General features: G+C 34.3%; 1 protein-coding gene and 1 long non-coding RNA gene across 2 annotated transcripts; one reads left to right on the top strand and one right to left on the bottom strand.

Moving 5' to 3' along the window:
• The first annotated feature begins 11681 nt into the window (after positions 1 to 11681).
• Positions 11682 to 47395, top strand: LOC111918523 (uncharacterized). Its single transcript, XR_002859264.3, has 11 exons — positions 11682 to 11883; positions 43057 to 43862; positions 43939 to 44205; positions 44280 to 44484; positions 44552 to 44864; positions 45291 to 45390; positions 45575 to 45655; positions 45847 to 45974; positions 46800 to 46883; positions 46981 to 47049; positions 47161 to 47395. It is a non-coding gene; the product is annotated as an uncharacterized LOC111918523 (long non-coding RNA).
• Positions 47396 to 58869: 11474 nt separating this feature from the next.
• LOC111918539 (uncharacterized) lies at positions 58870 to 62830 on the bottom strand. The gene is made up of 7 exons (XM_023914191.3): positions 62578 to 62830; positions 62286 to 62418; positions 61530 to 61633; positions 61257 to 61401; positions 61017 to 61157; positions 60767 to 60934; positions 58870 to 60083 (listed from the first exon to the last, which is right to left on the bottom strand). Exons 1-7 carry the CDS (start codon positions 62619 to 62621, stop codon positions 59007 to 59009), a joined length of 1812 nt encoding a protein of 603 aa, XP_023769959.1. The 5' UTR covers positions 62622 to 62830; the 3' UTR covers positions 58870 to 59006.
• Between the last annotated feature and the right edge of the window lie 9029 nt (positions 62831 to 71859).

Genomic DNA, 71859 nt, shown 5'->3' on the forward strand with positions numbered 1-71859 from the left:
CTTGAGATCATCTGTCTTATTTGTTGGAGTTCTTTGGCCATGATTGGGCTTATTCCTACATCAAGATCCATAGAGTTAGTATTAATAGTGTTACTATTAAAGAAGTTACCAATATTTCCCTTATTAGGATTATTGAAGGTTTGATCAAGATCCTAGGTCACAGGAGTTTGGATGTCTGGGATCGCTCTCCCTGTTGGGGTAGCAACCGATGTTGGAGCTGTCGATTTCGGGCATTTCCCCAGGGATTCTGGATTGTCAAAATTCAGGATCCTTGGTTGCAAGATTGAGTGTGTCGCCTCTTGTGGATTAAAGATCTCCGCCCTTATCCTTTCTACTTCCTTAAGTAGCGTTCTATTGTCTTCCTGTTGCTGAGTCACATGTTGTGTCAACGCCTTCATCACAGAGAAGAGTTCGTTATTAGAGACCGAGACATGATGATCTTGGGGTCCCAGTGATCCTGGAGCAACCGGATGAGTGTGCTTTTTTGGTACATCAGAAGTTTTTCTTTGGCCAGGGAGCCCGCTTGGAGGAGGTGGGAGATTTTTTAAAGGAATAGAGGGAACAGAGGAAGAAGAAATGGTCAATTGTTTAGACATGATTTTTGAGGATTATAAACACTACGACCCCACGGTGGGTGCCAAATTATTTTGGTAAAAAATCGATCAAATAAATATCAACCAAAGTGACTGAGAGGTTGTGGTGTTGTAGTTGAAGTAATTAACGAAAATAGAACAATGTTGCACAAGTTATTTACAAGGAAAACCATTGATCATTGCTAGGATATTCGACACAAAACCTTGGGAGGTGATAATGATCACATGCCTCGTTAGATCTTATTGATTTGAATGTAAATTACAGAGACGATGATAAAAATACTAGTATAAGTGTTTGCCTAGCTCTAGGTTTGTAAGGTGTCAAATTGTGTCTGTTGTGTGTCTTTTACAAGTGTAATTATAGTGTAGGTTAAGTAACTACAAGTCCGAGATTTTCAGGATCCTATTGAACAAGCTGTCTTTACTTGGTAATTTTGGGTATTAAGTTTGACTCGAGCGATTCTTCAACGTTGACAAGCCTTATGTTTACTATTGCTATACACACATGAACAATAAACAAAAAATATATTTTTTAATTTCGTTAGGAAATAATGTTGATAATATTCAAGATCCTGACTTGATGTAACGTATATAATAGGATCCTAATTCAATTTAAGATTCAGGATCCGTATATAATAGGATCCTAATTCAATTTAAGATTCAGGATCCTGAAAGTGGTTCATCATCTTGACTCCTGAATGATAGATTAAAAAGATTGCCGATGTATTCTATAAATGTTAATAGAAAATAGATAAACTTAATGAACTTTTATTAAAAAATAAAATTATGTACCTATTACAAATTTACAATATAAAACATTGTATTTTTGGAATATAGAATAAGGTAAATAAGGGTTTAAAAAACAAAATAATTGGAGTGGTCGGATAAAGCTACAAATCTGTCACATGAGCCTACGTGGGGAAAACAAATTCAGTTTATGAAAGAGAATATTTTCAGGTTTTATTTTTCTTTTTAGTTAATATATTAATAATTATTGTAACGTGAGAATCTTAAATGTGTTGTTTTATTCGTTTAATGAAAATTGATGGCAAGTTAAATAACTTGATACTTTAACTAAGTAATGTTTTAAACATATAGATTGTTACAAAAGTTGAAATCTTTTATTTGAGCATAATATGATCCACCGACCTAAATACATCAATTAACAAACAAATCGTGTCACATTATGCTTTCATCAAAGGCAAAGCCGTCGGATTCTGTTTCAAAGTGACCTGCACGACTCGTTCTAAGGCTTGTTGGTATACTCACATCCCCACCACATCAAAAAGTAAGACCTTGTGGTATACATAACACGAAGCAAATTGTGGTCTAGCTGGCCACGAGAAAGTCTTGTGCACACCACCCCGACGTTCCGTGGTCGTGCTCATCCGTGCTCCCGACGACGAAATCAATCGAAGAAGTTTATTGGTTGTTGGTTTATTTGGTCGTTGAACGGCTATTTTGCCCGTTTGTTTATTTTTTATTTTTTTTTTCAAACTCAATTCACTACATAAATAAACCTTTTATTTTTACCAAAACTTACACCTCATTCTAATCTTCATTCTCTAAAACCACAAAACACATATACATGGATTCCACAAAACATATTGAATTTTTAAAAGCTTTTGACTCGGATACGACGTAGAATTCATCGACACATTCTTCTAAATTAACGAAGTAATGTAGTTTGAAGTAGGGATGAGAGTGGGTCCAAACTCGGACCGGTAGACCCGGACCCGGAAAACCTAGGAACCGGTTAACGAGATTTAGGACCGAAAACCGGTTCGGTATATAGGAATCGGTTCCGGTTTGGTTCCGGGTAAAGTGGGTCTACAACCGGAAAACCCGGAAATATCAAAGTGGGTCGAATGGAACCAAGTAAAGTGGGTCTAAAACCGAAAAACCCGGGGAACCTGGTAAAGTGGGTCGAATGCATGTTTTAAAATTTCACAAAATACAAAAATAAAGCTGAGAAAAAAAAATCGCAGCTTTGATATCCCAACTTTGGAAGACTATAAATCAATGAATATGAAACCAAAAATGACCAAATTATAGTATAAAATCATGTAAAAACTTTATATTACACTTTGGAAAAAACCGCATGTTATTCCGACTTCAAACAAATTAAATATGCATGTTTTAAATCTATCACGAAATACAAAAAAAAACTGAAAAACATAAAATTTTCAGCTTTGATATCCCAACTTTGAGAGACTATAAGTCAATGAATAAACACCCAAAAATAACAAAATTATATTCCAAAATCATGTACAAACTGTAAACTACACTCAAGAGAAAACCTCATGCCAATCCAACTTCAAACGAATGAGATATGCATGTTTTAAAACATCACAAAATATAAAAAAAGCTGAAAAACAAAAAATTTCCAACTTTGATATCCCAACTTTGAGAGACTATAAATCAATGAATATAAACCCAAAAATGACAAAATTATAGTCTAAAATCATGTACAAACTATAAAATATACTATGGAAAAAACCCCATGCCAATCCGACTTTAAACAAATGAGATATGCATGTTTTAAAACTATCACAGAATACAAAAAAAAAAAAAAAAAAAAAGTTGAAAAACATAGAACTTTCAGCTTTAATATCCCGACTTTGAGAGACTATAAGTCAATGAATATAAACCCAAAAATGACAAAATTATAGTCTAAAATCATATAAAAACTATAAACTATACTATGGAAAAAAAAACGTCATGCCAATCCGACTTCAAACGAATGAGATATGCATGTTTTAAACTTTCCATAGAAACCGATTCCAGCCTCTAAAACCGGTTCCGGTTCCTAACACGGTTCCGGTTCTTAAACCCAGTTTACCCGGACCCGAAACCCGGATTACCCGGAACCCGGATAGAGCCATTTTTTAAACCCGGGACCCGGACCGATTTTACATATTCCGGTTCTAACGGTTCCGGTTCCGGTCCTGTTTTCCGGTTCTAAATCTCATCCCTAGTTTGAAGTTGTAATTTTATTTTTATAATTAATGAAACACTAGTTTAAACAAATAAATGCTTTTTAATTATAAAAAATGTAATTTTATTGTATTTTTGAATTAAAAATAAATAAAAATAATGATGTGGAGTGGTGTGTTAGTGGTAGGTATCTCATGTTAGTGGTAGGAGAATGTGATGTTGATGTGGCACTCACCACATATGTGGTATGTGGTAGGTATAACGGATGACCTAATGTTACATTATCGTGGTATCATAACAACTTCTACAACAGTTGCTTAGGAAATTACCCACATTTAACCACGTATCATAAAATCTAAATTTTAAGATATATATATATATATATATATATATATATATATATATATATATATATATATATATATATATATATATATATATATATATATAGAGAGAGAGAGAGAGAGAGAGATGGTCATGAAGAGTAATGGCTCTAGCCATGCCTTCTACACCCCTTAGGGCGGTGGGGGCGGTGTCCCCGCCACAACGATTGTCCACCTAAGTTAAGGCTTAGCCTAATGATTGGTCCAATTAAACATTGTTAGGCTAACTAGTCGACTGGCTGTAAGTTCAAATATGAATCATTTATAACTATCATCGTACACTTGGCAAAGTATAAATCGTGCTAACAAATATTTTTTGGGCCAAGTCATGACTGGTTAATAAGGCTATCCGGAGTGGAAAGCTCTCCACACGTGAAGGGCTAAGCTGGAGGGGCTAAGGACGCGTGAACACTACCCCCAGCCCCGGTGGTTTGGTTGTGGCGTCTTTGTAAAGACGGATAAAGACCGGTGATCTGATTGGCTTAATTTTCTTCCCCTTATATTTTTTCTCTTTCTCTCTCTTTCTTTTTTCCTCGTCACACCCTAACCAATAGTGAATACCATTTCGACAACCTAATCGATTGGTTGTGGAATGGGTAGATAGTGACATGGCATACTCTTCACTCTTAAACCACCGGTGACCACTCTAGGCAGCCAAAAATTTCAACACATGTTATTTAAGTAAAGTCATATCAAAATATGAATATGCTATCAACACATGTCATTTAAGTAAAGTCATGATCAAAATATGAATATGTATCGTATATGAATACCAAGACTAAATTATTTCCAATATTGTAAGATACATGAATAGAATGATTGGACTTGATACAAAACATTAAGAATAGTCTACATTCTTTATCAATTTCCCAATAAACTTAAATAAATCTCATAACTTATCAAAACTCTAACGTTAAATACTCAATATATAATAACTCTAAAATCATATTACTCTTGAATACATGAGAAAACTTATAAAATAAAATAAAAAAAAAAAAAAAAAAAAAAAAAAAAAAAAAACCAAATAAAAAAAACTTCAAAAACATTAAAAAAAAATAATTAAAACCCAAAATAAGTCGTATTAATGATTTTCATTGGATCTCTCTACCAACTTTATTTATAAATGCACTCCGTGGAGGTGTCAAGGCCATTAGCTCAATATTGTTTTGGGGTTTCATGCATCATATTCCACATTTTAGAAGACCTGTCCTTGAGTCTTCTATAATACCTTTCACCAATGATTTCGAAAAAAACGAAGTAATTCTGAATTATAAAACAATGAGATTATCCATGACTTTATTTGCATGTTGTGTCATGAGAACATCGATGACCCTATATGCATGTTGCATAGGGGTGTTCGTTTGGATGAATCGGTTTAATCCGATCCAATCAAGTGAATCCAAATTAATTTCGGTTTTCAAAACTATATCCAAATAGTCCAAACTAAATTCAAATCCGATCCGATCCAACCAAATTATAATTCGGTTGGATCGGTTTTTTACAATTCGGTTTTCAAGAATGAAGACATTTCAACAAATATATAACTTTAGTATTAACTTACTCTATAATATAAACTAAAAAATATTGTTTAATTAGTTGTGAACTAAAAGTTATAAATAACTATCAAGAAAAATATATTATAGTTTACTACTTTATAGACAATTTTTTTTATAAGAAATACATATTAAAGTATTATAATAGATGAAAAAATTTAATATACTAAAAGAATAAGTTAGTAAATTTATAAATTATTAAAGATGTATATTAAAAAGAACAAAATAATAAAGTGCAATTCGGTTTTTTTGGACTATTCGGTTTTTATTTTATAAACCAAAATCAATCCGAAATCCAAAATAATAATTCGGTTTTGTTAAAAACCAATCCAAAAATCCGAATATTCGAACCAAATAGTCTGATCCAAATTGTCCAATTGGACAATTCGGTTTTATCCAAAAAGTGAACAGTCCTAATGTTGCATTATCACATGTGACCAATCAAAAGCACTTCCATACTCTTTCAAATTATGCTTGTAGGTAAAAGAACCATGGGAGTCATATTATATTTCACGATTGTCTGATACCTCAATGTAACACCCGCATTAAGTTAGAATTTTTATCCTTTTTAGTAAACTTAAAATTTTGAAAAAATAAATAATATAAAATACGAATAAAGAAAATAAAATATATGAATAAATTAAATAAATGATTATTAGTAAAATAAAAAGTTTAAATGTTATTGGAAGGTTATATTTGGATGAAAATAGAAAATTTAAGTTTGAAGGACTAAATTTGCAAATTTCGATAAACTTGTGTTTGGCTTTGCCTTGGGATCCAAAATGTCAAGGAATTCACTAAATAGTGTTAATATGGTAAAATAGTTGCATGAGGTGAAATTTTCAATTACGGTTTTGTATAGTGGAAATAAGGCTGATGTATATGTCTGTTTTCCACTATCATTAAAAAAAATTCTCTGCCTAAAGTTAGTTAAGTAAAGTTGCCAAAGGACAATAACCTTTGGATTTGAAATCATTTCTTATATGCCTAGTATTTGCCATAATTCAAAAGACCATTTTGTAGTCTTATTAAGAGATGTCTCAATAAGGGTTAAGGATTTACCCGGTGTGAGATACCATATTTTTGAGGAACCCAAGATGTTGTCTCAGTAATCGGTGAATCCATACGAGGGTGTTTCATTAATCGTTTCTTATATTCGAGTGTTTTTTCATTTCTCATATAGGGTTACGAGGGTGTTTCATTAATCGTTTCTTATATTCGATTGTTTTTTTTATTTCTCATATAGGGTGTCTATATGGTAAAATGGGACATCTTTTTAACCAACATCATTATACGTGCATGTAGAGAAGAAAATCCACCACACGTTCTAAGATCTAAAATAACCTTGATATTCAATATTCACCTCCATTCAATGTATAATGATGTAAAACCTTAAATCATAAAAAATACACAATTTCTTTTTTCAAAATTTGTTCATTTTCAAACATCATGTATCTAAACACATTTCATAGAAAGGTATATCTTTATTGTAAGATGATAGTCAATTCATAAACCTTGAGCATAAGCCACGTGTTATTAATAATTACACAACTAGATTATTTTATAAGTCTTCTAATTTGAATCCAAGTTTTTTCTTTATCATTTAACACTAGACTTTGCAATTGAAATACACGATAATATAGTATCATGCTCATGTATCTTAATGAAAACCATAACATATAATAACAAATCTCAAACACGTACAATCACACAATGTATACATATATAAAATCATTTTATAAAATATGTAACTTTAACATACAAGGAAATACTTAAGAAACACATATTTTATCAAACAAATTACCGATATACAACTTATATTAGACTCAACTCCAACATAACACATATTTATATCAAATCTCATAAGTAAACCATTCCTACTTTAGATTTCATACATAATTTATTCACATTCTAAAGTGATATCTAATATTATCAATGTGTGGCTGAGATTGATTTCCTCATTTTTAATATATATATATATATATATATATATATATATATATATATATATATATATATATATATATATATATATATATATATATCAAAAGAAGAGACTTAACTAATATTTTTAGTTTTATACACTTTTTTATTGTTTAAAAAATAACTAAACATGTCAAAATTAATAAGTGTTATTCTCTATAATTAGAGAGTAATATTTATATATTTCAAAAGAAAATTGATGTTTCAACATTTACTATTTAATGATCATTGATTTTTTATTAAAATGTGAATGTTGTAACATAATATATTGTCATAAAAATAAAGATATATTGATTTGTAATTATTAATATTATAAAATTAATACATATATATTTTAGATAATAAAAATGAAAAATGAATATATATATATATATATATATATATATATATATATATATATATATATATATATATATATATATATATATCAAATTATGAGATAAAAAAGTTATGAAAAAATAACAAACTATATAAAATGTTTCAAAAATATCATTAAACTAAAAAAGACACAAAAATATAATAAATTATTATTTTTTTTAAAATATCATTTTGATCGAGAAGAATGAATATTACAAGTCATAATAATATTGTTTAAAATTTATTACTTTTTACAACGATTTTTTTAGTTTTGTGGTATTTTTAAAAAACTTTAGGTAATCCGTTACCTATTATGACATTAACTATATAATAAAATGATTGTGATAATTAATAAAATAAAATGATTGTGATAATTATCTTCGAATTACATATTTGTCGATTATGAGTGGGCTCGCAATTCAAGACATGTTGACACGTCATGGTTCCATTAGGCCTTTCGTTTTCTTACCAGTAAACGACAATAATTGGGCCTTATCGTTAGCCCATGATGATAAAGATGGTTTTATGGTCATGGCTCTTATCCATGAATCTATGCATGAAGCATCCACCAACAACCACACAAATGTCTCCAGATTCATCAAGATTCATAAATAAACAAACAAACAAATACGAATATTACTATTTACGTAATTACGTCTGATATGAACATTGTAAAAGAAAAAAAAATTATAACCTTTGAAATAATATAATAAACATCGCTCATTTATATATTTATTTTTTCTATATGTATACACAATTATCTACAATTAATAAAATATAATTTTTAGGCCAAAACATATTACGTTTTTCTAGAATGATTACTTTTTGATTAAGTTATAAATTCACAACTTTGTAATTAATAATTTAATACTATTATATAAATAAAGTTACTCACAACTTTAACTTTATTAACGTATTATCTACCAATTTTACTGAATTACAGACGTGTTACGGTGTTACCACGCCGCCAAGTGAGCATAAGAGCATCCGGTGTACATTGCACGAATCGGTCCGTGGTCTACTTGGCCACGAACCACGGCCGTGCACACCACCCCGGTGGTTCGTGCTGGCTCGTGGTCGTGGCCATTCGTGGCCCGGACAACGAACCCAAACGCCCAATCAATTCGTTTCTTGTGTAGCCGTTGATTTGTATCCGTTTACTAGCCGTTGTTAAACGGCTAACTTTGTAAAAAAAAAAATAATAAATAAATAAATAATTTACCTATAAATACCATACTTTTACTCCTTATTTTTTACACCATTCTTTTCTTTCTCTATACACAAACTACACACTACATCTTCACAACCAAAAATCATGGATCCCAACCAAAATATCTCTCCAAACTACCGAAATTGCAAACCCGATAACGCTTTTGCGTTAGACACAACACATCGACAATTCCCGACGATGGAGTCACCTCAAGGCGGTTTTATCAATCTACTTCAAGGTGGTTCCCCTATCCAACAAACACCACTTTTCCAACAACAATATCAACCTTTTCCGGCTTTCCAACAACAACAATACCAACAATTTCAACAATTCCAACAACTACAACAACTACAACAACAATCGTCACAACAACAACCACCAAGCTCACAACCACCACTTTCGCCGGATTTTGTTCCAGAAACGCAACCTTCACCACCACCTCAACCAAAAAAGAAAAAAGGAAAAAAACCGACCCGACCCACTACCAACCAAGAAAGGGTCCCATGGACAAAAGAAGAAGAAGAAAAGTTAGCGGAGGCATGGGTGGCGGCTTCCGAAGATCCAATTGTAGGAGATAGCCAGACGTACGGAAGTTTTTGGGAAAAAGTCCGAGCCATTTTTTACGAGTTAATGGAAAGTGAAGCTCGAAATGCCGATCAAATTACGTCGAAATGGCGAGATATTCGATTAAAATGCACCGATTTTGGAGGAATCTACAACAATCTCCTAAACATACGCAAAAGCGACTCGAACGATTTTGATGTTTTCAAGGCGGCCATGGACCAATATGAAAAAACAACGCCTACACGCAAAGCTTTTCCGTATATGAAGCCGTGGCTAAAATTGAAAGACTCCCCAAAATGGAAAGAGCAAACGGAAGGAAGTTCCCAATCTTCCGGTTCAAAGCGTTCGAGAAACCCCGATGGAGCTTCTCAACAATCGGGCGGCCGAACACACATCGACATCAACGACGATCCGATAGATCTTGAAACCGACCAACCTCTTCCTCGGCCCGTTGGAAGAAATAAAGCAAAAAAAGCGGCGTCAACATCTTCGAATTCTAGTGTTATGGATATGTTCGACGATAAATTTGATCGATATGTGCAGCTTCAGGAAACGAAGGCCGAGGTGATGACTCGGATGGAACAAAAAATGATCGAAGCACAAACATCATTTCAAGAGGCACAAGAGACACTCCAAACAAAAACCGATATGGAAATCTTGAAAATGAAAGCGGACGACCTTGAGGGCGAAGACTTGGAACTTTTTCTAGCAATGAAAGAGTCGGTTCGAGCCCGACGTAGGCATAGGGGGTAGTTTATTTTATGTATGGTTGGAATTTTTAGTTTTTTAATGTTTTTTTTTTAAATTAACTAATGTAATTTTTATTTTGATTGTTATTTTTATTTTATTTTTTAATTTCAATTAATTTAGTTTTTATTTAATGTAATTTGGTATTTTAATTTAATGGAAAATAGTATTAAAAAATGTTTTTAATGTATTTTTGAATTAAATTTAAATAAAAAAATGAAGTGGAGTGGTGTTTTAATGTATTTTTGAATTAAATTTAAATAAAAAAATAAGGTGGAGGGGTGTGTTTAGTGGTAAGTACCCCATGTATGTGGTAGTGGAATGTGGTGATGATGTGGCACCCACCACATATGTGGTATGTGGTTGGTATAACGGATGACCTAATGCACACAACGTTACATAACCCAAAAACCTAAAGGTCAAAACATCTAACATAATGTTTGTAGGTGTTACATATTATTAAACCAAGAAGCATACCAATAAATAAATTGGAATATGTTGTCATGTATAATTGCACGTACATATCTGTATTAATTATTTTATTTTTGCATGTTTAAAATTCTATGAATAATAGCGATTTTTTATAAGGTCTCAGAGGTTTGTTTTGGTTATTTGAAACTTGAAAGGGAAGCTTGTAATTTGTTAACTAATCTCATGAATACCATGAATAGAGTCTAGGGTATGTGTTTGGAAAATAGATCTGAACTCTACGTTAATACCCGAAACAAATTGGTTAGCCTTATTCTCGAGCCTAAACCAAAAAATATACTATGATGATAAAGTCAGGATGTATGTGACGAATAATCAAGAACAAGAGAAGAAGATTGTAGAGTATTTTGAACATGGCTTCTTTGATATCCTTTCATAGCGATGAACATTTTTAATTTAAGATAAAAATTTGTCATGGTATTTATATTCAAATAAGGATTTCTTAGAAATCATCGTAGACCCACTTTAACATGTGTATATCATATAATATAATATATTATTTGTAACATCCAAAAATCTGGATGTTTAAAAAAGTACAAAAAAAAAATGAAAGAAAAAATCATGAGCAATTGCAAGGCTTAGATAGTCATTTCACATAATAATAATAAAACTTTCATCCATATAATGAATTTTAGGTGTTTATGGTATTGGAAAATAACACATCAATATGACCTTAGGACTATTTTGTAATATCCATTACATGTTATGTACATTTATATCGTGTACTATAATGTTTGCCATAATGACATATCAGGTCCCTAGGATTAATTATATGTAGTATAATGGATATGACATTTATCAATAATTTGAGGGACCAAATTGTGTGGTTCTAATACTTTCTCATAAGGTGTAATTGATTAATTGAACACACATTTAATAGAGGAGGAAACGTTTGAAGGGGATACGCTTTTTCTTCTCTTATATCTCCTCCAACCTCTCTATAAAACACCATAACAGTGTATGTAATTCCATCCATCGGAATCAATCAATTAAACACCATTATGTGAAGTGGAAGAATCATAATATGAAGTCGTATACCTTCAACATAAGGATATCATCTTCTCCAAGTAAGTATTATTTTATTAATCTAGGGTTCTTCATATTTATTCATGTTTATGCATAAATTGATCTTACATGTGTTATCAAAGCGTGGTTTAATTTTAGATTATCAAGTCGTTATTTCAGATTTGAAGTGTTGTTTGATAATAGTCGCATGCCCTAATTGAAGTAACGATCCCATGTTCTCTTGAAATCGTAATTTTGAAACCTGTATCCATTTTAGTGTTTGAACTCTAACGATTTTATTATAATTACTTATTAAAAGGAAAATTTGCAAATCCATTTTGGCGTTTGTTTTTTTAGAGAAAGTGATTTAATAGTCACACATGAATTTTAGTTTTTAGATTCATTTGATGAATGATTTACTGCATCAACTCATATAAACTATCATGTTTAATGCCTACAACCTTTGAAATTTCAAACTGAAATTCATATGTCCATTACTTAATTTGTAATGTTTCATTGATGCATGCTTTATTAAAATTAAACCAAATGCCAAATAGCTATGATTTTGGAGCAAAGTCTAGTACGTTTTGTGAAGGATATCCCTCATGAACAAAATCTCTTGTGAAAAATCATTTTAAATGGTATATGTTGTGGATAAGTAATGGGATCATATAGTTATTTGTCATTATCATAAAATTTAGATATTTTAGTTGGCATCTAATTGAATATTTCTTGCCGTCATGAAGTTGTACTTTATCTATTCCAAATTCAAAATAATTCGTTATTTATCAAGCGAAACTTTATGTTACTAATAATCATACAGTATTGTCCTTAAGCATGAACTGAAGACCACTATATGATGCAATTTAAATTTATTATCATATTATGCTTAATAGGTAACCACATGATTTTGTTTGCGACTTCATTTGTATGTCGACGAGTGGTATCTTTAATGTCAAGCTTAAGTCACCGGACCAAAGAAAGGTTACATAAGTTGACATTAGAGTTTATTAAACACCACATTATGCAACTGTGTGAGTTGTTATTCAAAGAATCTAAAGGCTAATTGAATAATAAGTTATGCAGTGAAATTTCAAGCATAAGATGCATGAATGTTGTATTTTTGCCCAAAGGTGATTACAATATTTGTGTAGCATAGTATGATTTTTGTACGCCATTATTTCCGGTTGTTGGTCTAGCCAAAGCAAAACTGATAATTGGTAGGGTATCTATAAAACCCATTATTTTGGTGTTAATAATAAACATATTGGTATGTTTTATCATGCTATCCCATGAAATGACTTTATTTAAAAAAAAAAAAAGGTGATAAGGATATTTCTAATAAGGTCCAAAATATGGGTACTGTAAATTTTGTTGCAAATATTGTCATTACAAGGCCGTACCTAATGAATTTTTTTAGCTTGCAAGCAAATGTGGATTATATGCATTTATGATTTATAAGTTCAATTGTACGGATGTTTGTTTTTTTATTACATGATTCCATACAATCCGAAAGTTGGATTGAACTTAAGGAACAATTAATGTTGGGAATGATGAAGACTTGAACATAGAAACACTTCACCTCACAAATTATTTTTCATGTTTTTTTTAAAGTGGTTATTCTTTATGTCTTAAAGACACCATTTAATGTATCAAGTTTAACTTGAAACTAATTATTTGTATCTAAGTTAGCGTATGATGACTATACTTTTATGATTGGATACAATAATGTAACTGTTAGTTTCAATTCCCATATTGTTGGTTATGGTTGTTTGGAGGAATACCTCTATTAGTTACAATTAAACAACCATTTTATGGAACCTTTAATATCGTTTAATATTGACGAGAACTTAAATTGAGAAGTTTGAGACTTTATCCACATTGTGACATTAAGGCTTAGGTCACAAATCACAATATAGGATGATACGTGTCGTAAAATGTTCTATTGTAACTTGACTTCTCATGATTCAATAAATGCATCACTTGTATCCAAAGGAATAAATAAGGATCTACAAGATGCTCAATTTACAAAAGCTTATTAATATTAACCTCTGTAGATCTTGACAAAGGTATGTGGTCAAAAATCACATATAACTTTTATTGATTATTATTCTTGATGCATGTATCCGTACTTGATGAATGGAAAATCTAAATCTCTTCAAATGTTTAAAATGCTTGACGCCAAAGTTGAAAATCAACTTGTCCATAAATTATAAGCATTCAGATTAGATATAAGTGTCATATATTATATGGTAAGCATACAAAACTTGGAAACGGACCCCAATCTTTCTTTGAATTTTGTAAAGATCATGGGCTAATTAACCAATACCCCATGTCGCGTACTCCTCATTAAAGAATGATGTTGAGAAGAGGATTAGAAACCTAATGGACAGGGTGAAAAGTATGCTTGTAAACACCAAGTTGCCCTAATTTTGGACCTAGGCAAAACGGCAATCCACATCTTAAACAAAGTTCATTTACAGTCTGTTCTTAAAATTCCTTTTGAGTTTTTGACAGGAAGAATACAAGATTTAGGTATTTAAGGGTGTGGATGTACGGTCGAAACAAAAATCTACAATCCTGAATCACATAAACATGAAAATTGTAAGTTGTTTCTTCATCAGCTATCCTAAAATCGTTAAAGGTTACCGACTTTTGTTCCATCACATAGTACCATAAAGAAATGAAGCATGTAGGATTTTTTATGAATGCCAAAATCAGTGGGAGTGGTTTATTGAGGGATTGTGACCTTCAAGAACCTTCAATTATAATTCAAGTGCCCATTACTATTAACACTTCATTAGAAGAATCTAGTTTTGCCTCATAGAAAGCCTTTTCAAATGCATGGGTAAATGAAACACCATAAAAGATCTCACTCAATATGTTGGCATTAAAAACCCATGAAATAGCATATACAACTTCTTTTATGATGTAACCGACTCATAAACTTTGACGATTACATGAGATCGATCTTGACAAAGGGAAGGAAATAACCCTGTCATGGAGAGTGATGCCATAACTTGTGATCAATCAACTAAGCATAATAAATCTTTGATTGAAGACCTTAATTTAATGTAAACGAATGATGTTTGGGAACATGCCAAATTACCAAAGGATTTTCAAACCCATAAGATGCAAGTAGGTCTTTAAGACCAAATTGGACCCCAATGATGAACATTGAATGCCATAAAGTTCGTTTGGTCACTAAAAGGTATTCACAAAATAGGGTATTTATTACCAAGAAACATTCTCAATTTTTTCTCGAATTGACTTCCTTAGGATCATAATGGCTCTATTATTTCATTTGGATTTAGAGATACATCAAATAGATGTCAAACAATTTTCTTAACTAAGAGTTACACAATGATGTTTACATAACCCATACAAATAATTACATTTATAAGGTTTAAGAACATCTTATGTGTAAACTCAAGGAACCAATATACATACAGAATCAAGCTTCATGTCGATGCTATCTAATGTTCGACAAAGTGATGAACAATAAATGACTTCATTAAGAACCATATGGATCAGTGTATATACCTCAACATCAGTGGGAGGGACTTTATCATACTCATACTATATGGAGATGACATTATCTTGTCGGGTAATAACAATGATATGTTGCACAAATCGAAACAGTTATTGTCACATCACCTCGATATGAAGGATCTCGATGAAGCCTAATATGCAATAGGCATATAAATGCATTGAGGAATCCAAAGAGCTTTATACATGTCCCTAAATACATATATTGAGTGTGTAGTAAGTCGATATAGAATGCAACAATACTTCCCTTCAATTCCTTCCATAGTTAAGGTACACAATTTTGGTGGCATGCTTAGCCGTTATCATTAAATCATGGTCTAAATCACTAGGAAGCTCTCAATGAAGTTTTCTAATATTTTCATGGGACTAATAATGACGAACTTGTTTAGTGAAATAAGTAATAACATATAAGTGATATGTTTCTTGGATATGACTTTACAAAATGCAAAGATAAGTAGTCATACTAGGATACATTGGTATACTATTAGTCGGCCAATATCATGGGAGAGTCATAAATAAAAGTTGACGACTATATCAACTATGATGGAGAAATTTGATTTCATAGATAATGAAACATTCCATGAAATGTTGTTGAGAAATTAAATCACATGACTCATGATCATAAACTCCAGTTACAGGCCATTAAAAGAAAACGTATTTCTATAATGTCGCCTCTATAAGTTTTCCATTAGAAATAATTATAATGGAATGAGGCTTTACCTCGATACAAAATATTTGTTCGTTAATAAAAACTGGGGGAAATATTATTTGTATCAAATACATTAACACTAATAATATGCTAGCGGATCTGATAAAGAAAGGTGTACCACCCAATTATTTGAACATGTTGTCAATATGGGTTTAAGGATACACGTATTACTATGTTATTCTAGCATAGTGAATTAATGGAACTTTTAATTTTATTTATTCAAGTACTTGATTATTATTCCTCCATAATATGCAATTTGTCTATATTAATAACTTATGCACAATTATGTTTTATAAAGACAAATATAATGCATGACCACTTAAATCTAAAGTCATTTGGCTTAAATTAATCTTAAGTTTCATATGAAGTATCATAGTATGATCGGTGGGGGTCCCGTATCTAAAATGGATGCGAAAGGCCGTACTTTTCTGCTTTTGATATTAATATGAAACATGATGAAATTATGTTGGCCAAATAATGAAACATGTATACAAATAGTCACTCGGCCAAGTGGGAGAATATTGAAAACAACACATTAGTATGGCCTTAGGACTATTTTGTAATATCCATTACATGTTACGTACATTTATATCAAGTATTATAATGTTTGCCATAATGACATATCAGGTCCCTAGGATTAATTATATGTAGTATGATGGATATGACATTTATCCATAACTTGAGGGACCAAAATTGTGTGGTTCTAATACTTTCTCATAAGGTGTAATTGATTAATTGAACACACATTTAATAGAGGAAACGTTTGAAGGGATTACGTTTTTTCTTCTCTTATATCTCCTCCAATCTCTCTATAAAACACCATAAGAGTGTATGTAATTCCATCCATCGGAATCAATCAATTAGACACCATTATGTGAAGTGGAAGAATCATAATATGAAGTTGTATAGCTTCAACATACGGATATCATCTTCTCCAAGTAAGTAATATTTTATTAATCTAGGGTTCTTCATATTTATTCATGTTTATGCATAAATTGATCTTGGTTTATACCTATTAATCTTACATATGGTACAAGTGGATAACGGAAAAAGGTAAAAGTATAAAGAAAATGAAAGGTGTAAATTTTACATAAAATGGTGAAGTAGCCAACTTTGAGGCTACAAAATCTTGTCAAGGAAAAGGGAAGGATGAAGAGGTAATTTGTAGTGAACATAATATGGAAATGAAATATAAAAGAATAAACCAATCCCATGCAAGGATGATCAAGTTATGACCTTGTAAAGTTGGAAGAAAATTTGTACAAATTGATGAGAAATTGCATAATTTCGAAGAGGTCATGTTTGCAGCCTTATAACATGAAAATTAAATTAATGAAAGGTAAGTTCCAAAATGAAAGTCAAAGTTTATACAAAGAAGAGTACATATGGAAAAGTTTCAAGTCAGATAAATAATGAAAAAGATATGTAATTAAAATCAACATGTTCAAACATAGAAAATAATGAAGATTGAGTGAACCTTTATGTTTACGACTATATAACTCGAAACTTAGAAGCATTCAACAAAATATATGTTCATGAAAATTGTATTATTCATGACAAGATTCTGGCAAATAAAAGATTCATGACAAAACTGCACAAATGGTCTCTGTGGTTACCTGAAAATTGTCACTTTGGTCCAAAAAAATTTGGACTAGCACCAGAGGTCCAAACTTTTCATTTTGTTGCGAGTTTTGTTCGATTTGCTTTGAATTTTTTTATAAAGACGATTTTGCCCTTGGTTTTTTCTTTTTTTAGTTTTTTATTTATTTAAATGTTTTTCAGATAAAAAGAAAATTTTTTAAAAATTAGAAAAGCCTAACCTCTCTCTCTCTCTCTCTACAATTGTTCAAGAAAAACAGATACAATAAAAAGCACATTCCTTTTTTCCCTTGGTCTTCCTGCCTGCAACTCAAACCCACCAACAATCTTTCTATTTTGGAAGAAATCAATTTGTGGGCTACATCTTCTCCAGCCCAACACAAACTAAACTTGCATTCTGTTGTCGTATCTCCGTCCGATCTACCATCTGCCCATCGATCGGCTCCACCCCTTTTCCTCTTACCGGCAGATCAACTCGGATTGACTTCCACCTCTACCCACAAACCTTCGATTGCAGAGTAGAAAGCTTCTTTCTCTGTTCAAAGTGAGTCACGAAGATCAGTTTGAAGTTCAAATTGGAGATATTGATACTCAAATCTTCAAGAAGCTTCATCGGGTTACCATTATGCCCCTCACCGTGAATATGTTGAACTATTGTTTGATTTATTTGAACCCTAACTCTGCACCATTGTTTGATTTATGAACCCTATCTTTGTATGTGTATCTGGATTTGTGTGTACTATTGTAGCTCGGTGGTAATTTATAGATACATCCATCAGATTTAACCATCTTGAATCTTCAAAACATGACAAAGAAGCAGCGGAGGAAGATTGTGATCTATCTATTCCTCTCGTATCTCTCTCGTCTTGCATAACCAACAAAGATCTAATACCAGCAAATTCAAGCAACAAGCTCAATGATTCTCCTGCTTTAATGATGAAAAAGTCCAAACACAACCACCAACAACACCAAATCTCCCCTGAATGATGAACCAGTTATGAGATGATGCAACCCATTTAGATTCACCCCCAAAACCCATCAAGGAATTGATAGATTTTGGGGAGACCCAGATGGACCCGACAAAGGAAGAAATCTAATTCCATGGTTTGTGGTTTCAGGTGAAGCTCTTGGTGGTGTGGTGTGGGCGATGGAAGTGGTGAGTAGTTTTGCAGGTCTCGATGGTTTTGAGGAATGGATGAGCGGGAGTCGTATCTTTGGAGGTTCACCAAAAGAAGCTTGACATGAGATCTGGGTTTTGTCGGAAAAAGCTTGAAATGAGATCTGGTGTTGTGTTGGTTCTGATGGAAAATTCTTTTATAAATTTGATGTTCTTGATGAATTTTTGGGGAAGAAACCATTAAAGAGCTTTTTGTAAAGGAAAAGTAATGAAGAAGGAATGAGCATTAACAAGAGAGAGAGAGAGAGAGAGAGAGAGAGAGAGAGAGAGATTGCATTTTTAACTTTTTTCTGTTATAAAAAAATTATAAAAATAAAATAGAAAATACAAATTTTATTTTTAATTTTTTCCTTTAATAAAAAACAATTAAATAATAAAATAATTGCAAAAGAACAAAAAATAAGGGCAAAATCGTCATTAAGAAAAAATTCATAGCAAATTGGACCAAACTCGCAACAAAATAAAAAGTTTGGACCTTTGGTACTAGTCCAAACCATTTTGGACCAAAGTGAAAATTTTCAGCTAACCACAAGGACCATTTGTGCAGTTTTGTCAAGATTCATTTAAATCCAAGTTCATACGATAAAGTTATAAACATTTGAAATTTGAAGAGCAAAGTTGTAAAAATCGATAAAATTTACCAAGTGTTGGAGTGCAAAATGATAAGCATCAATATTTACTATTTAGGACTACGCAAAGGGTAGAAAACATTATCAATTGAGTTAGTCATTCGTACTAATTTATAGATAATATTAAGGATAATAATTAGTAAGTGATTTAGGACGAATGATAAGGATTCACGAAGCAAAAATAAATAACTTCATGATTGTTGGAAAAGCTAAAAAAATCTCTAAAAAGCTACTTTGGATCCTAAAAAGTAAGATTTTTTGATATCTAAACTAATAGTATGATATTTCCATGAATAGCGATGTCATGTAGAAAACAATGAAAGAATAATTAGGTCAAACGGAGATTATATAAGGAACATATGAAGGTGTAAAGTAGGAAGAAAATCAAAAATCAAAACCAGAGAAATATTGAGAAAAGTTAGTGGGTTACTTGATTGAGTTGGGGTTTGGCCTAGCCGAGTCAAGTGGTCGAGTCAACCAATGCGTCAATGACAGAGTTACATGGGGCGTTGGGGGTACTATAGCATCTCCAAAAAATTGTTTTATGTATTTAAAAAAATTATTTATAAATATGTTTTATGTTATTGTACCACCAACTAAAGAGATTGTACCATGTTTTTTAATGTCTGTGATAGGATAACTATATAGAATATATATTGATAATGTTTGTACCCTATATCAAAATTTTTAACTATGTCCTTATCAAAATTTCTAACTATGTCTCTATAACGCGTGGCTGGCCCACGTATACTGTAGCAAAGTATGAGAGCATGCGTGGTGCCCATTTGGCACCAAATTTTCCCACCACATAGCTTACTCTCTCCTTCATAATTTGATAGATGAATTGCTAACATTAAACACTACCGAGTCAAGTCTTTTTCTGACTAGTTTTTTCATATTTTCATCTAAAAATCTTTGGAAAGACCAAGTGTGTGTGATTGATTTCAAGCAAGAATCCAAGAGTAAATTAAAGGGCTTTACATCCAACTTAAGAAACCAAGGTAATAAGTTCATCTCTTTTTTTTTTTATGGATTTATTTTGAAGTACATGGAATTATCCATGAACCTTATTTTTAGGATTAGTTAAATGATTACATTGAAGTTAGATAATAGTAATCTAAGTTATATAAACATGTTATTCAGAAGAAATAACAAGTGTTGGACATGGTTGCCTAGTCAAGTTTAATTTTATGAACTAAAAGTCAACATGATTAGACAAAATTATTAAGGAGGTGGGTTAATATGATTTTGTAAATTGTGAAAGAAAGTGATATTTCATTAATATGATTTTAGCTTGAAGTTGAAATCATGGAACCACTGTAAAGAAAATGAAGCATAATGAAATGGTTCGTGAGAGTGAAAATCAAATTAGCCATGGATTTCATTTAAGAAAAAAAAAAGTTTGAATATTGATATAAATACATCTAACTAATCGATGAAAAGGTAAAAGGAACTTGATGTGTTAGTAAACTTTTATTAGCTTGAAAATAATATGGAATTGTACTATAAATGTCGGAAGAAAAAAATTAGTAATAGACCATTTAGTCAATTGAAAGTTTATCACACCTATAAAGAATATATATTAGAATTTGTATAAAGACAATTAAAGAACTCGTTAGATGTATAATTATGAAAAATAGGGTGTTAGATTATAATATAATATACAAAATAATATGTAGTTATATATCATATATATGTGTGGTATATAGTTAGTATATACTATAAATTCTTAAAATCGTTAGCTGCAGTGGACTTATTTTTCTTTCATCCTTTGTCATGGAACTTCTTATTCTCATTCTAGTGCCATAATGACGATTTCCTTTTCTCATTCTTCTCTTCCCTTCTTATCTACTTTCATTGCCGCCTTTCCGCCCTCCTCGTCCAATACTATTTCTTTCGCTTTTCCTTATTTCCTCTTTCTTGCTTCTTTACTCTTCCTTCCTCTTACGTTGTTGCGTTCTTATTCTCTGTTTCTTTTCTATGTATGTTGTGTGCTTCTTCTTACTTTACCATAGTTAGAACCTGATGTCGGAAATGTTCCATTCCAAACGTCGTTTCTCTCCTCATTTGACTTCACTTATTTCTCCTGAAATACGATTATCTTCTTCCGTTTCTAACAACTGTTTGCCTTTGCCTTCTTATGATGATATTGGTGATTGTAGTTTTTTTTGTAAATCATGTGCTTCTTTTTTCTGGTTTGGTGAAAAGTTTTTTTTATCTATCACTGCCAGATTCCCCCGCCTATACATGTTGTTGTAGGTCTGGCTCTGTTGTATTGTCATATCCACTAGTGCCTCTTGAACTGTTACTTGCTTTATATGATTTTCCCCATTCCATGAAAAACATAAGGGGATATAATAACATGTTCAGTATGACATCCTTCAGAGGTAAGGTAGATGGGGATATTAATAGGACGGTTGGTCCTTATGTATTTAAACTTTCCTGTCAAGTTTGTCATTTGATAGGCGCTTTTGGTGTGGTTGACGAAAAGGGGCCCAAGTTTTTGTAGTTGTATATGGTTGATACAGAACATGAGTTACGTAACAGGCTTTCTGCCTTTCGAAACACTGACAGCCAATCTTTTGATCCAACAATAGTTCAGATTCTTATGGATATTTTCATAGCTTATAATGAATATGTTAGGACTTTTAAAACTGCAAAAGATATTGTTGGTGAAACGTGTTGGATTTGGTGTCTAAGTCCATAACTATTACTGGTATGTACTTGACCTGATAATAGCATTGTCCTTTTGGGATGCCTTCACCAGTGCAATTTGATAGGATGGTTTTATGAGAATAAGGTTATTTACAATTTATTAATATATTATAAGTATAATATATTAATATGGTTATTTAATTAGTATTGTCCAAGAATTAATTTGAAATTAATTTTTTGGTCAAAAGAGACTAATTAAATATAGAGGGATTGATTATGTAAATCAATGATACTTATAGTATGGGCTAAGTGATCCATGATTATGTAAGTGGGCTAAACCAATAATATAACCCATGGATAGTCCATGGAGGTTAAACCCATGGATCATAGGAATATGGAAAGTCATGGATCATTAGGGTTTGCAAAGTATAACCCTAGCACTTGCCACAACTATAAATAGCCCCCTCCATGCTCCAAAATCGTTTGCACCTTAAAAAGAATTAAGTAACTTATTCTCTTAGAATCTCCTTTGCATATTGGTGTTTGTGAACCATTAGAGGCATCACACTTGAGGTGCTTAAGTTTCCAAAGGTCAAGAACTCTACTCTACTCAAGAGGTATGTATCTTAACGCTTGGATCTAGGTTTCTCTATTGTACACGCAATTCATCCAAGACTTACAAACCCTAGATCTAGTGTATATATTTCGAAATTGATACAAGAAATCAGATCTAGATGATTATGTGTCATCCCCAATTTCACAGCCAGAAAAGACCGATCTGTTTATGCTTTGTTTTTAAAATCAGAGTAATCGTTTAAAGAAAACTTTTGCGGAATTTGTTCCCAAAACAAAATATGATAAGAATTTATCAAGCGTATTTATTAAAGAAAACGTATTTTCATTAAATAATAAAACCTCGGGATGTCATATTCCGATACAGACCGAAAGCATAAACAATATAAAATAGACCTTACAATAGTTATTTACAACTACAGATCTATAATCCAAAATCTCTCGTCAAGTCCACCAACTTATACCCTTGTGTCATTACCTGTAATGAAAAGAAAACTGAGTGGGTCAGGCTTGGGAGCCTGGTGAGCATATAGGGTTTTCAACCCACAATAATATAATTATTATGTTTAATCAGCAAACAATCAACCCAATTACCCATCCTCATTATCTTCTTAAGGTTTTATCCTAAGAACCAACTATCCTTCATTCATTTATTCCTAAGGATTTACCTAAGGAATTGGCACGAAGTCCATTGCTGCCAAAGTTTATTTATCGGGTACTAAATCCATAGCTATCAGGTGCTAACTCCATAGTCACCAAGGTTCACTTAACAAGCGCTAACTCCATAGTCGCCATGGTTTACTTGACAAGCGCTAACTCCATAGTCGCCAAGGTTTACTCAACGTGCGCTAACTCCATAGTCGCCAAGGTTTATACAATAGGCGCTAACTCCATAGTCACCAAGGTTTATACAATAGGCGCCAACTCCATAGTCACCAACTATCCCATCTACCCATGTTCTACCCAACATTTTCGTAGATATAATACTTATACAGTTTAAATCATTTAACACCTGTATAAAACATCAATTCCACGCCCGTCTCAAATAGACAAATAATATATAAACACATAGCATGTATTTCATAGCAAATACTTCATATTTATGTATTTGAAGAAAGTAACTACACACTCACACGTATAAACAACATTATATATATACACATAGCACGTATTTCATAAAATACGTTATATCTATGTGTAAGACGAAAGTGACTATACACTCACTTGATGATCGGACAGCACAATGGCTTGTAAAAGTAGTATTCTTCGGTAGATATGGAAGATCTTCACAAAAACGGGCTTCTCGTGGGCAGAGCTTCGGCTCGGGAATCTCACTTCTCGGGATCCTTGGGGCTTCGGAACTTGCTTCGGGGCTCGGGAATAATACTAGGGCTTCGGGATATAATTAGCACGAAAAACGATGCAAAACTTAGAGAGAAAGGAAGAAAATTGGCAAAGCAATTGACTAATCTCGGTTTCTATTTATAGGCTGTTGGGTCTGGGATTACGCTGGGCGTAATTTTGGAGTACGCTGGGCGTACTCTTCGGATAAGCTTTGGTATGCGTGCCACGATCTTCAAAAATTCATAACTTTTGCATACGAGCTCCGTTTTGACGTTATTTATATTCACGCGTAGGTTAGATTATGCTCTACAACTTTCGTTTAGACTCCGTTGGCTAATTTTGACTTTATTTTTATTATATTATTTTTAGTAGGCCGGGACAGGAAAACTCCGTTATAAATTCACAACTTCTTCATCCGACGTCCGTTTCCGTCTGTCTTTTTACCGTTGGACTACTATCAACAAGATCTTCGATTCTTGTTTAGATTGTTTCGGCTAAAACCGCCCGATCTCAAATCAGGTATTCGGGCTGCATACCGCTAAGTCGAAACTAAGAAAAATTATAACTTCCTCATACGAAGTCAGATTCGGATGTTCTTTTTATGCACTCTCATGGTTTAACGAACTCTACGACTTTTGTTTAGGTCACTAAGGCTAAATATCAATCTAACGTAAATTCACTTTTTATGTCATTCAACATCGTGCCAGTTCTGTCGCAAAACTTCGACATGTCATAACTTCTTTGTTATAACTCGGATTTCGGCGTTCTTTATATTCACGGAAACCTTGTGACATATACTACAACTTAGTTAAGATTATTCATTCTAAATAATCTTCTATCAAAAAGTCGTTTTTGACGCTTATCGTCTCTAAATTGACTAGCCCTAATCTACGGGCGTTACAAATTACCTCTTATTGAAAGCTTGAATCTTCTTGTCCTTGGAGCTTAGAGTCACAAGTGTCACTCCGCTAATGGCTTACAAACACCACAAGCAAGAGGATGATCTTGGAGAGAGGTTGGAAGCTCTTGAAGTCGGCTCTAGTACTCTTAGAAGTAGGGTTAGCCGATTTCTGAAACCTTAGGGGTCTATTTATACTTGTGTTGCTAAGGTTTCAGTCAAAACCCTAATTGGATAGCTTAGGCCTTAAGCAGTCCAAAGAACCTTCCAGAACAAAGGCCTTGGACGAAATTAGATGGGCTCCTACTCTACTTTTTGTCCACCCCTTAAATCCAAAAGGATTCTCAGCCCAAATTAACTATCACACAATTGACAGTTCCAGTCCCCTTTAATTAATTAATCTCTTTTACCCACAGAATTAATTCTTAATTAATTCTTGTCTAATATTAATTAAACTATATGATTTCTTCTTTAATATATTATTCATATGACATATTAATAAATCATAATAACCTCTCTTTTCATAAATCATCCTATCATGTTTCTTTGGTGAAGGCAACCCAAAAGGACCATGCACAATCGGGTCAAATACTTACCAAATATAGTTACGGGCTTAAGACACTAATCCAATAGTCTCCCATTTGGATAAGTCTAGTAAATACAAATGTAAATACAATCCGATTAGCAATCGTAGCTCTCAAAGACGTTGTCGAACTCTGATCTTATCAATAACCTGTCCTTTAGATAAGGGATCGTATAGTCCTCCGTTCAAGATATCGTGTGGACAATTACATGGAACATAGTCAAACTTATTGTCCAACAATTGTTTCTCGATCTCTGATTCGTCTGACATAGAACTTAATTGAACACGTCAATTCAGTCCCGACCGGGCCCGACACACAAGTCAAACCAAATCATCGAGGGGCCCTGATATCGCTTTTACCCTCTTAGGATAAAAGGAACAAATAAACTTCGACTTATATGCATTTACTATCTACTAATCAAATCATACAAAACAATGCGTTTTATAAAATCAAGTTACTGATGCGTTTACGCATTATCAATGCACAACCAATTAGCAAACAATAAACCATATATCTAGGTTTTAAGACCATATGATATTATCATCTTGCGATCACTCGTGATAAATTCCATGAAGTGATTCCAGCAAGTGTGGGTTTATTCCAATGCTCAAATCAAGTTCATAAGCACTCATGAACGTTGTAGCAAACTTTTGCTATGTCTAATACACTTTAGACAATCTACACACCAATTCATGACAGTCTTCATTCATACCTACTTCCAACATACGAACGACTATGGACCGTTCGAATAATATTATTATTTAGGAAATCAAAACATGCAAATTGAAACAATAAGTAAACAATTAACATAAGACAGTAACTTTGCTCATAAATAATACCCATTTATTTAATCATCGAATGTTAATTACAATTTATCAATTACACGTTTCTAAACTATCTAATCTAAACTAATATCGTCCTTCAGCCTAATGCTCCTAGCGTGCTGCAAGTGCTTAACCATACACAGTCCCTTTGTAAATGGATATGTTGGGTTATCCTCCGACGATACCCTCTTCACTACGATGAGTCCTTCTTCTACCTGATGTCGAATAAAGTGATATTTTCTATAGATATGCCGAGATCTGCCGTGATCCTTAAGGCATACCCCCAGAATGAGATATATAGTGAAGCACGACTCATCATAGAACGGACCATGTCTAACAGGGTTCGATTACGCCTTTCTGCCACACCATTCAACTGTGGTGTCCTAGGTGGCGTCAATTGTGAAACGATTCCGCATTCCTTGAGGTAGTTGTGGAATTCAAGACTTAGGTACTCTCGTCCTTGATCGGATCGAAGCATCTCGATTTTCCTACCCAATTGATTATCCACTTCTTATTTAAACTCACTTTTAAAAGGTTTCTGACTTGTGCCTGATTAAGTATATATACCCATGTCTTCTATAATCATCGGTGAAAGTCACATAGAAGCGGATCACATCCCTTATGGTGGATCTAAAGGGCCCACACACATTGGTGTGTATGAGATCCAATAAACCTTCACCCCTTTCACAAGTGTCAGTGAAGGGTGACTTGGTCATCTTTCTAAGTAAACAAGACTCACACACGTCATTTTCCCTAAGGTCGAATGACTCTAATACTCCATCCTTTTGGAATTGGGCTATGAGTTTCTTATTGACATGTCCAAGACGACAATGCCACAAGCATGCTTTATCCAAACCATTGGAAGAATCAATACACAACACATCATTTCCTAAATTGTCTACAACCATCACAATTTCATATATTCCATTACAAGGCAATGCTTCAAAATAGAAAACACCATTAAGATAAGCATTAATAGAACCTTTTTCATTATCAAATGAATATCTAAAACCTTGTCTATATAAACCATGAAATGAAATGATGTTTATTGCCATATCTGGTGGATAGCAACAATTATTTAAATCTAATCCTAATCCACTACTGAGCATTAAAGAGTAAACTCTGATCTTGGTGACAGGCTACGATCTTCTGTTCCCCATGATCAAATTTATCTTCCCATGCTCCACATCCTTATATCTTATTAGGCCCTACAAATCAGAACAAATGTGAAAACCACGTCCTGTATCAAGTACCCAAGAAATGGCATGAGATGAATCATTAGATTTAATAGTGTAAACACTTGCGTAGGATGGCTTGATCTTCCCATCCTTGATTGCTTACAGATACTCTAGGCAACTTCGTTTCCAATGCCCTATCTTGTGGCAGTGGTGGCACTATGCCTCCTTGGGGTTGGAGTTGGGTTTAGTAGAACCAACTTTTGTTCCACTAGAAGAGGTACCATATTGGGACTTTCCCTTGTGGTGGCTCTTTGAGGGAGCCTTCCTCTTCTTACCCTTTCCTTGCCCAATTGCCAAGACTGGGGTAGCAGCAGGAGTATGAGTTGAAGCAACATACTTATCTTTGATATTGCTCTCATCAGTCCTTAGCAAGCCGTGAAGCTTGCTGAAAGTGACCGCTTCCTTATTGATGTGGTAGGTCATGTGGAACTGGTTGTAGCAGGGAGGCAAGGAGTGAAGAATGATGTCAATTTTCAGCTCTTCATCAAAGTTAACATTCATCTTTAGCAGGCGATCAACATATCTCTACATCTTTTGCAGATAAGCGGTAAAGGATGATGTCAATTTTCAGCTCTTCATCAAAGTTAACATTCATCTTTAGCAGGCGATCAACATATCTCTACATCTTTTGCAGATAAGCGGTAAAGGACTCTCCATTACCCATTTTGGTAGTGATCATCGAAGTGATGATCTCGTACCTTTCTTGCCTAGCACTCTGGTGGTATAGGTCCAGCAAATCTTGATGCATATCATAGGGATACATGTCCTCACAGGACTTCTGGAGTTCTGCAGTCATAGTCGCGAACATGATGCAATGGACTTTCGTAGCATCACGCTCATGGGCCTTAAAGGTCGTGATCTCTTCAGCAGAGACAATGTTGAGGTTGATTTCCTTCAGCTTCTCATCAAGGACATACTCTTTGTCCTCGTAACGATTGAACATTCGAATGTTGTGGATCCAATCATTGAAATTGGACCCGTCAAAGATCAGTCTCCCACACAAGTTCATGAGTGAGAATGAGCCGGAGGAATTTAAGCCGGAAGCGTTGTTGTTGACGTTCGACATCTGAAAAGGAAAAAAAACAAAGTTTGATTAGAAATGAATCCCCAATTAAACACCCAAACAAGAAATTAGGGCTAGGATCCAACAATATTATTTACAAATTAGAAGAGGGAAGCCATAATCTAACAAGTAAATAATTTGAAGGTAAGTGAATGACGATTCACTAATTCTCCACCATGAAAAACGAAAAAGAGATTTGTCACACCCATAAAATTTAAGCCAAATTAAAACATTTTAATTCATTCAAAAACCCTTAAGTTCATACATTTGTTTTCAAAATAGTTTAAACATCAGAGTATTTCCCCAGAACCATATCACATAATTCATAAAACATGAGGAGCGGTACGATCACGCTTTCGCCTTGCCACGTTCTCCTGAAGTACCTGAAACAAAACACTGAACTGTAAGCCCGAAAGCTTAGTGAGTTACCCCCAAAATTCCAACCACACACAAACATACTCATAACATATCGCAGATAGAACAGCCATGCACATCGGGTCTACAGTGTGATTGGTCCGCCCGCACTGGGCCTTCAATCCACCTAGTCCACTCTCTGAGTCTACAATATGACTGGTCCACCCACCCCGGGCCTTCAGTCGGCCTGGTCTGCTCTCTTGGGGCCTTCAGCCTATCCAGACCGCTCGCTGGGCCTTCGGAATATCCGGTCCGCCCTGGGTATGTTGGTCTACAGCACAAAGCAGGACCCGCCTCAACCCAACCCCCGTCAAACAATCATATGCACAATAAACAATTAATCGCATAACAACCCTTAACCAGACAAAGAGTCTAACAGAGCACATAGGATATCAGTAACATAGCAACCATCCTAACCAGGATGTATCTAACATAACAACCACCCTAAACCAGGATGTATCTAGCATATCAATAACATAGCAACCATCCTAACCAGGATTCCGACCTAACCAGTCTCTAGCATAACATTACCCTATATACCGGGTACCGACCTTAACCAGGTCACTAACATAACACCATCCTAAATACAAGATGCATATCTAGCAAAGCAATAACATAACAAACAATACCTGGATTTCCATCCGATAAAGGGCCGGCCTTGGTGCCGTAGACCCTATCGATATAGTAAGGAAAACTCACCTTCAATTGCCGACTGGAAAGATAAGACCAAGCTCCTCCGACCACCGACACAATCTTCACCACAGAACACCACCAAACAACCAATTCCGTAAATACCCAAAATTACCAAAATACCCTTGGAAGTCAAACTGGTCAACTCTTGCTCAAAGTCAAAGTCCTCAGTCAAAGTCAACCTTCCTGGTTGATTTTACTCGCCGAGTCACCCCGACGACTTGTCGAGTTCTTGTACTCATAAACTCCCATAATACGACTCAACTCGCCGAGTCCCCCCAAGACTCGTCGAGTCCAACGATCTCTGAGTCCCATCCTGACCGACTCACTGTGTCGCCGACCGACTCACTTAATCCAAGGATTTAACCAAAAGAGGTTGGGGTCTGCGACCAGACTCGCCGAATCCAAGAATAAACTCACCGATTCCAAGGCAATCTTCAACAGACTCGTCGAGTTGTTCTTCCAATTCATCGAGTCCATGCACATGTTCATACAACTCGTCGAGTACACCCATGTGACTCGTCGAGTCTCTCCAGTTCTCAATCCATTCAGAAGCTTTTCGGGTCATGCATGGGCTCCAATCCATAGATCCACCCTCCTACAATCTAACCCTCACATAAAATTACAAACTTTACGTGAAACCAAGGAGATATAGGCCCAAAACATACTAGGGCTTGGGTTTTAGACAAAGGGGCTTCACCAACAACTCAAAGACTAAAGCTTTATGACATTCTCGGCCATCATGAGTCTAGATCTAGAGTAGCAACCTCGGATCTAACTCCAAATCCGAGATAGGTCTCAAAACAAGTTAAAGAACTCCCAAAACAACCACCAAGGATGAACCACAAAGGAAATAGCTTAAAATAAGGGGTCCTTACCTCAGATGTGTGCCCAAATCGGATGTAGATCCCAGATCTATACAAACCCCTTGATGCTAGCTTCCAATTTCTCAAGCTCCTTCCAACAATTTCCTCTTCCTAGTCCCAATCTCCTCAACAATGAAGCCTCTCACGAAATTCGGGTTTTCTGGAACTCTCAGGGGGATTAAGTGGCTGGGAGAAGGACATAAAGTCCTTTAAATAGGGTGCAACCCTCGAGATTAGGTTTTTCTCTCTTCAGCATCAACTCGTCGAGTCCACCGCTGACTTGGCGAGTTGGCCACTTAAACCCGCGATCAATCCCGCTCCGACTCGACGAGTAGCATACCTACTCGTCGAGTAGCTTCCTTAATTTACACTTATCACCCTCCAACTTCTTGCTTCCGAACTTGGGATGCTACAAGATTAAGTTTTAAATGTATTGAAAACTCCTAGATCTTTTGAGATTCATTGAACTTTTCAATGGCATGTTTAAATCTCGATATGCCACTCAAGTTTGTGACTGGGATGCCGAGGATCACATAGCAGGTGTGAATAACCATGCAGATGTACATGATGCCCTCATTGTTACAGTCACCTATTCGATGTGCCGGTTAACCACACACGCTCCATCGAACTGTGAAAAACAATGAGTCACCATTTACCACCTTTGCTTAGAACCCAATTAGTGTGTCGGTTAACCACACACGCTCCACTAACGTCTTAGCAAGGGTACAAACTGTAATTTTATGGAATTGTATCAATTCACTTTTTCCTAAAGTAACTAAGATTGGGAATTTTGAAAAACATTTAGTTACTTTTTTATAAATTAATTATACTTTTAATGAGGAAAGAATTGCCCTATCCTACCCGTTCAGCTAACAACCCTCCACCAATCAAGGAAGCGGTGGGTGAGAGTGGACACCCATTAAACGGCCATTTTATAGGCCATAACCTTATACCCTCCTTATAGATTAGCTTCGTGAATGAGGCCTACTAACGGTAAGACTAGCATTTAAGTTATATATATATATATATATATATATATATATATATATATATATATATATATATATATATATATATATATATATATATATATTAATCTTTATAATATTATAAAGTATAAGGTTGAATTTTAAACTTGTAAAATTCTAGGGTTTGAAATTTAAATAGTTCAAATTAAACTTTTAATCAAAAAATTTAAATTCAAAACTTGAGGGCAAGTTTTGAACTTTTCAAAACACATAGGATCAAATAGCAAATAATTTAAAATTAAACATTTAATTTAATGATTATCTAAATTTGACCTAATCAATTTTATTCTCAAGATAATTCATCAAATAATTTAAATAATCAAATATTATCACATAAGGAATTTATTATCCAAATAAATGGTAATTATCTTTTGTTTTGGAAAGGATAAACATATAACAACAATAAAATTCTGATTTTATTAGTCAAAAACGATTTTGGTAATTATCCTTCAGCAAAACAGCAAGAAATCCCGAAAATCCCTCTGTCTGACGTCCCGACTCGCCGAGTCCCCTTATGGACTCGTCAAGTTCATCCTACTCGTCGAGCCCACATTAGGACTCGCCGAGTCTGCCAGGCAGAAGACTCAAAAACTCGATTTTCAAGCAAGAATGAAACACAAAGCATCAAATACAATAGAAGCCAACCAAGGCTCTGATACCACTGATGGGTTTGAGCCAAAAGAACATCCTATATGCTCATGCAAACCCTAATGCTTGGATCTAGGTTTCTCTATTGTACATGCAATTCATCCAAGACTTACAAACCCTAGATCTAGTGTATATATTTCGAAATTGATACAAGAAAATCAGATCTAGATCATGATTACCTCTTATTAAAAGCTTGAATCTTCTTGTCCTTGGAGCTTAGAGTCACATGTGTCACTCATCTAATGGCTTACGAACACCACAAGCAAGAGGATGATCTTGGAGAGAGGTTGGAAGCTCTTGAATTCTACTCTAGTACTCTTAGAAGTAGGGTTATCCGATTTCTGAAGCCTTAGGGGTCTATTTATACTTGTGCTGCTAAGGTTTCAGTCAAACCCCTAATTGGATAGCTTAGGCCTTAAGCAGTCCAAAGAACCTTCCAGAACAAAGGCCTTGGACAAAATTAGATGGGCTCCCACTCTAATTATCGTCCACCTCTTAAATCCAAAAGGAGTCTCGGCCCAAATCAACTATCACACAATTAACAATTCCAGTCCCCTTTATTTAATTAATCTCTTTTACCCATATAATTAATTCTTAATTAATTCTTGTCTAATATTAACTAAACTATATGATTTCTCCTTTAATATATTATTCATATAACATATTAATAAATCATAATAACCTCCCTTTTCATAAATCATCCGATCATGTTGCCTTGGTGAAGGCAACCTAAAAGGACCATGCACAACTGGGTCAAATACTTACCAAATATAGTTACGGGCTTAGACACTAATCCAACAAAACCAAATTGTATTAAAATTGTTGATATAGAATTGTCTTGTATATGAGTTTAGTTAGATCAAGAATTATATGAGTGTCACACCCATAAAATTCGAGCCAAATTAAAACATTTTAATTCATTCAAAAACCCTTAAGTTCATACATTTATTTTCAAAATAGTTTAAACATCAGAGTATTTCCCCAGAACCATATCACATAATTCATAAAACATGAAGAGTGTTACGATCACGCCTTCGCCTTGCCACGTTCTCCTGAAGTACCTGAAACAAAACACTGAACTGTAAGCCTAAAAGCTTAGTGAGTTACCCCCAAAATACCAATCACACACAAACATACTCATAACATATCACAAATAGAACAGCCATGCACATTGGGTCTATAGTGTGATTGGTCTGCCTGCACTGGGCCTTCAATCCACCTAGTCCACTCTCTGAGGAAATGGCTGTTGATTGGGTTCTTCAGTCACTTCCTAACTCGTATAGTGAGTTCGTAAGAGAGTACTATATGATGAACCACAACGTGGCCCTTATAGATCTCACCTATATGCTTATTGCTGCTGAATCAGCAATGGTTTGGCGCAATAGAAAAGCAAAGTTGATTGGTGAATCTGCCTTCAAGACCTCTATGGATGTAGACAATGACAACAAAATACATGCTATGATCGAAAAGTTTGATCATAAGAGAAAGGCAATGTCTAAAGTAGCTCCATGTCATGCTCCAAAAGAGTCAATTTGCTTTTATTGCCAAGAGAAAGGGCATTGGAGACGAAGCAACCCCATTTACCTAAGAGATCTAAGAGATGGGAGAGTCGAAACGTATGGCTCTAATATAGGTAAAATCCATTGACTAACTCTTTTAAGCTTCATTCTAGATTCTTAATACATATGTGATAAGATTACAATTGATGTTTTGTAGAATCAAAGAAAAGAAAGGGAGCTTAAAGGAAGAAGTGAGCAGAATCTAACCATGAAGGAATGGATTTCGATCGTATTTCTCAAAGATTAGATTCTTAAGCCACTACTTAGAGTTAGAATTAGATTGCTAAGAAAGATATATTAGCATAAGTTTTTCAAATGAGTTGCATTGTAAGGACAAAAATTTTCCGCAATAAAATAAATTTTGATTATTTATCCTTACAATGGCGTGTATGAAAATTGATGTTAAAATGGTTCTATTATTAGCAATAATGGATTTGGTTCTTATTATGTTATTTATGGAAAGTCGAGAATTTACCAAATAGGGAGAGTTTCTCATCGCCCAAAGTTTCAATTGGACAGAAATTTGGAATCACGCAACTTGGTTGCACGATGAATGAGAAATTTCATATTTGGAAATTAGACAAATTCATTGACAAAGTGTCAAGTGAAGGACTAAGAGATCGAGCACACAATGTTGCGTGTTGATCAAGTCAACCATAAGAGTAACAATGATATTCGTCATGATTTACTAAAAGTTTAGTAAATATGATTATACTTACAAGATTAAGTGTAATTTTGAATTGATTAAAGGGTTTAGATCAATAGCAGAACGAATAACAAGAATCAAGTAGGCAGAGAGATAAAAGTTTCTCCATTCTAAGAAGAAGGGAGAGTACCTTTTATGCTTTATGATAGGTCTTAATGATTAAGAACCATATCTCAATTGATCCTCTAAGTGAGTCTTAGTACAATTGTATGTCTAAGAAGAGGAATCAAGAATTGAAGAAATGGTTAAATCAATAAGTCAATCATACTTCGTTCCAATAACAAGTCTTAAAGTTAAGATTGTGACATTGAGTGAAAGGTATTAAGAAGGTTTGTAACTTTCATTAAATATGGAAAGTTGTGATGTCTTGGATAAGACAAAGACCAACTAGGACCAATTTATGAAGTGTTTTTGATAAAATCTACACTAACTCTTGAATATTTGTTTGTCAAGAAATGGTTATTAACAAGAGAACCTTATATGTCAAGGAGTCAGTGGGAGTCTTAATTGTCTTGAAAGGTTTCAAGAACAAATCAAATAAACCTTATCGATCATCACTAGTACACGAGTTGAGGTTTACAACCTATCGTGTTGACATTATTTTGATTCTATGCCAATCCAATCGAGTTAAATATGCATGTGAGTTCTATGAGTTCTCATTTTGAACGCATAAAAGGCAAAGCACCTTAATCAATGAAAGGTACATTGATAAGAAAAGGTGATCTGCTTAACTACTTGGAAGACATGGTGGGCAGCTGTGCTACCATAAGGCAAGAAATCGAGATCAAGAAAGTTCGATCCATAAGAGTTTGAATTTGTCGTAAACTTTGGTTTTGACAAATTCACATGGATAGGAACAAATAGACTGTTTAAATCTAAGTGTCATAAGATTTCCTCCTTCATGAAAATGATTGTGAGGAAATGCTTTCACTAAGACAGATTTTAAGAAGATAGTGATTGTAAAATTGCATTCTCGAATTCAATTATGGTTACGGCATCCCTTTCCATAATTTGAATTGTGAGGTTTGGCAATTAGTCTTAATTGTTTAGACACACATATGACCAATCGAAGGCAAATGTGTATAAGTTCAAGAAACCTTGATAAAAGATTATCAAAGCACTAAGTATTAGAAACATGAACTTAAGAAATTCAATAAGCATTGTTTTTCTGAAAGTTAAGATGTTTATGAATACATGTCGAAGCTAGTGGGAGCATAAGTGTTATGTTTTATAATAATCATCATGATAGTGGGAGCATAAATGTTATGATTGTATGATTATTAAGGAAAGTATTGCAAGGTTAGCAATATTAATTATAGAAAACATGAGTCATACTTTGCAAAGTCGCAATAGTTGAAGAGTTGTTTTGCTATAATTAAGGGAGAGAATATTATGCTTCATTTCAAATCTAAAGGTTTAGGTTGAGAAATGTTAATAAGATTTAGTCAAAGGTACAAAGTGTGTTCTTAAAATTTCGATTATGATTACGGCATCCCTCTTCACAATTCGAATTTTGAGAACATAGCAAATAAAACATTATGCGTCGTGTCCCATACGCTTCGGGTATAGGATCGATTGCAAATGCTTTAATGTTTGACCATTCTAAAATTTTCCAAATGTCGAGCGCATTTAGAGGGAAAAGGGACTAGAATTGGTTTTGACTAAAACAATTAAACAACTATCAAAGGACAACCCAAAGTTCGACGAGGATTGGTCGCTTGTGAGTAGTTGGAAGTATAGTATTGGAAAATATGGAAATGTTTCCATATTGGATGGACCGTATCGACATCATTACGAATAGATAAGATTCTATTAAGAATGAGTTGTCATATGGAACATATGGAAGTGTGTCCATATTGGGAATTGAATATTGAGAAATCTATGACTAGATTAGAAACTTCTATGCAAAAGGATGTTCAAAGAATGTACTTTGAGTGAGAGACATCATGTCTATGAAATTGTCTTGTAACAATCTCCTATAGAGGACTTTGTAATATCATGGGCAATAGTCTTTGTGACTTTGGTGCAGTGACATTACGAAAGGATAGTTGCATAGAAAATTAGAATCTAGCATATTCTATAAGTAGCAAGAATTTGATATTCTTTCGCTTATGAAAAAAAGGATTTGGAGTTGTGAAATGAGAAGGATTGGAAATGTATTCAATGAGATCTACTTCACAAAGTAAGAACCATAGGTAAACATTGTGTGCATGCTAGGAGCATGGGACAAGTGTTGGAATTCAAGTAAGAAGTTGATTAACCGAAACGACAAATAATGAGTAATCAATATGGTGATAAATAAAAGGTGTTTTATTTATGCTCAAAGGGTTGAGGCCATATGGGATTAGTATTATTCTTGTATTTCACATTTGCATGTTTTGACTTCCAGAATAATTGAGTTCATTAAGAATAATCGAATTATTCAAATGGGCCACAGTCGTTCATATGTTGGAAGTAGATATGAATGAAGACTGTCGTGAATTGGTGTGTGGATTGTCTAAAAGAGTATTAGACATAAGCAAATGTTTGCTGCAACGTTCATGAGTGCTTACGAATATGATTTGAGCATTGGATTAAACCCACGCTCACTTGGATCACTCCATGAATTGTATCACGAGTGATTGGTGAGACGATAACATCTTATATTCTTGAAACCGAGATGTGTGAGTTGTATCTTGCGAATCGGTTGCACATTGATAATATGTAAACGCACTAGTAACTTGGTGTTATAAAACATATTGTTGTGTGTGATTCGGTGCGTGAGTGCAAGCGAGCATTGTATCAAAGTTTATCCGTTCCTTTTATTCAAAGTAGGATAAAAGCGATATCTTTGGGCCCCTCGATGGTTTAGTGATGACAAACATAAATGCTCGGCCGGGCTAGGGCTAATTTGATTTGTTCAATTAGTCAGTCGTCATAAATCGGGAATCGAGATATAGTACAAAGAGAATGATTTGAAATCATATCTCATATGATATCTAGAATGGAGGAATATATGATCCCTTATCTAAGGACACGCGTATTTGATATGATCAGAGTTGACAGCGGCTTTGGAAAGCTACGATTGCAGATCGGGATATGAAATCATACACATAATAGTTGTTAGACTTATCCAAGTGGGAGACTATTGGATTAGTGTCTAAGTCCATAACTATATTGGTATGTACTTGACCCGATGGTGCATGGTCCTTTTGGGTTGCCTTCACCAAAGCAACTTGATTGGAGAAATATATAGAGAGAGAGGATAATATGATTTATTAATATGTTAAAAGAATAATATATTAAAGGAGAAATCATATTTGTTTAATTAATATTGGTCAATAATTAATTAAGAATTAGTTTTGTGATCAAATGTAATTAATTAAACTAGAGGGGCTGATTTGTAATTATGTGATAGTTACAAAATAAGGTATGGGTTATCTTATTGATAGGTTGGACGAATTTAAGGATAAAGAGCCTTAGAATTCGAGTATGATAAGGATTCAAGGATTATCGTATTGGTTGCTTGGTGGATAAGCAACTAGATAAGGATAATGACTGAAACCCTATCTCTACACCTATATAAACACCCCTAGGGTCATGAATTCGTGTAACCCTTCCCAAGAGGTCCTAAGGACGAATTCTAACCTCCCTCCTCTCTCTTTATACCTTCTCCATTTGCTTATGGTGTTTGTAAGCCATTAGAGGAGTGACACTTGTGACTCTCAACTTTCCAAGGTCAATTCAAGGAGGAATTGGATTGTTATTGCTATATAAAAATCAAGGTATGTTCTTAAACCTATTTACATGTGAATTCTGATTTCCATATGCTAGAATTAGGGTTTATAGTCTTGGATTCAAAGCATGTACAATAGAGAAACCTAGATCCAAGCATTAGGGTTTGTATGAGCACATAGGATGTCTTATGACCAAAACCCATCAAATACCATCCTAAATACCCGGATGCATATTTAGCAAAGCAATAACATAACAAACAATACCTGAATTTCCATCCGATAAAGGGCCGGCCTTAGTGCCGTAGACCCTATCGATATAGTGAGGAGAACTCACCTGCAATTGTCGTCTAGAAAGATAAGACCACGCTGCTCCGACTGCCAACACAATCCTCACCACAGAACACTACCAAACAACCAATTCCGTAAATACCCAAAATTACCAAAATACCCTTGGAAGTCAAACTGGTCAACTCTTGGTCAAAGTCAAAGTCATCAGTCAAAGTCAACCGTCCTGGTTGATTTTACTCGCCAAGTAACCCCGACGACTCGTCGATTTCTTATACTCAGAAACTCCCATAATACGACTCAACTCGTCGAGTCGTCCCAAGACTCGTCGAGTCCAACGATCTCTGAGTCCCATCCTGACCGACTCACTGAGTCACCGACCGACTCACTTAATCCAAGGCTTTAACCAAAAGAGGTTGGGGTCTGCGACCAAACTCGCCGAGTGGTTCTTCCAACTCGTCGAGTCCATGCACATGTTCATATCGTCGAGTACACCCATGTGACTCGTCGAGTCTCTCCAGTTCTCAATCCATTCAGAAGCTTTTCGAGTCATGCAGGGGCTCCAATCCATAGATCCACACTCCTACAATCTAACCCTCACATAAAGTTGCAAACTTTACGTGAAACCAAGGAGATATAGGCCCAAAACATACTATGGCTTGGGTTTTAGACAAAGGGGCTTCACCAACAACTCAAAGACTGAAGCTTTATGACATTCTCGGCCATCATGAGTCTAGATCTGGAGTAGCAACCCCGGATCTAACTCCAAATCCGAGATAGGTCTCAAAACAAGTTAAAGAACTCCCAAAACAACCACAAAGGAAATAGCTTAAGATAAGGGCTCCTTACCTCAGAGATGTGCCCAAATCTGATGTAGATCCCAGATCTATACAAACCCCTTGATGCTAGCTACCAATTTCTCAAGCTCCTTCCAACAATTTCCTCTTCCTAGTCCCACTCTCCTCAACAATGAAGCCTCTCACGAAATTAGGGTTTTCTGGAACTCTCAGGGGGATTAGGAGGCTGGGGGAAGGACATAAAGTCCTTTAAATAGGGTGCAACCCTCGAGACTAGGATTTTCTCTCTTCAGCACCAACCCGTCGAGTCCACCGCTGACTCGGCAAGTTGGCCACTTAAACCCGCAATCAATCCCGCTCCGACTCGACGAGTAGCATACCTACTCATCGAGTAGCTTCCTTAATTTACACTTAGCACCCTCCAACTTCTTGCTTCCGAACTTGGGATGTTACAATGATAATTTAGATGTTAGAAATATGATATAATTTATGTTTAATGACCTCCATAGCTTGTCCTCAAGTTATGGAAAATGAAAGGTCTCATCATTAAAATCAAATTAAACTCATAGGTTATGAATGTGAAGAGTTTTGACAAGTTTCAAGACTTGCCCTCAAGTTTTGGAATTTGCAAAGTCTCATTAAATGAAACTTTAATTCCAAACCATAGAGTTTTAAAAGTTGAAATTCAACCCTTATACTTTATAATATTATAAGTTTAATATATATATATATATATATATATATATATATATATATATGTGTGTGTGTGTGTGTGTATAAGACAAGTCACTCTTACCGTTAGTAGGCCTCATTCACGAAGTCGGTCTATAAGGGTGGTATAAGGTTACTGCCTATAAAATGGTGGTTTAATGGGCGTCCACTCTCACCCACCGCTTCCTTGACTGTAGAGGGTCGTTAGCTGAATGGGGTGGATAGGACATTAATTTTCCCTCAATAAAAGTATAATGATAAAAATATAAAGTAACTAAACTTTTATTAAATTCCCAATCTTAGTTACTTTAGGAAAATGTGAAAATGGTACTACCCATGAAATTGCACTTTGCACCTTTTTTAAGTCGTTAGTGGAGCGTGTGTAGTTAACCGACACACTAATTTGGGACAGACAATGTGTGGCAAAGGGTAACTTGGTGTTAAGCATAGATCAATAGAGTGTGTGTGGTTAACTGGCACATTAATTAGGTGATTTGTAACATTGGTTGTACCAAGCTAATTTGCATGGTTATTCACTCCTAGTTTGTGATCCTTGGCATCCCAGTCACAAACTTGAAGGGCACACTGAGATTTAAACATGCCATTAAAAAGTTCAATGAATCTCAAAGATTTGGGAGTTTCAAACCAATAAAAACTTAATAATCTATTTTGTTTTTCATGGTGGAAATTGTTAAATCATCATTTACCCACCTTCAAATATTTTACAATTGGATTACAGCATCCCTCTTCGCAATTGTAAAATATTGTGTTGGGTCCTAGCCTTAATATTTCGTTTTGGGTGCTACATTAAGGACTTAAATCAACTAACTTGAATTTCCCCCTTTATAGATGTCTAGATCAAACAACTATGGTCTTCTCGAATCTGTAGGAAAAAGCTTTCCACATGAAGATGATATTCCACAATATTATACTTAACTTCCTCCACCTCCTCCAATTATTCTCCCTAACCCACAAGTTCAAAGACTTGAAAAGTTCAAGGTCACTCAAGCCCTACTTGCAATGAAACATCAAGATGGAAAGTCTCTGTGTACTCACGTCTTGGAGATGAAGGCACACATTGACAGGCTGAGAGTATTGGGTGTCGTTATCTTGAGGAAGTTGGTTGTTGACTGGGTTCTTCAATTACTTCCTGAGTCATATAGTGAGTTCATTAAAGATTACTATACGACAGATCGCGACATGACCCTTATTGATCTTACCTATTTGCTAATTGCGGCTAAATCAGCAATGATTTGGTGCAATGGTAAAGAAAACTTTATTGAAAGATCTATTCCCCAAACTGCCATGGACACTGACAATGGAAACATTGAAAGTCCAGAAAAGTCTTCTCTTCCCAATGGAAAGGGATCGGCCATTGTCAACCCGTTTGACCAAATGGTAAAGAGAAAGGCTAAGTCTGAGATTGTTTCGTGCACCATTCCAAAAGAATCTGCTTGCTTTTATTGCCAAGAGAAAGGACATTGGTTGCGAAGATGTCGTGTATATTTGAAGGACCATAAGGATGGTAAAGTCAAAAAGGTTTGACTCTGCTTCAGTTAGGTCCACTTTCTAACTCTATTAAGTTCCTATTTAGATATTCTTAATACATGATGTGACAGGGTCACATTTTGATGTTTTGTAGGATCGAAGAAAAGAAACACTACTAGAAAACAGCCCTTTAATGACGCGCAAACAATGACACGCAGTGATTTACGATACGCAAAAGCATGTGCCCTAAAAATAACGGCATCTCTTCTAAAATTTGAAGGATAGAGGACACGCATTTATGCGTGCCCTAAAATTAGCGTCAAAAAAGAAAAAAAAAAGAAATACGGAGGCACCTATTATAATAAGCGTGTCATGTAAAGGTGTCGCTTTATATTTTTTTAAGAAGGCGCGTTTTCCATATTTTTTTTGGGAAATGAAATCTCACTAAAATTAAACACCCCGCCTAATCCTCTTTCTAAAATCCTCTGCTAAAAGCCTAAATCATTCATAACCATTTTCCATTCCCAAAAAAATTAAACATCCCGCCTACTACGACTCCCCAAATCACCCTAAATCATAAATCCCTAAATATTAAGAACCCTAATTTGTTCTTGAGAAACGGTGCCTTAGATCAAAAACTGTGAATTCAACTTCGAATTAGTTCAGGTTCTCTCAATCAAGAACCTCCCCATTGACGGAGTCAACCGTTCGTTATCCCATATGGTCATCGTCACAGCCTCGAGATTTATCAACTCCTTCCGCAAGATCTTTCTCGTAAATTCTATCAATCCTAAGCTTTCTCTCAATTAAGAAGCCCTAACCTTTCTCTTTATTCACATGCCAATAATCCCAGCAAAGAAGATCAACAACAAAGACCAACTGGTTCGATTTCTCCCTAAAACCGGTACAACTTCTCCTAAATCCGACTTCACTCCACTCTCTGAGTTTGTTTTCTCCCTAATCGATGCATCCACCTTCTCATCTCTCTCATCCATAGATGAAGATTGTCAGAGATGTAAAGGGAGTAACCGAAGGAAACCCTAAAACTACTCTGATTGCACAAACACTTCTTCTCCTGCGACTTTAGGTAAGTCTCTCGTCCATAGAGTATAATTTCTTCTTTCATGTATTTGCATCTATAATCTTTCAAAGCCATTTCTTGTTCTTCTTTCAGTGTTAGACTTTATGTGGATTTAGCTCTTTGATTTTATAAGATTTTCATAAACTGTTTGGTTTTCTTGATTCTTGGAACCTGCATGTTTATTTTCCTTCCCAATCTGGGCATTTTTATATATGATTAGTAAACAAGGGTTATGATTCTTACACATCTAATCCATTTTCCTTTGTTTTTGTTCTTAATGTTTTTCTTTTTTAGAAAATTCCACCGTCTTTAGTTCATGATCTCGACTTTGAAGACACCCATGTCTTGTTTAGTTCTTAATCATTCTTCAAACATTCTTGTTCTTAATGTTTTTCTTTTTCCAGGGTTTGCTTGATTCTACTAATCGGTGTCTATGTTGCATGATAAAATGGAACCAGAGGCTGTTGTAAATGAAAACAGACTACTTGGTTGTTTAGATTCATTGGCACTCAAGTTTTCAACTGAGGAAGTAGAATTCAGTTTTAATGAGTTTGGGCCAGATGATGAAGCATATGACTACTCAAGAAACACTCCTGATGCTTTTCATGAAGATTATGTAGGCAAGCTGTTCGATGAAATGCCAGGAGACGAGTTTTGGTCTGAACTAAAAGCCATCAGATGGTGTCCTATTTCTGTTGACCCACCTTTTATCGGACTTCCATGGTTAGTGCCAGCTCAGCAAATTGCAGCACCGGATACTGTCAGGCCTAAATCACAGATGTGGCTCGCTTCATCCATGATTGTCAATCAGAGAGATCAATGTTTGAATCTTCCAACACTCCATTTTTGGTGTCTGATTCTCGAGGGGTTCTCATGGCTGCAAAGGATGTGATGAATAATGATGCACCTTGGTTGGACAATAATACCCCTCTGGGAAAACATCTCATACACTCGAGTATCAGTCATGATATGGCTAACAGGCTAGGGATTCAATCCCTTCGTTCCATCTCTTTAGTCAGTGAGGAAATGACAAAAGATTTACCCTGTATGGACTATGCAAAGATCCATGAGCTTCTTGAATTATATGGAGGGAAAGATTTCTTGTTATATGATCTTATTGAGTTTGCAAACTGATGTAAAGCCAAAAATCTTCATATAATTTTTGAAAAATGCCAACATCCATCACAATCATTGATGATACAAAATTAAGGTATAAAGTTATCATACTATTTAGTTTTACTTTATAGCCAATTAAATTTAAAAAATTTAAAATAATTTTTTTACAGGAGATTTTTAAGGGCCTGCCATTGTTGTTGTACTGGAAGGAGCAAGTTTGAGTAGCGAGGAAATATCTAGCCTCAAGTTTCTTCCTCCATGGGGTTTAAGGGGTGACATGCTTAATTATGGATTAGGGTTAACGAGTTGTTATTCTATAACTGATCTTCCTTCAGTTGTCTCTGGTGGCTTTTTATATATGTTTGATCCTTGTGGTAAAGCTTTTACTCTACCTTCATCAAGTAATTCTCCAGTTGCAAACATGTTTACTTTGACAGGTATATATTAGTAATAATTCTGTTATCTTTCTGTTAATCAGGTTAGTATTCTGTTATGATTTTGTTAATTACAGGTACCAATTTGACCGAGCGATTCCGTGATCAGTTTAGTCCCATGTTTATTGGTCAAAAAGTTCTATGGTCACCAGACTCTACAGTTATACGAATGCCTATTTCATCAAAGTTCATTGAAGATGGAAGACAAAAATAAAACTGATATTTGAAAATTTCATTAAGCATGCCTCTAGAACACTTGTATTTTTGAAGTCTGTTTCTGAGGTAACAAGAACTTATGTTTCAGACATCTAGTTATTGGTTATAAAACTTAGCAATTTCTTTGAATCAGGTGTCTTTTTCAACATGGGAAGAAAAAGAGCCACAATCTTCACAAGATTTTTTAATCTATGTGGAGTCATCACATGCAACACTAAGGAATCCATTTTCAGAAAAGGAATGGAAGAAGTTTCAGCTATCAAAAAAAGAAATTACATACATACTGTTACAGTTAAACAAAGCACATGAAAGTAAGTAAACTAACTGGAAATGGTGGGTGGGTTTTGTTTGTAGGTCTGGCTAGCGTCTTCCTCAACCAGAAGATCTTGTGGCATATGCATGCAGTAGTCATGAGAAGCCTAGTTTCTTTTAATATGGAAACAGAGGTAACAGGTTAAATCTATCTTTTTTTCTCTATAACTTTGGAATCTTAACGCTTTGATTTTTTTTTCTATGAAAAGTTTCCATTTCTTATTTGATGGTTGTTATTATTGCTCACTGTAATATAAAGTATTGGGAAGCTTTGGCATTGTGTAAGCTACTTCCACAATAAGATTCATCAGCCTCCGGATACTAGTCCAGAATTAACACAAGTGAGACAGGTTGCTTTTCATCTCAAAAACACTATTTTTGTCATTACCCTTCATAAAAAACTGAAATTTTTATCTTTGACTAGTATTCAGAGGCTGATGTGTACAAGCAACTCTCTTACTTCTGCTATCTTCTGGATGTTGATCGTTGCATTGACAAGGTTATTTTTGTCAATAGTTAAACTTTTGAGATATTGATATAATTTTGTTTATAAATTAAAGGTACCCTTTGAGTTGCATGGGCCACATGGTGTCCTAAAACATCTAAAGTATCTACTCGAGACAAAGGGATCAACTGTCATCTGTGTAGCAGAGGGAGCTGGTCAGATTAGTTCTAACTTCTAACTTTACTCCATACATAATTTAATTATATTTTCTTCACTTACAAAAAACAAATAAGATTATAATAAAATGTATATTGTTTTTAGAAAATAGATTGTAATTTGATTAAACTTTTGGAAAAAAAAGACAGCTCAACTTACAATTTGTGATATGGTTTTGTATAGAACTTTGTGGAGAAAACAAATGCTAAGGATGCATCTGGGAACGTTGTACTTGGAGATACTGGCGTTCATATACAACAGGAGGTACTTTTTTTTGTTATGGAAACGTTCTACTTTGAAAACTTGTTTACATCCATTTTTTTTTTATTAAATTAACTTAATGGTAGCAGTGAAAATAGGTATGTGTTTCGATGACTTTGCTATAAATATAACTAGATATGAAGAAATATTATAAGAAACAAATGAATGTAAGTGAAATGATATTTTTTTTTTAGATAAAAAAATATTTCGAGGAGATTGGGGATCCAGCTGATGTGAAATACATTGATCCTACATACATGATCTGTGCCTGCCGAGCAAACACATTAGACGGAATCCTCTGCACGTGCTCGGTCAAAATGCTGTAAGTTTATTTTCCATTCCTTGACCTTGTAATTTGTACATAATTTTTGATGGATGGTTTGTTGTTTGTTGTTTGTGTCAATGTGAATGTGAACACTTGGCCTGTTTCTTTTTCTTATACTCGGCTTAAAAGATCAAGCCAGCTCAAAGGAGCCGGCAGTGAGAAAATATACTTGGCTTGTCCTTCTAAGCACTCCTTTTATGGACTTTATTTGCCTTCTATTTCTTTTTCACCCACCAATGGGGGATGCCTCAAACTTGGCCTCTCATACAACATCCATACATATTAAACATATTTACGTTATTTGTTTTTTATGATGAACACAAATATTACACATATTTAATTATTCAGACTATATTTTTAGACAACTACGATAATGTAAAACACACACTATGCATGTTATTTAATATACATATATACATATATAAAACACTCATGTATATATAATTTATTCTTTTAAACACAACACACACACACACACACACATATATATATATATATATATATATATATATATCCGATTTTTTCCGGGTTTTAGGACCGGTCCAACCGGTCGAACCATTAAGATAAACGGTTCGATGTCCGGTCCGATTTTCAAAACCTTGTAAAAATATGAACATAGGAACTTATAAGTGCATACAAGAGTTACCATTTGAAGTGCATACAGGAGTTACCATTTGAATTTCTGTTTTTAGTATAATAATAGTGTTGTTATGTCCAAGTTTAACATTTCTGTTTTTAGTAATAATATGAAAAATGTTTTTGATTATGTTGTGTTTAGTATTGAGAAGGATTATGGAATGAAATATTGTCCATATGAAGCAGGTTTCGATGTTTTCTTGTCTGGATACGTTTTTCACTTGATCAAGATTTTGCATGAGAGAGGCCTAGACTTGTTAAATGGACAATGTAAGAAAATTTTGTCATTTTCATTTTGAAATTCAATGAAAGGTTAAAAATAAGAATAAGGTACAAATATAATGATTTGTATTTTATCTTAATGCAGCTGAAAGTTATCAAGTAAAGAGAGTTTCCTCAAATGTATGCAAGGAAAGAATTAAGAATGTTGAAGCTGGTGAGTGGATTTTCTGTAAAAAATATAAGTATTATATAATACAATTTTATCTAAATTCTTTGAATTATAAGAATAAATAGTAATTAAAAAAATTATAATATGTTGTCACAGGCTGCAGGAGATGTTGGAGCTCTTAGAGAAGCTAAGGACAAACTGGAGAAGTGAGTTGAAGAGCTGAAATGGAGATTAGACTTTGAAAAGCATTTGAGGGTATATTTTTTTTATATTTTTTGTATGTAGTTAGTTTGTAAATTTTTGTTACAACTTCTATTGATTTGTTTTATCTTTCCATGTAACGACTATTTGTTTGACATTAAATTTTATGCAATGGATTGTATTTTTTGTATATGATATTTTATTTTCTATTATGAGACATTAAATACAAATTTAATTTGAAAATTAGTAAATCTATAAATAATATATTTTTTAAACATATAAAATTATGATACGCAAAAATGTGTGTCGTCTTCATTTATGACATGGCCTTTCTTGACAGGGGCTTTAATGATACGCAATGCGAGTCGTAAGGTTACGACACGCAAATGCGTGTCATCTTCCTTTATGACAGGGTCTTCCTTGATACGCAAAGCGTATCGTAAACGCGCGTCGTAAATGCGTGTCGTAACTGCGCGTCGTAAATAGACGACGCGCAAAAGCGTGTCATCTCTCGTTATGACAGGGCCTTCCTTGACACACATTTGCGCGTCGTCTGAGCGTTTTACGACACGCATTGTGCGTCGTAAAAGGCTGTTTTTCTAGTAGTGAAAGGAAACTTAAAGCAAGAGCAAGCTGATTCTGATCACGAAGAGATGGCTTTCGATCGCATGGTTCGATGGTCGGTTTTTGAGTTTCTGCTTAGGAGTTATTATAGATTGCTTAGAAATTTGTAATAGCATAGTTTTCATTTGTAATTGCATTGTAAGGAAAAGTTTCCGCGTTTTATAAATAAATAAAATTTTGTTTTTTATCTTATTTTATATCTCCTTGCAATGGCATTTATGAAAAATTGATGTTTATGCATATTCTAGCAATATGGATTTGATTCTTTCGTTTGTGGTAGTGTCAAAATTTACCAAATAAGGAAAGATTCTCATTACCCAAGTTTCAATTGGACAGAAACTTAGAATCATGCAACTTGTATTGTATGATGAATGAGAATTTTCGTCTTTTGGAATTAAGACTAATTCCTTGTTCACATGTATATGTGAGTCGAGTGAAGGACAAGGGAATCAAAAAACACTTGGTTATGCACTGGTCCAGGTCCACCACAAAGAACGATAAGACTATTCGTCATGATTTACTAAAGCTTAGTAGATATGGTTATGCTTACAACATTAAGTATAAAAAGTTTCAATGAATAGCAGGACGAATCAGAAGAATCAAATTAGGCAGAAAGATAAAAGTTTCTCCAATCTGAAAGGATGGGAGAGTACTTGAGTATCGTGTTTTGTGATTATCTTAATGATTATGAAACCATATCACAATTTATCCTCTATGGACATCTTAGTGCACTCGTATGACTAAGAAGAGGAATCGGGAAATTATTGAAATGGCCAAATCAACTAAGGTGAATCATACTTCGTTCCGAAACAAGTCTTAGAGTCATACTCCAAGATTATAACTTGAGTGACATATCTTAAGAAGGTTTATAACACTGATCAAATAAAGAGTAAAATGTTTCTTACTCATGTACATTTGAAATTGGTAAGTTGTGATGTCTTGGTAAGAACAAAGACCAACTAAGACCAATTGAGTGATGTGTTGTTCTTGATAAGAACAACACTAACCCTTGAATATTTGCTTGTCAAGGAATGTTTCTTGACAAAGAGAATCCTATATGTCAAGAGGTCAGTGGGAGTCTTAAAGATCTTGACATGTTTCAAGAACTAATCAAGAATAAATGTATTGTTAATCACTAGCACACGAGTTGAGGTTTGTAACCTATTGTGTTGACATATTCTTGTTTCTGTTCCTATTCCAGTTAAATTTGACTATGCATGTGAGTTCTATGAGTTCTCAATTGTTTGCATAGGGTGAAGCACCTTGGTCAGTGAAAGTTCATTGATCAGTAAGAGTGATCTGCTGAACAACTTAGAAGACATGGTAGGCCCTTATGCTGCCAAGTAGCAAGAAATTAAGATTAAGTAAGTTCAGTCCATATGAGGTAGATTTTGTCACTAACCTTGTTTTGTGATTATGGTTATCACAAATTCACATGGATAGGAACTCATACACCATAAGATCTAAGCGTCATAAGGTTTCTCTCCAATTTATGAAAATGATTGTGAGGAAATGCTTTCACTAAGTAGATTTTAATAGTTAGCAATTGTGATATTTGCATTCTCAAATTCGTTTATGATTATGACATCCCTCTTCATAGTTCGAATTGTGAGAAATGGCAAATATATTTTGGACATTCGGAACTTATTGTTGTAAGTTTTGAAATAGTTTGGACACATATATGAGCTTTCTAATAAAAGGTGTATGAGCTTGGATAAAGGTTTATCGAAGCATCTCATATCAAAAATCTAAACTTTGGTAAGAAAGTCAATAAGAATTGATTTTTAGAAGTCCAGCTAATTTTGGATACATGTCAAAGTTGGTGGGAGCATAAGTGCTATGCCAGTAAGATAATAATTATTATGATAGTGGGAGCATAATTGTTATGGTAAGTGTTGCAAGTTAGCAATGTTAATTATAGAAAACAAAGACTTCAATTCGTAAAGTTGCAGGGTTTGAAAAAGTTGTTTTTGCTATAATTAAGGGAGAGGAACTTATACTTCATTTCAAATCTAAAAGCTTAGATTGTGAGATTTTTAATCAAATTTATTCAAAGACATATATGAATGTTATGTTGAAAAGATTCGACATAAGGAAATTCTATATATAGAAATGTTAATTGCATTCTTAAAATTCGATTATGATTACGGCATCCCTCTTCATAGTTCGAATTGTGAGAACATGGAAAATAGAAATATTATAGCAAAAGGCTGATCAAGTATCATGTCTTTATGTAAGACATTATGAATCGTGTCCCATATGCTTCGGATATAGCATCGATTGCATATTCTATAATATTCACGTGTTCTAATTTTCCAAATGCCTAGGGCATTAAGTAGGAAAAAGGACTAGAACCAGATACGACTAAAGTGATTAAACAACTGTCAAAGACAATCTAAAGTTCGCTAAGGATTGGTTGCTTATAAATAGTTGGAAGTATAGTAATGAATGAACCATATTGATATAATTCTGAATAGATAGGATTCTATTAAGAATGGATAGTCATATGGAAGTTATGGAAAAAATTTCCATAACGGGAGTTGGATATTGAGAAAGTTAGAAACCTTTATGCAAGAAGGATGTTCAAAGGAATGTACTTTGAATTTGATACTTCACTTCCTTGGAATTGTCTTGTAACAATTTACAGTGGAAAGTTTGTAATATTGTTGGTCAAGCCTTTGTGAGTTTTTGTACCTAGACATTACAAAAGGAATCTTTGCATAATAGTTTAGAACTAACACATTCTAATAGTGGCAAGAATTTGGCATTCTTACACTTAAAGATTTGGAATTGTGAAATGAGTTTAATTGGAAATGTTATCAAATTGATTTATTTCACAAAGTAAGGACCATAGGTAAACATAGTGTGCATGCTTGGAGCATGGGATATCTATTGTTTCAATTCAAGTATTAAGTTGATCAATTGAAACATTATACAATGAATAATGAGTAATCAATATGGTGATTAAATTAAAGATGTTTTATTTACGCTCACAAGTTTTGGGGCCATATAGGATTAGTATTATCCTTGTGTTTCACTACGCTGACTTCCAGAATAATAGGATTTATTCAAACTATCCACAGTCGATCATACTTTGGAAGTAGGTATGAAAGAAGACTGTCATGAGTTGCCTTGTATGATTGTCTAAGGAGTTAGGCATAGCAACAGGTTTGCTACTCCATTCATGAGTACTTTTGAAATAAGATTTGAGTATTGGATTCAACCTGCGCTCACTTGAATCACTTCATGGAATTTATCACAAGTGATCGTGAGACGATAATATCATATAAATCTTCAAACCTAGATATATGAGTTGTTGACTATGAGTTGGTTGTACATTGATAGTACGAAAACGCATTGGTAACTCGATGTTATAAAACGTGTTGTTGTGTATAATTCAATGAATAGTTAGTACAAGCATATAATGTCGAAGTTTATATGTTCCTTTTATCCTAAGAGGATTAAAAGTGATATCTTGGGCCCCTCGATGATTTTGTTTTGACTTATGTGTCAGGCCCGGTCAGAACTAAATTGATGTGTTCAGTTATGTTCTATGTTAGACGAATCGGAAATCGGGAAACAAACTGTTGGACAATCAGTATAACATTGTTCCATGTATTTGTCCAGCTGATATCTTTAGAACAGAGGAGTATATGATCCCCTATCTAAAGGATACGTCACTGACTGGGTCAGAGTTAACAGCGACTTTTGGAAGCTTACGATTGCTAAGTCTGATCCTGAAGTCACATAGGCAGCTATAATTATTAGACTTATCCAAGTGGGAGACTATTGGACTTGTTGTCTAAGCCCATAACTATAAGTGGTATGTACTTGACCCGATAGTAGCATAGTCCTTTTGGGTTGCCTTCACCAGTTCAATTTGATAGGATGGTTTTATGAGAATAAGGTTATTTATGATTTATTAATATATTATAAGTATAATATATTAATATGTTTATTTAATTAGTATTGTCCAAGAATTAATTTTGTGGTCAAAAGAGATTAATTAAATATGGAGGGATTGATTATGTAAATCAATGATACTTATAGTATGGGCTAAGTGATCCATGATTATGTAAGTAGACTAAACCAATAATATAACCCATGGATAGTCCATGGAGGTTAACCCCATGGATCATAGGAATATGGAAAGTAATGGATCATTAGGGTTTGCAAAGTGTAACCCTAGCACTTTCCATAACTATAAATATCCCCCTCCATGCTCCAAAATCGATTGCACCTTAAAAAGAGTTAAGTAACTTATTCTCTTAGAACCTCCTTTGCATATTGGTGTTTGTGAACCATTAGAGGCATCACACTTGAGGTGCTCAAGTTTCCAAAGGTCAAGAACTCTACCCTACTCAAGAGGTATGTATCCTAACTATGTTTTGATTATATATAGCTTCAATTGTATGCTAGCTAGGGTGAATGCTTTGGAAAAAGAAAATGCATGTATAATTATAGAAAACATAGATCCAAAGCATTTAGGGTTGCATGTGCACTTAGGAAGTGTTATAGTGCTCAAAACCCAACAAAAGGAACTTACCTGAGTATGCGGTTTGTCTTTTTAATGATGTTCCTGGCCGTCTATATGGTCCTCCGGTGCCTGGTACTTTGGGTTGTATCTTTTTTGGCAAAGATGCAGTTGGTAGTACGTATGATATAATTGTACATTCCAAAAGTGGAAGTCCACGCAGGGTTAATAAACTTCACCTTAGCTACATGCCCTTGTAGTATCCTGTTTTGTTTCCTTATGGTGAGGACAATTGGTCTCCATGTTTGAAGCTTTTAGATGGAATTGATTCGAAGGCTAGGAATCTCACTATTAACATGTATTTTAGTTACCACATACACACAAAAAATGGTGTATATTCTCTTCTGTTGAATTCGTGTAGATTGTTCCACCAATATTTAGTTGATGCGTATTCCTGTATTGAACTTTCATGTCTTGATTTCTATGAACATAATCAAAATCAACTAAGATCAGCGTATGTTAGTGGTATTTATGATGCCATATCGTGGGGGAATACTGAAAGTCGATGTATAGGTAAGCGTGTACTTCTGCCTCCATCTTTTGTTGGTGGTCCACGATATATATGTACAGCCACTATCAGGATGCTCTTTCTTTTTATCGGGAGTATAGGAATCCGCAATGTTTTATAACCTTTACATGTAATGTTGGTTAGCCAGAAATCACCCGCTACATGGGTATCCATCGCCAGACTGATGTGGGCAATCGGGTTGATATAATTTCAAGCGTTTCCATATGAAAGTTGACGCTTTTATTGCATACTTGAAATGTGATAAAACTTTTGGCCTAGTATCAACATGTATATTGTTGTCTCTGCAAATTAAAAATCCTTAATGAATTTTTTTTATACTTATTTGGTCATACGTTTCTCTGGTTTCTTATTTGTTTTTTTGTTTCTTGCAGATTTATATACCATTGAGTTCCAAAAAAAAGGTTTGCCACGTTGTCATGCACTGATATGAGTAGCAGATTCTCGTAAGATAAAGGAGCCATCTGCCATTGATGCTTATATTACTGTTGAATTGCCACACCCTGTTTGTGAGGCATTGTTATATGAGACTGTTACAAGATGTCTTATACATTGACCATGTGGTTTGGTAAATACTAAGGCTCCATGTATGAAGGATGGTATGTGTAAAAAAAGATTTCCAAAATCCTTTCGTACTGCTACAGTTTTTGAAAAGGATGGTTATGCTCATTATAAAAGAGATTCGGTTGTGTTTCATACGTTACAAAATGGTGTGCAAATAGATAACAGGTACATAATCCCGTATAACAAAAGGTTGTGTAGTCGTTTCAATGCACATATCAATGTTGAGTATTGTGGGTGGAACATGATGATTAAGTATTTATTCAAATATGTGTCAAAGGGAATGGAACGTGTTAGTTTTGTAATTCAGAAAGATGTGCAATCTTCTGAAGCTTCTACTTTTGCGGAAGGTATCATAGTTGATGAGGTTAAAATTACATTGACGGTCATTTCATGTGTCCTCACGTGGCTGCATGGCATATACTTGATTACCCTATTCATGAGCGAGATCCACCTGTTGTAATATTGCCTATACATTTGCCAAATATGCAGTCTGTCTTCTTCAAAAGAACACTCGTATTAAGCATGTCGTTGAACATCCCACTTTTGGTAGCAGTATGTTATTAGGTTGGTTTGAAAAAAATAAGTGGGATGTGTCTGGTCATGATCTTACGTATACTTCCTACCCTACTAAATATTGGTGGGACAAATAGGCAAAAGCTTGGAAGTGAAGAAAATGTTCCACTTCCCATGCACTAGGAAAACTTATCTTTGTGCATCTGTCTGTTGGAGAATTATTTTACCTAAGGATGTTACTTTCTCATTAAAAAGGTTGTAAGTCTTATGAATATTTGTGTACCGTTTCCAACACTGTATATCCTAATTTCCGTGGTGCTTGTGACACGTTAGATCTAATATGGGATGACAGAGAATGGATGGATGCTTTTATTCTGGCTTCTAAATGGGCAACGTCGTCTCAGCTGCGTTCTATTCTATTATTTGCTTCTTCTATGTGATGTTAATGATCCTATGTTTTGTGGTATATTGGATGGAAGAAAATGAGTGACGATTTGGTGTATACCATTAAAATGCCCAATCCTACTCTTGATTTAAATATAGATGATTTCCACGTACAACAGATGGTTTTATTTGAGTTGGATCATCTACTTAAATCATATAGGCCTTCAAGATCTGTTGTTGACTTTCACCTACCTAAACCTGATGGAGGAAACCATAGCCATGTTAAAAAATCGTCATCTTTTAGAAGAAACAACATATGATAAGGAGATTTTGACTCTCACTCATGAACAAATGTTGTCATCTTTGAACCATGAACAACTTCACATCTATAAGAAAGTTCAATCCGCAGAAGAGAAAGGTTAGGAGGTGCTCATGTTTGTTTATGGCCATGGAGGAGCTAGAAAAACTTTCATGTGGACTACCTTGCTTCCACATTTCCGTTCCACGAGGAAAATAGCGCTTGTCGTTGCTGCTTCGGATATAGCGTCCCTGCTCCTTCCATCAGGGAGAACTATTCATTCTAGGTTCAATATTCTGATTGAATTTTGAGATAATGTTGCATGCAATATTACAAAGAAGACAATGCTTGCTGAGCTACTGAAACGAACTTCCATCATTATATGGGACGAAGCACCAATGAGTGACAGACATTGTTTTGAATGTCTAGACCGCTCTTTAAGAGATATCCTCGAATGCGAAACGAAAGTTTTTGGTGGTATGTCACTATTATTAGGAGGGGACTTTCGTCAAACATTACTTGTGTCTCCAAGAAGTACAACCTCTGAAATTATCTCCCTCACCTTACCGAACTCATATTTATGGCTATATTTCAAGTTGTATAAACTAAATGATAATATACGACTTAACAACTTCTCCAAGTCATTGCACACGGACATAAGTGTCCCAGAGTTTTCATCTTGCTTACTAAAGATTGGAGATGGGGTTATTGGTGAAATTGATGCATTCAATAAAAAAATACCATATGGATTGAAATCCCTCGTTCCCTCATTATACCTCCATCAGAAAATGAGTTAGGGACCCTTATAAACTTTGTATATGGAGATGGTATTATAACAAAACCTTCTGCTATTGCATTATCTGGTAGAGCAATTGTCCGTCCTAAAAAGGAAACAATCCAAAAAATAAACTACATAGTTCTGCAGAAAAGTCCTGGGCATTCAAAGATATATGAAAGTGCTGATAGTATCGAATTCAATGGCAACCAGACAATAGAATCTAACACTTTCTATCCATTGGAATATATGAATGCCCCTAGCATACCCACACATTCACTATCACTGAAAATTAACACACCCATCATGTGTTCGGAACATAAACCAAAAGGAAAGTTTATGCAATGGAACACGGTTGATGGTTTCACAATTACTGCCAAACGTGCTAGAGGCAACAATTATTACTGGAACTTGTATTAGGAAAAAAAGTATTTCTGCCCTGTGTTAGATTCTACCTTCGGTACCACTTTCATGCAAAAAAAACTCTTCCTTACCCACTATAAATACGACATTCAACAACAAAAATAAACATACCCATACAGTAATTTCACAAAACAACGATCAAAACCATCATGAAGGGTAGCGATGTTCAACACATGATTGACACAATTGTCTGCCATAAGATACAAACAAGAAACATCATCCGGTCGATAAAACAGAAACTTAGAGCGGGTCGTGCTATGAAAGAAACTCTAGCAAGAGTAATATCTGAAAAGCCACACTTCCTCAACAACGTTATCTCAGCATAAATCCTCAACAACGAAGACGCGTTTGACACCAAAGCAACAAACATGATTGTAGCACTAGAGGAAGAAATGAATGAAACTATTACGATATTAAACAAAGCTCCAAGCAACCTTCCGGTGAAGTAAATATATAGTCTTACTTATTATGTTATGACATAAAAAAATGTGTGTTTGCATGCCCGTTTATTTTGTTATCTTTTCATCACATGCTTAAAATATGTCAAAATTTGTATTTCAGTCTCAACAACTTGCATGTACGACTCAAATAACATCATAACATATATCTTTCCCTGTCAACACATTGACTACATTATATATGTATTTTAATTAACTTATATTAAAACATTAGTGCAATATATGCACATAAAAAAATTCAAAGGAAATCATACGTAATAAAGGAAACAAAATCTTTCGTACAAATCTCTGAAACGACGGCCATAGGTTTCATCTCTTACACATAACTAATCATACACCATCAACATTTCGGAAACTAACACATCCATTAACTATCCAACAACAATATTAAATATTGACATTTGTACTTAAAAAACGGGCAGCTCTTCCAACATTCTCAAACCACTACCATCTACACCATAAATAACCCTCACAAAAGGAAACTGAAGCCACGGCAAATGGAAACCATCTTGAGTACTCTCATCGCCCACCAACAATCAGAGAAATTGTCATTGACCAACATGGAAGAAGCCTAGGAACATCAAAAAAAAAAAAAAAAAAAAAAACTTTTGGAGCACATGGACCCCAAACTGTCGTACGACAACTACGTAAAGATGCAGAAACTTGTCCTTGACAACAACTATGAGACCGCTAAACTGATCAAGACCATGCACGACATGCAAAAGAAATATGAGCAGCTTATTGAAAGTCTCAAAAAAGAAATCAAAAACCTCCCCAACGACAAGCATCCTCACCTCTAATACGTTTCTATGTTTATTGCATGTTCATATATATAATCTTTTGCTAACTATGTTGATTTTCCAAATATAATGTACTATTTGCTATGTAACTCGTATGAAAACAATTATAATATGTTTTCTTATTTAGTACAGCTTGAAAATAACGAAAAAAATAAAAATAAAAATAAACACGGCGCCAAAGGCAAAACGCAGCTAATTCCATCTAGTTACGATCAATCAATAAAAGTTTTATCATGTAAAAATGTCACATGCATTCATTCTTTCATAAACATAATTAGATTTTCCAAATATAATCTAGTCAATTCTAAACTCATCAATTCAAACATTCAGCGTCTTAAATCTGCAAACCTAGCCAACAAATCATCATAATCATGCAACTTAAAGATGCACACATGGCGCGTGATTATCCGGATGAAACGAATTAGAACCAATGTTTTAAAAACCAGTTTTTTAATTGAACCGGTATGTTGACCGGTTCCCGGTTTAACCGGTTCGACCGCCGGATCAACCGGTTTCTATAGTTTTCATGTTTTTTTTCTATTTTCCTACACATACATACATATATAAATCATGAATTTGATGTTTACAAATTCAAAGATTAAAAATACACATAAAAAAAATTGTAGATAAATCCAAAAACATTAAAATAACACATAACCATAAGTTATAGTGTTTTACATCAATTCATATACGTCAAAAAGAAATAAAGTATAATACCGTAACGAAATATAGTTTTAAAAGAATACAAACACATCAAAAAAATTTATCGCATTTATCATATGTTTTTATTTAGAAAAAATTAAATAGATATGAAAAAAAAAAATCACGAAAGTTTATTATATAAATTGTTTTTTTTTTCATGTGTTTTTATTCGATTTAACCGGTTCAACCGGTTTATTTTGACCGGTTCAACTGGTTTTTTCTAAAAACCGGCCGGTTCAATCCGGATCAGAAATCAATATAAAACCGGTGATAGTTGAACCGTACCGTCCACCGGTTCCCGGTTCGACCGGCCGGTTTAAACCGGTTTTTAAAACATTGATCAGAACGTAAATACACTTTCTTCTTAGGTTCCAATTCATGAGGAAGAGAAATGAATCTCATGGAGGACCACGAACATTCTTTATAACCTCATCATTCAAAAACACTAGAGATTTGCTTGATTTTTTATTCCTTACTTTCCCATCATAAATAGATGGTTCTTTACTATGATGTAATAAAAATATGTAACACTTTTCTTTCTTTTCTTCTACTACTAGAAACTCTCTTCACGATTCTTACAATTCTTCCAAGCTTTGAACATCGTCGTGGCTTAATGATGATTTTGAGTATTTTCTTTTAACTGTTTTCGGTTTGGTTAAAGGTGTGTCGATTGTTCCACCTACCAAAATTGGGTGCTGGTAGGAGGCTACCGGAGGATGGGGGTTGGTCATGACAACTCGCCAACCAATCAACCTTATAAGTGAAGTGAGCTTTGTTCTACTTGTTAAGGAGAGTTAGTTATATCACAAGTACATGTCCTTAAATATACTTTCATGCTTTGGATTTGAATTTCTTTATCCATTCACCTTAGTTCTCGATAAAAGTATCTATTATATATTTCGTCCTAATAAAATATAAACTTCTTAATTCACCAAGAGAACCTAAACATAACATAGAATCATATTTGGATTATATATTTACAGGTTCATTGTTGTTGTATTTTTGCATGTTTAAAATTCCATGAATAATAGCGATTGTTGTTTAAGGTCCGTGGTGGATGAAGGAATGAATCAAATGTTTTCATAATTTCATCATGTAAATATGTTACACGTAGATAGATGTCTCAAATTTCATCATGTAAATATATATATTATATAATCCAGTAAAACTCTACACTCATCTAGTCAAACAAACATTCAGTCACCTCCCTCGCAAAGCCGCAAACCTAGCCGCCAAATCATCATAATCCGGCAACTTAGGATGCACATGTGGCGCCTGATTATCCGGCTGAAACGAATTAGCACGTGCGTACACTTTCTTCTTCTTATTATTATTCGCATCCGATTCATGAGGAAGCGAAATCGATCTCATGGGAGGAACACTAACGTTCGTTTCCACCTCCACCTCATCATCATTATCATTATCATTATCATTCACAGGAGGAGATTTGGTTGATTTTTTCCTCCTTACTTTCCCATGATCATAAGCCGATGGTTTTTTACTATAATGTAACAATAACTTATCCATCATTTTTTCCTCTTCGTCTTTAGCTTTAGCTTTATGGTGATAATGCTCATCATCAAATAATATCTGTAACCCTTTTCTTTCTTTTCTTCTGCTACTAGAAACTCTCTTCACGATTCTAGAATCTTCCGAGCTTCCTACATCGTCATGACTAGATGATGATTTCGAGTGTTTTCTTCTCACTGATCTTGGTTTGGGTAAAGGCATGTCGTTTTGGTTTTGCTCTTTGTTCCTCCTCTCGGAGATGGGTGGCGGCAGGAGGTCGGATGGAGGTTGTTGGTGGTGGTTGGGTTTGGTGTATGGTGGTGGGATGTTTGACTTGATAATGTATGGTGGTGGAAGAGGAGGAGTATTGTTGTAGCATGGTTTTAACAACCTAACTGGTTCTTCCTCCTTCTCTTGCACTTTCCTTGTAGTTGACTTTTCAACATATTCTTCTTCTTGTTCTTCCCTGTTGACTTGTGGCATTCTGGTGTGTCTTTCTGGCCTTTTGTCGAGATAAGAAGTGGCTGAAATATGGTTGTTTCCGATTCCGTTGTTCCCGGAATCAGATTCCGGCCTTGGTTTGGACAAATAGACTTGGTGTTTGAGATTGAGATTGAGATTGTGAAGTTTTTCTTGTCTTCCCAATGTGGGCCCCACATAAGAATGCTCAATTCTTTCTTTAGAACGCTCATCAGTTTTCACATTTCCATTTGGTACCTTGTACTTATCATCAGTGACATTTGAAGCTCTAAATTTCATTGCTTGGTCCTGTGGTTTGTTTAGAAGAAAAAGTCAAAAATCAAAATAAAATGTTTCACTTTGGTCCTTCAAGTTTAATAAAATGTTTGTTTTAATAGCACAACAATTAATTTGAATTATTTATATACGAATTACTCATTTGGTTATAGTTATCTAATAATATAATTTGTAGGGTTAGTACTTAATATCATAAAAGATCTTATATATTGCGTTTTCTTCCAAATTAAACCTCAACTTTATTTTTTTTCCTGAAAAAGACCTTGCATTTTTTTCGATTAGGCCCTTTTAGCAGTTTTTTTTTCCGAAAAACTTGTCAAATGTGAGGGGCTTTTCGGAAAAAAAAAAGTAAAAAGTTGACTGTTTTTCGGAAATGGTTAAAAGGTTGAGAGTTTTTTCGGAAAAAAAAAAATGAGGGTTTTCTCAGAAAAAATGCAAGTTCTTTTTTTGGAAAAAAAAAAAAAAAAAAAAAAAAAAAACTTAATATATAGCATCTTTTATGATATAAACCTAATTTCTAAAGTTATTGTAACAAAAAGATTTAAGACATTTGTAAAAAAAAAAAAAAAAAAAACTAACAAATAGAATTGGATGAAGCAGCAAAGTCAAGTGAGGACCAAATCCAATAAAATCACCAAAGCACAGGGACTAAAAACATAAATTAATTACTCCAAATTAGTTATCAGTAGCCTTACCTGAGCATGTTTTTCTTCTGTTCTCACAAACACCTCTTTCCTCCTAACATTTACACTCCCATCATTATGGGGAATCTGCTCTATTCTTTCTTTAGATCGATGATCATTTTTCCGAAAATCATTATTTTCATCAGTGGTAATCGAAGCTACAGATTTCCTTACTTGATCCTGCAGTTTGTTTAATATGTGGAAATGACGTAAATGCCCTCCACATCCTTATTATCATCATAAATGACAAAAAGCAAAGTACCTGAGCAAGTGTGGAGGGTGAATCCATCCTTTGTTTAAATCCTTTGGAATCCCACTGAATAGAAAACTCTGCTGCTATATCTTGCAATAACTTTATTCTCTTCTCCACCACAGGAGGTTTAGAGGCTAACTTCTCAACAAACTACCAAAATTTAAAAAAAAATAAAAATGTTTAGATGCATATAACAAGTATGAAATATGAATGAATGAATGATATTAGTTCTTTCATATATAGACCTACCATTTGATTAACATAACATTCTAAACCATTTCCATATCTCTCCTGAAATACATCCCTGAGGTCACGCAATTCAGGAAGATCAGAAAATCTTGCAGCAGCAAACATCAGTGATGCAACAGTCTCTCTGCACTCTTCTGGACATTGCCTGAATGAATCAAACATAGGAATGTTAAGTGGGAATGGAATCTCAAATTCCAATTCCATTGTATAATGTATGGATAAAGGTAGGAAAAGAGTATGGTGATTGTTGTTTTAATTAATCTTTCTTCATACCCTAGTTTCTGCATGACTGATAGCTGCTTCAGAATATATTCACATGACTGGTCAATAAAATTATAACAAGATAGCAGATTCAATCCAGCAATGAAGTCTTCAGTCTGTAAAAAACCTCACATGAAACAGAACTTCAGTTAGAGTTTATTATAAGAATGAAATCACAAACAAACATATCATGATATGCATGAACAAAAGCAAAAAGGAAAAGAAAGCATATGGTTTTACAATATTGCAAATATTTTGATTATTATAATATGTGATAAAGCTTTGTCTCCCTCTCTGAAGCAAATAAAAGGGAGATTTATATCATTACAAAAAAGCTATCCATTCCCTCCCTTTTTCTCCTAAAATTGAAAGGGGAAAACACTTTTTTAGGTGTAACAATACTAAAGTAGTTAGCCTATCATTCGGTCCCATAAAACCAATTTCAAGAACAAAGTGTAAGAGTTTATGTATGCATCATGTTGTAGCATTTTTCTCAATATGATAATAAAAAAGTTAATAAATAAACAGATTACTTTATAATTATATTAGCTACAACTTGAAAACAGAAAGCTGTTCTGTATAATGTGAACTACAATCCTTAATTTCTCAATTTGTCATCTGGAAATTATAATATTCAAGCTCAATTTCATTTACACACACAGACTCAATCTAAACGTAGACACCACACACAAATTAAGATAAAGAACATGAAGCTTTAAAAACATCTGCATGCATTGGATAAATTAAATCAAAATTCGAAATCAATACCCTTCCATATGCATTAACATCAAGGCCATTTGCAAGTAATTTCGCAAGATCTTCCTTCAAAAATCTCTGTTTCGCCTCCGCCCTCCTCCGCAACGCCTCTATCCGTGTCCTCGTCGGCTTAATCAGTGATTTACTTCAAAACACACAAACATCATCATCTCAACATCGCCGATTTCGTAACTAATCTACTACATCCGTCTATCTTATATTCATATGTGATTTAAATCAAATACGGCGATTCAGTTTCAGAAACACAGCACAAAAATAAAGAGTTTATATGCAGGAATCTAACCATTTGGAGCTGAAACCACTGCGCCCAAGCAATCCATCTAACATTGTTGCAGATCCGAGAGACAACAGGACTGATTCTTCTGAACTGAGATTGATTTTTCCGTCGTTTTCTGTGATTTATTTAATTTAATTCCTCAAGCATCGGTGAAATTTTCGGATCTACAAATTTTCACACACACATACACATTGTAGGTGTGTGAGGTTTTTGGTGTAAGTAAACAAATAAGGAAGCGGAAGCTTTGATTACTGTCGTCAATGGCTGCATTATATACCACTAGTGATGTTGCTTTTAATCTTTCATGCTTATTAAGCGTATATTTCTCCTTGGCCCCTTAAGTTTTCTAAAGTTTCTTATGAGATCCTTGAGCTTTTATCCATATCTTTCTACTCCTTGTACGTATCCATTCCTTAGTTGTCTATGCTTCTTCTTTTTCCCTTTTCCTTTATTGTAACTTGTAAGCCCACGACACTGCAAAAAAGATATCATGATTTTCTTTAAAGAAATTGTTTTACAGCTAAAATTAGACATTATGCCTTTTACTTTGGTTAATTCTTTAATTCTCATGTCAATTGGCCAATGTTTATGTCTTATGTCCATATAACATTGTCAATTTTACTTTGGTTAATTCTTTAATTCTCATGTCAATTGGCTAATGTTTATGTATTATGTCCATATAACATTGCCAATGTGAGTTTCTAATTTTATTCTCATATTCATTGTTGATTGGTTGATTATTTTGTTTGTTATGATGTTGATTATTAACATATATGTTTGTGATTATAGTCTTACCAAATAGTTCATTTTTGCACCAAACTCACATAGTGACTTAAAAAGATAGAAAATGATGATTAAAAAAAAAATTTGGTCATGAGAACACAAACTAGAACGTAAATGATCCATCAACATCTAGGAAAGAAAATAAAATATCATAACATCACAAACGTACTTGTCACGCCACATGTTATCATGGTTGTCAAATTTAATCCTTATTGTTGATACTTGTTATCGATTATTGTGTATCTTGAAAACACATAGTCATCAAACTAAATAATGAAAAGCTAGAAATTGGCTATTTTCCATACAAATTGTTGTGTCCATTCCTAATATTGTTGTGGGTATTTTTGTTTTTGGTTTAGCCATATGTCGTCATTTTCAAGTCTTAAATGAATCGATTGATGTTATAATATGTTCAATTTTGTTATAGATGTATTGACTTTTTTATATAGCTCCTTGTTGATATTTGTTTTTAATAAAATTGGATTCATTCCAAAACAAATAATAGATTAATGTTTTTGTAATATGATTATATGAATATTGCGAATACATGAATTAACTTATTACCAAAAATAATATTTTAAGTTAATATTCATAACCTGATAGGAGAAGGGCTACTGAACACCAACAAAGAAAGACAAATACTACCAAGTTGTTGAATATAATCATCTATAACTTTTTCGAAGGTTCTCTTATGTAAAAAGAAAAAGTGGGAGGGCTTGAAAGTACATAACAACATAAAGCAAGGGGTTTAAATACACTTTTGTCACATGGGCCCTCCTTACGCAATGGCGTCAAACTCTTTTCCACTAGACCACAACGCTTTCATCTCGGTTGACGAAAATAACCTTTTTCGTCGTGTTGTATGATTAGATCGTGACCGTTGGATGTTTAATGAGAAGATGGGATTAGTAGATTGGGGAGATGAACGGCGGTGATTATGCGTGATTGAGCTTCACCGAATCAGCGGATCCCACGCACCAAACGAATAGGGTCACATAAAATATTTAAAAACCCAACCGTTTGGACGTGAAAAAGCCGTTGTGTCAGTGCGTGACTTTTTTATATTTCCATTTTTACCCCTCGCTAAAGATATAATCCCGTAAATTAAATATAATAACTTTTATTTGGAATGTTTTGAAACTATTGATTTATTCTAAAATTGTAGTTAATAACTTAATAAATTAAGACAGTTCATGTTTTAAATAAAAATGTATTAATGCTGTGGAATGAAAGGTTGCTTTCTGGATTTGATCATTGTTGAGTGTCAAAATCAATTGCTTCTCTGTCGACAACAACCTCGTTTCTTAAATAAATAATTGTTTTTTTTAATGAGATTTAAATAGTGTTTTAGTAATTATGGTATAATCAATAATGTTTATAATAATCTTGTATGTGGTTTTTAATTTTTTTTTTTTATCAAGGGTTGTTATAGGTACAAAGAGGATAATTTCCTGATTTTGTTCATTTTTTATTACTGCGAGATATTTGTAATTTCTATCCAAAAATTTCCATATTTGTATATATTTGATATTTGGTCATTAAACTAAATCTTAATGAAATTACAGTTTCTTGTTTCTTTTTGGAATGCAATCAGGATAATAATGTCTTTTTTTTTCTAGTGAGATTCATATCCAGATTTATTCTCCTTTGTGCGTTATTAATCATAATAAATATTCAAGTCATTGATTATGTTTACGTATTTGATATAAAAAGATTAACCAATACGCCATAAAGATGGCTACAACTCCCCACCAACAAAACTAAAATACTAACAATAGCAAAAGCATTTTCAATGAACACGAAAAAATAATAATAATAATAATAATAATAATAATAATAATAATAATAATAATAACTCTTGTTTGTAAAATGCTTCAACATTTCGTACAAATCATTAGCTGTTTGCATAATTATTATTTTCTTGCGTGCTCTATTATTTGTGTAACCGCTTTTTGTGATTGCATGTTTTATTAAAAAAAAAAATCAAAATAAATAGTTTATTTATTACTAGTCAACAATGTAACGAACAACCCTTTTTTTTAATCAAATATAATTCTTCTAGAATAACATGGGTTAGATTAGTTGGATTCAGTTCACTTACCTTTTCTCGATTTGTTTTAATGGAGAGATTCAACAGATTGGTCCTTTTCAAGCAATTTCTCTTTTTTCCAACTGCAACGTGCAACCCTTTCAGTGGCGGCCCTGGGTGGTGCCGTCGGTGCGGTCGTACCAGGCCTCTGATCTTAGGAGGCCTCCGATTTTTGGGATAATTTATAGTTATAGTATCGGTATTATTGTAAAATCTATTTTTATGTTTTATTAATAAATAAAATTAGTCGGGTAACATTTGGTTCCAATTTTAGATGCATTTTAATTTTGAAAAAAATCAACATAAATCAAAACCTAATCATAAACTTAAAATTTATCAACAATTTAATAAAAATATCTATATAAAAAAATGCAAATTTGTTTTCTTTATAAATTTTAGATAACGTTTTTATATTTTATAAACTCACCAAAAATTAAAAAAAAATCTCATAGATAAATTTTCTTCTAAAAATGTTAGAAGGTGGATGTTTAGAAAGTAGTAATGCGTTGTTCTTTTTTTTTCGAAAAGTTGTTTATGACAGTTTTACAATTTTATTTGATTACCAATAAGTGAAGACATTATTTTGTGGTAGCGAATTTATGAGATGTTTTTTAGCAACTTTATGTTTTGAATTAGTGGTAACAAATATAGTTAATAATATTTACAACAAATTTTTTATGGGGTTTTACTTTAGTTTTTGCACAAAATTTCCGAAATATCAGGGTCGGGCCTGAACCCTTTGTTGTATTATGCTCGTCAAGTGGCTATGTTTTCCCTTTTTTTTATCAAGATAAGTATTTGTCAAATAAGTTTGACAAAATAATAAAAAGATAAAGCGTTAAGAAACCCTCACATAGCCTGGTTGTAGATATTTTAAGATCCTTTTTTGCAGGAGGAAATGATACTACCAATAAAAATGTTTCTAACTTCTAACCAAAATAGTTACAAAATATATGACGACTGTTAACAATATACCAACATAAGGAGGGATGGCAACGGGACGGGTTTGGGACGGGTCTTGGTAATCTCGTCCCCATCCCCAAATATGAAAATTGATCTCATCATCGATCCGATTCCCAATGGGTACCTGTTTGCCAAACACTACCGGGTCTGCGGGTATCCCAACGGGGTAACGGAGATCCCCGTTTAACATTCAAATTAAGAATAATTTTGATACAATGAGAAAACAAAACCATTAGACTTAGTGATGCAAACATTAATTCATATCCAAAATAATTTTGATAATTTACAAAACCATTAAGAGTAGACGTATTTATTCTGATACATAAGTGGTTACTAGTGGCAAAAAAAACAATAAAAACACTAGCATTCATAAATCATAATATCACTATTACTCTAAGTACTATGAATAAAAAAATGTTAATACACTAGCACTACAAATACAAATAAATAGGAAGCTATCTCAAGAAATTATCTTTAAATCTTTCACAACAAAGAAGATAACTCAAGGATATATATATATATATATATATATATATATATATATATATATATATATATATATATATATATATATATCAGTGTTGAAAAAATCCCGACTAGGTCCCGATTAATCTCCGATTAATTCCTAGGCGCTACCTGACCGATTAGAGGGCGCCTAGCGATTAATCCCTGCATACACAATGAGTGAAACAGTTGAACCCGATGAATTTTAACATTTTGAAGAAGTTATATCTCAATATAAACTATTTAAGGCATTATCAGTCTTTTATTAACCTATTTTGTTATGATATTAGTGACATTTATGAACTTTTATATGGTATTAGTCATATTTAATTTTTAAAAATTCAACAAATTAGCAATTAATGGTCTCCGATTAATCTCCGCCTAGCCGATTAATCCTTAACCTCAGTCCACCGACTAGCTAACGTCAAGCGATTTTTACAACCTTGATATATATATATATATATATATATATATATATATATATATATATATATATATATATATATATATATATATATATATATATATATATATATAAACGGTTTCAGGTAACGGGTTTCGGTTTCAGTTTTGGGTAATCGGGACGGGTATTTTGTTTACCATCTCCGTAACCAAATCCTCGAAAATTTTCTAAATGCATACCAAACCCGATCTCAGCCCCGATTAACCGACCCCATACCCAACCCTAATATGTTGGTTTTCGGTTTTCACCATCAGGTTTAGTTTCTTTTGTCATCCCTAAACATAAGTATATGTGTAGACATAAAAAATTAAAAAATATATATAATAATTATAATAATAAACTACGTTAACCATCTATAGATATCAAACTTATCTAGTCCCGTGGTGGACATAGGTGGAATTAGTTGCTAGTTTATGAGTAGATTATATATTTGTATTTGTCGGTTTAAAAAAAAATACTTATCTAATCGTACTATGGAAGTAAAGGAGACACAGTTGGAAACCGTGTTGGGAAGTGAAACAACTCTTTCAAAAATAAAATAAAAGGGATATCGATAACTAAGACAATCCATCTCCTTAAACACCTTATGGACAAATATAGAAAAAAAATGAATTTTATATGGTGTTCATCAACCTGAAAAAGACTTATGGTAATGTTCATTGGAAATGATTTGGAAGACCCTAGATTCCAAAAAGGTCTCAAGGAGATACATCAAGACTTATGTGATATGTATTGTCGGTCTAAAATATGGGTTCATGTAACGCCCGCAAATCCGGGCTAGTCAAATTAGAGGCAATAGGGGTCGAAAATGACTTTTCGATAAAAGATTTTTTAGAATAAATAATCTTAACCAAGTTTTAGAATACGTCTCAAGGTTTTCGTGCATATAAAGAACGCCGAAATCCGAGTTATAACGAAGAAGTTATGTCCCGTCGAAGTTTTACGGCAAAACCGGCACGGCACCGGGAAGCGTAAATAGTGAATTTACGATAGAGCGAGATTTAGCCTTAGCAATCTAAACAAAAGTCGTAGAATATGTTAAACTAAGAGTGTCGATAAAAAGAACGCAAGAGGAAGTTATGATTTTTCTAAGATTCGGCTTAGCAGTGCACGGCCCGAAACTCGAATTTTAATTCGAGCGGTTTTTGGCTTACGCGACCTAAATGAGAGTTGAAAATCTCATTAATAGGAACTCAACAGTAAAAAGATGGACGAAAACGGAGTCCGTATGAAGGAGTTACGAATTCTTCGCGGTCATTTAACAGTCTAAACGCCTCCTACTATTAAATTTAAGATCGGTCAAGAATTAGTCGACGGAGTCTAAACGAAAGTTTTAGATCTTGTTTTTACCTACGCGTGGATATAAAGAACGTCAAAAACGGAGCTCGTATGCGAAAGTTACGGGGTTTAGAAGTCAGCAGGGTGCTGCTGCAAAAAGGGTGACGTGGTTGAATATGGGCCAAGGCTTTCTCCCCAAGGAAAGCCATCAGGTGATGACACGTGGCACTGACTCGGCAAGTCAGTAAACCGGCTCGGCGAGTCCGTCAGGATTTCACCCTATAAATAGAGGTGTCGGGTTCCCTCATTTCTTCACCCCTCAACCCTCATCTTTCTCTTTTTAAACTCTCTCTCTAAGCCTCCCTAACCCCCCCCCCCCCCCCCCCCAAAGCCTAGGGTAACTCCTTAGCACGAGGCGGAAGCCCCAGAGTGCCCGACGGCTCCGAGAAAAGAGCCTTTCGGCTCAGGAACGCTGCTCCAGCGAAGCCCGGTTTTCGAGAAAACACGCTATAAGTGAGTTGTACCTACCCTATCTTTAGCGTAGCTTATGTTTCAATATAGTAATGTTATTAGGTCTTTAAAATAATTATTTGGGCTATTATTATGAGTTATATTGAGTGTTATTTAACGCTTATATAATAATAATAATAGCTAGACTATTAATTAGTCTCGGTTATCATTAGACTAAACCCTAGTGGCAATGATACTAGGTTTTGCCGAAGGAAAAGTGTGTTAAGAGTAACGAAGTGCTATCCAAGCGCCGAGTCACCACCTACTCAGGTGAGTGCATAGTCCCTTTCATCTTACACATACATATGAAGTATTTTATATAAACTACGTGTTATGTGTGCATATTATCTGAATACTTGTTGTCTATGCTGGATGAACGTTTTATACATGTTTTAAAGGATTTAAACTGTATACGTATTTTATATATACGAATATGTTGGGTATGAGATGGGTAGTTGAATGATGAGAGATAGAAGATGATGTGAGTATACATTGGCAGCTATAGACTTAGTGCCTATGGGACAAACACCGGTAGCTATGGACTTAATACCTGTTAGACGTTGGTAGCTATGGATTTAGTACCTGTTAGGAATTGGTAGCTATGGACTTAGTACCTATTAGTTAGACGCTGGTAGCTATGGATTTAGTACCTGTTAGGAATTGGTAGCTATGGACTTAGTACCTATTGAACACTGGTAGCTATGGATTTAGTACCCGATGAGTAGGATATATCAGCTATGGAATTAATGCTTTACAAACGAACATCGGCAGCTATGGATTTAGTGCCAGTCCTATAACCCTGGAAGTAAGGGATTTCGGAATAAACGAATGCAGGATAGATGAATCTTAGGTTAAATCCTTAAGAGTAAAGAAGATAATGGGGATGGGTAATTGGGTTAATTGTTTGATGATTGAACATAATAATTATATTATTGTGAGTTGAAAACCCTATGTACTCACCAGGTTTCCCAACCTGACCCACTCAGTTTATTTATATCACAGGTGACGATATGAAGTGACATTACACTAAGAGATTTAAAGAGATGTAGATCACTAGTGTAAATAATTGTAAGTTCTGTTTATGCTTATGTTTATGTATTGACGATGACATCCCAAACGTTTTAACATAAATAAAATACGGTTCTTCGAAAATGTTTTGATAACGTATTTATCGTGTTTTTTTGGGAACAAATTCCGCAACATTTTTTATTAAAAGAGATACTCTGATTTTTATAAAGCATAAACAAAATTGGTCTTTTCAAGCCGTGAAAATGGGGATGTCACAGTTGGTATCAGAGCATTAGTTTAAGCGAACTAGGAATATGGAATTTATTTCTAGACTTAAACTTAGAATGCTAAGCGATGATTGTGAGGTGTGAGCACTAGCTTATTTTAGGAATTGTGCCTAAAATGGTTTTATGTGCTAAATGCTTTATGCCCAATATGTTGTTAATTATTCGGATCTATGGTCTGTTGCCGACCGGATCTGGAAACCTTATGTGTTTAGGATTCTAAACGTACGACTATGATATTAGAACTAGCATGTAAACGTTACGGAGTGATAAGGATGATTTAAACGTCAATCCTAAGTAAAGGTCTAGATTCACCTTATTCGGTGTATAGATCAAGATGGCAAGGACCCGTAGCGGAAACGTAAACGCAAATGGGAACAGAAACCAACCCCCAGTGGTTCAGCAAATACTTGTTGTAGAAGAAGTTGGGCCTGAGCCAGTCACCATGGCTGGAGTTCAAGCCATGATTCGGGCTATGCTAGCTGAACAAAGGGAAGAAATCAGGGGGATGTAAAATAGGGACGAACCTACCATACATGTTGAGCCAACCGATCCAATTCCCGAACAATCTGAGGAAGGGAACTACAGCCGCCAAGTGAGTCAAGTGGGGACTCAAGGTGATCAAAGGGATGGCCCGGAGAGGAGAAACGACAAGGATGGGCGAATGTACAAGAATTTCTTGGGTGCGAAACCATCAAGCCTCTCAGGAAGCCCAAAGCTGGTTGAGATTATGGATTGGATCTCTGAGATGGAGATGGTGTTTGAGAGCTGCAGTTGTAACGAGAAACAGAAGACTGTCTTCGCAGTAAGACAACTGAAAACTGGAGTCTTGAGCTGGTGGAAGCTATTGGCAGATACGATGCCACGAGGAGAAGCCTTAAGGATGTCATGGGAAGAGTTTTTGGAACAGTTGAAAATGCAGTACTGCTCAGAGATAGATCTGATAGACCTAAACAACGAGTTTCAGAACCTGAAGAAAGGGAAGATGAGTGTTGATGAGTATGCCACCGCATTCACCGAGAGGATGAAGCTATTCCCCTACTTGGTGCCTACTGAACTCTCCAAGATTGATAGGTTTGCTAACGGACTGCCCACTGACTTTGGCCCGATGGTCAAAATGGCAACTACCTTGAAAGCAGTTGTTAGGGCAGCTAAGAACGTAGAGGCCCAGATAAGAGAAAAGGGTCTAGAAAAAGATAAGGCAGGAGAGAAGCGGAAGTTTGAAGGATCTTCGAGGTCGAACAAGGAAAGCAAATTCTCAAAGCTTGGAGGAGGAGATGGAGGTGAAGCGAGATGGTGTGATAGATGCAAGAAGAAGCATGGTGGGAAGTGCAACGAAGAAGTGACTTGTTACAAGTGTGGATGACTGGTCACTATTCCAAAGACTGCACACATGATGATAAAGT

Source organism: Lactuca sativa, chromosome 8 (genome assembly GCF_002870075.4).
Source record: "Lactuca sativa cultivar Salinas chromosome 8, Lsat_Salinas_v11, whole genome shotgun sequence".
Taxonomy (NCBI): Eukaryota; Viridiplantae; Streptophyta; class Magnoliopsida; order Asterales; family Asteraceae; genus Lactuca; species Lactuca sativa.

Excerpts from the sequence above, each read along its gene's own strand:
- LOC111918539 (XM_023914191.3), bottom strand. The coding sequence starts at position 62,621 with ATGTTAGATGGATTGCTTGGGCGCAGTGGTTTCAGCTCCAAATG. Across the intron at positions 62,419-62,577 it reads AGTGGTTTCAGCTCCAAATG|TAAATCACTGATTAAGCCGA; the intron begins GTTAGATTCCTG and ends TGTGTTTTGAAG. Across the intron at positions 60,935-61,016 it reads CACCCTCCACACTTGCTCAG|GATCAAGTAAGGAAATCTGT; the intron begins GTACTTTGCTTT and ends AACAAACTGCAG.